Source organism: Nipponia nippon, unplaced genomic scaffold (genome assembly GCF_047370975.1).
Source record: "Nipponia nippon isolate SJK-2023a ecotype South Korea unplaced genomic scaffold, ASM4737097v1 scaffold_4, whole genome shotgun sequence".
Taxonomy (NCBI): domain Eukaryota; kingdom Metazoa; phylum Chordata; class Aves; order Pelecaniformes; family Threskiornithidae; genus Nipponia; species Nipponia nippon.
In genome coordinates, this window is record NW_028262358.1 from 116,764,639 (window position 1) to 116,836,727 (window position 72,089).

The 72,089-nt window shown below is 37.3% G+C and overlaps 1 protein-coding gene across 1 annotated transcript; it reads right to left on the reverse strand.

Moving 5' to 3' along the window:
* Positions 1-8,448: 8,448 nt before the first annotated feature.
* Positions 8,449-46,518, reverse strand: APOB (apolipoprotein B). Its single transcript, XM_087775026.1, has 29 exons — positions 46,390-46,518; positions 44,543-44,581; positions 41,790-41,905; positions 40,777-40,922; positions 39,589-39,742; positions 39,249-39,404; positions 38,131-38,255; positions 37,858-37,943; positions 36,880-37,099; positions 35,648-35,875; positions 35,342-35,459; positions 35,073-35,219; positions 33,786-33,997; positions 33,197-33,434; positions 32,473-32,649; positions 31,981-32,172; positions 31,078-31,245; positions 29,670-29,881; positions 28,937-29,119; positions 28,591-28,712; positions 27,751-27,961; positions 26,295-26,470; positions 25,973-26,160; positions 25,562-25,707; positions 22,884-23,260; positions 14,372-21,952; positions 13,452-13,566; positions 12,463-12,646; positions 8,449-11,360 (listed from the first exon to the last, which is right to left on the reverse strand). The coding sequence occupies exons 1-29, from the start codon at positions 46,445-46,447 to the stop codon at positions 9,534-9,536; spliced, it is 13,902 nt and encodes a 4,633-aa protein (XP_087631152.1). The 5' UTR covers positions 46,448-46,518; the 3' UTR covers positions 8,449-9,533.
* Between the last annotated feature and the right edge of the window lie 25,571 nt (positions 46,519-72,089).

Genomic DNA, 72,089 nt, shown 5'->3' on the forward strand with positions numbered 1-72,089 from the left:
TAGAAATAAAGTCCTGTAATCACAGTAAATACCAGAAAAGGTATTACTGCAAAATAATGAGTAGGTGTACGTTCACTTTTTTCCTCTACTTGGCAACTATATTGGACTACATCTTAACGGTGGCAGAGGTAGTGCTAGCAGGGGAAATGTGTGGGGAAAGAAAAGTACGTCATGGAGGCTAACTATTTGCTTTCCATCCCTAGACAAAGCTGTACACAAACCAGAGCAGAATATTACCTCTGTAAGAGTAACCAGCTTGCCCAGAAACCCAGGGCAGTCTCTTTCAGAATAACTTCCATAGAGTAATTATAGAAGTGGCAGGCAGCACTCAAAGAGTTGCAGGTCTGTTACTTTTCCCCATGCATCTTGATGATTAAGACCATCTTTACTCATCCCAGTGGCTTCCTCTATCTATGTCATTTGTAGGGCAGATGTAGTGAGCATTTTCATTCTATATGCTCTCTCTGCTGTCCATTTGGTTCACTCCTTGCTTCAGACTAAGCCTCAGGTAGCCCAGACATCCATACTGCATATGGCTTTTGCCTCTAATCAGAAACAACCAAAAGTTCCTTCTTTAAGGAAACTTGGACACTGAATAGAGACTTGTTCCAAGTCCTGTTTCCTACAGGCTATATAACCTTTGAGCTAGTTCATATCACTTGTTCAGAGACAAGAACTTACTCCTTGAGTCCCAAAGGCAGTATAGATTTATCCATAAATTCAAGATTGTTTCTAGCATGTCCTCTTGAAATCATTTGCTGGGAAATCAAAATGAGGTTATAACTTGTGGTGGGTCTCTGCTTACAGCAAACACCTGGCAAATTCTTCACAACAGAAGCGTGGTGCAAACATCTTGCATGACCTTTGTTACTTCCGTAAGTTGGTGGTGGTACTGCTGCTCAATGTGCTTGATCCTTGCACTCTGCCAATACCCAGACTAGCAGATGACCCTTCTCCAGCCATTCTGAGATCTAATGTTGCTGTTTATTCTCCTAACAGCTACCAAAATCACACTGTCAGAATGCAAATGGTAAGAATCATAGCATGCTTTTGTGGTCAGTTCCCACATGCTGGGAAAGCGGCCATGATTGGGTAAGGCAGAGGGGTAATTCTGTCTAAACTGACGTGAATACAACAGAAGAGGAAAGACACAGGACTGGCTGAGAAGATTTCAATTGCTGGAATGCTTCAGGGGAATTTAGGATGCTTGCAAAGTGAGTATGGACCAGATAAAGAATACAAGATGCGGTTGTGGGGAATGATAGCATTAGCCATGAAAAATTTGTCCTACATTGTTACCTATACTACCCACTTGATTTTGCAAACTTATATTCATGTAGGTATGTACCCAGTGTTATAGGACTGACTGGCTGGCTGTGAACACAATTACATATCCAAATGCATGGCAAGCTCACAGAGAAAAAATACTGTAAGGAAGGCAAAGGCAAGGGCAGGCCTTGGCCCATCCCCACTGCAGAGACATTCTCATCAGTAAGAGAAAAAGTGACGTCTTCCTTCTTGTGCAAAAGTAGGTAAAAGAAAAGGTTTCCAACGCTATAGAATCATACAAGGTTGGAAAGGACCTCTGAGATCATTGAGTCCAACTGTTAACTTAACTGCCTGGTCCACCTCTAAACCATGTCCCTAAGCACCACATCCACATGTTTTTTGAATACTTCCAGGGACTCTGATTGCACCACTTCCCTGGGAAGTCTGTTCCCATGCCTAGCCACTCCCTCTCTGAATGAATTTTTCCCAATATCTAATCTAAATCTCCCCTGACACAACCTGAGGCCATTTTCTCTCGTCCTATCACTTATTACTTTGGAGAAGAGACTGACCCCCACCTCGCTACAACCTCTTTTCAGGTAGTTGTAGAGAGTGATAAGGTCTCCCCTCAGCCTCCTCTTCTCCAAACTAAACAACCCCAGCTCCCTCAACTGCTCCTCATAAGACTTCTTCTGTAGACCCTTCACCAGCTTCATTGCCCTTCTTTGGACATGCTCCAGCACCTAGATGTCCTTCTTGGAGTGAGGGGCCCAAAACTGAACACAGGACTCCGAGGTGCAGCCTCACCAGTGCCAAGTACAGGGGCACTATCACCTCCCTGGTCCTGCTGGCCACACTATTCCTGAGACAAGCCAGAATGCCACTGGCCCTCTTGGCCACCTGGGCACACTGCTGGCTCATGTTCAGCCGGCTGTCAACCAACACCCCCAGGTCCTTTTCCACCGGGCAGCTCTGCAGCCACTCCTCCCCCATCCTGTAGCGTTGCATGGGGTTGTTGTGACACAAGTGCAGGACCCGGCACTGAGCCTTGTTGAACCTTATACAGTTGGCCCCGGCCCATCGATCCAGCCTGTCCAGGTCCCTCTGTAGGGCCTTCCTACCCTCCAGCAGATCGACACTTCCACCCAACTTGGTGTCATCTGCAAACTTACTTGAGGGTGCACTCAATCCCCTCATCCAGATCATCAATGAAGATATTGAACAGGACCGGCCCCAACACTGAGCCCTGGGGAACACCACTTGTGCCCAGTTGCCAACTGGATTTGACTCCATTCACCATCACTCTCTGGGCTCAGCCGTCCAGCCAGTTTTTTACCCAGTGGAGATTTCACTTATCCAAGCCGTGAGCAGCCACCTTCTCCAGGAGAATGGTGTGGGAGACAGTGTCAAAGGCCTTACTAAAGTCCATGTAGACAACATGCACAGCCTTCCCCTCATCCACCAAGTGGGTCACCTTGTCATAGAAGGAGATCAGGTTGGTCAAGCAGGATCTTCCCTTCATGAATCCATGCTGGCTGGGCCTGATCCCCTGGTTGTCCCGCACGTGCCGTGTAATGGCACTCAAGATCTGCTCCATGACCTTCCCCGGCACCGAGGTCAGGCCGACAGGCCTGTAGTTCCCTGTATCCTCCTTCCGATCCTTCTCGTAGAAGGGTGTCACATTAGCTAACTTCCAGTTGACTGGGACTTCCCCGGTTGACCATTACTGCTGATAAATGATGGAGAGTGGCTTGGTGAGCTCCTCTGCCAGCTCCCTCAGTATCCTTGGGTGGATCCCATCTGGCCCCATGGACTTGTGGGCATCCAGGTGGAGGAGCAGGCCGCTAACTGTTACCTTGTGGATTATTGGGGCTTCATTCTGCTGCCTATCTCCGTCTCCAAGCTCAGGGCCTGAATACCTTGAGGATAACCAGTCTGACTGTTAAAGACTGAGGCAAAGAAGGCATTAAGTACCTCAGCCTTCTCCTCATCCTTTGTGGCAATGTTTCCCTCCGCATCCAACAAAGGATGGAGATTCTCCTTGGCCCTTCTTTTGTCGCTGATATATTTGTAAAAACATTTTTTGATATCCTTCACTGTATTGGCCACTTTAAGTTCTAGCTGGGCTTTTGTCTTTCTAATTTTCTCCTTGCAGAACCTAACAATATCCTTGTGGTCTTTCTGAGTTGCCTGCCCCTTCTTCCAAAGATGGTAAACTCTCTTTTTTTCCTGAGTTCCAGCCAAAGCTCTCTGTTCAGCCAGGCCGGTCTTCTCCCCCGCCTGCTCGTCTTTCGGCACATGGGGATGGCCTGCTCCTGTGCCTTTAAGACTTCCTTCTTGAAGAACATCCAGCCTTCCTGGACTCCTTTGCCCTTCAGGACTGCCTCCCAAGGGACTCTGTTAACCAGACTCCTAAACAATCCAAAGTCTGCCCTTCTGAAGTCCAGGGTAGTGGTTTTGCTGACCCCCTTCCTTACTTCTCCAAGAATTGAAAACTCTGTCATGTCGTGGTCGCTGTGCCCAAGACAGTCTCCGACCACCACATCGCCCACCAGGCCTTCTCTGTTCGTAAACAGCAGGTCCAGAGGGGCACCTCTCCCGGTTGGCTCACTTACCAGCTGCATCAGGAAGTTATCTATCTCCCACACACTCCAGGAACCTCTGAGACTGCTTTCTCTCTGCTGTGTTGTATTTCCAGCAGAGATCTGGTAAGTTGAAGTCTCCCATGAGAACAAGGGCTAGAGATTGTGAGACTTCAGCCAGCCACCTGTAGAATACTTCATCTGTTTCCTCATCCTGGTTGGGTGGTCTATCACAGACTCCCACCAGGATATCTGCCTTGTTAGCCTTCCCTCTGATCTTTACCCATAAGCACTCAACCTTATCATTACCTTCGTTGAGCTATAGACAGTCAAAACACTCTCTAACATACAGAGCTACCCCACCACCTCTCCTTCCTTGCCTGTCCCTTCTAAAGAGCTTGTAGCCGTCCATTGCAGCACTCCAGTTGTGTGAGTCATCCCACCATGTTTCCGTGATGGCGACCACATCATAGCTTTCCTGCCCTGCAGTGGCTTCCAGCTCCTCCCGTTTATTGCCCATGCTGCGTGCATTGGTGTAATGCACTTCAGTTGGGCTATTGATTTCTTCTCCAACACAGGCATGCCACCCCTAGGCTCATCCCTAGCAAGCCTGGTTTTATCCCCTTTCCCCTTCGAATCTAGTTTAAAGCTCTCTCAATGAGGCCTGCTAGCTCCTGAGCCAGAATCTTTTTCCCGCTTTGAGACAGGTGAACCCCATCTGTCTCCAGCAGGCCTGGTGCTAAGTAGGTTAAAGCAGGCTTGAAGCAGGCTATAGGTTAAAGCAGGTTTGAAATCCTCTGGACCTACAAGTTCTGGTGGGCCTGGAACCCAGAAATATTAAAGAGAAATTAAGGAAGATTTCTTCAGGAGATAGTCCAGGTTGATACACGTATCACAGGCACTGAGGGTCAAAGGAAATTATGTATTATACTGAAGAGTAATATCAGATAGCTGGCAGGTAATACCCTGGGAACTGTGCAGTTTGATAGGGGGGTTTTGTGTTTTATGTACGGTTAAGGATGAAGCTATTTGCTGGAGAGAAGACAGGTGGAATAGAAACATGGTGGAAGAGCTGTTGTAACATCTTACTGTCAATCTAAAGACAGAATTTCAAGCCTTCTAGCAAAGTTGCCCTGACACCTACTTCCCCTTAGTTCAGCCATGACTGGTTATCAGGTTGCTTGAACTGGAGATAAAAGATGGATGGACATGATCTAGTCTGCCTTGACCACACTATTTCAATTTCCTGCTATTGAAATGTGCCTTCATCATACCAGTTCAATAGCATTCAAAACTTCTGGCAGTCCTCTAACTGGACTGTTGAATGGTGGATATAAAGCTTTTATCAGAAATACACTGGTATGTACATGTGTGGTGTTCGATGCAGCCAGAAGAGCAGTAGGCTAGTACAGAAAGTATTCAGATTGGTGGTTGCATCTGAGTTTGGCATTGCGGCCTAGGCCTCACAGTTGCAATCAATCAGAATGATAATGCATTTGCATGCAGGGATACCATAAGACTTCTCTGTCTTTGTACAATGATATATTAGAATGCTGATGAGGCCAGTTGCTCATAAACCATTTACCAAAGGGTAAGTACAGTGTTAAGTACAGTAACCTAAAGTCTTATCAGTTTAGTCACGGAGAATCACAGAGTAACTCAGGTTGGAAGAGACCTTGGGAGGTCTCTAGTGCAACCTCCTGCCCAAAGCAGGGGCAACCTTCAACTCAGACTGCATTGCTCAAGTCTTTACCCAGTCAGGTCTTGCAAACCTCCAACATACGCTTTTGTTCTACAAGGTCCCAGTTTGCCTTAATGCCTTGGATGGGTAATGAAATGAGGGAAAGGGTGATGAGAGGTATATGGATATTTCCAAGTTTAAGGCATGGGACCAGAACCCAGGATTCTTGGCCCTGTCAGGCTTTCTCTGGGATACTAGGAAAACTGGGTAAAAATATATGAAGAGGTTCTGGTTAGTGTTGCACAGGCAACCTTCGTTCTGGCCTGTCTTGAATTTGTTAGTGATTAATTTTCCTGTCTGCATGGTTTTTCAAAGATATTTTTGTGTATATTTTTATAGACAATAATATAGCCTTTGTCCTACAGGATCCCAAAGTGCTTCTCAAGTTATACACCTAACTGGCCAAAGCCTACTCCTGCTGAGGCCAATAGACATTTTGCCATTGATTTCATTTGGGCCAGGATTTGGCTGTGTAGAAACGTAATACAAACAATTCTGTATGTTCGTATGGCCTTTAATAAATTTTGGTTTCCCACCTGAGCAATAAATCTGCCAGCAGAAGAGTAGTACGAAATTTGGTGTCACTTACTGAACAACTAAATCTTTCAATATAAACTTTGTAAGGTATCAGTGGGCCATAATGACAGTTGCTCTAAACGTATCAATAGCATAATTTAGAGCCAGAGGTGGATGATGCACTGTATGGTGTGTGTGGATGTGGACACGTGTGCAGAATCTCTGTATATGCAGCAAATTATACATGTATTTTTAAATCACTTAATAAAAGATCAGCTCTAGTTAGTTGCATAATCTGAAATTCTGGAACATTTTTGCTGTCCTACGTCTGCGAAAGTTTTTCATTTAGGAACACACACGTTTCTTGTCAATGTTATTTCTACGATCGCTTAGTTAGAGCAGGGCATATTGTTCTCTGAATTTCTTGTTAAAATGTTTCACTTAATTAAACTTTTACAACCAGTTCTGCTCTATGTCTGATACTTGCTGTAAATTATAAAGAGAAGCTCCTCTGGCATTTATGAGAATTCAGATGATGAAGAGTATAGGAAAAAAAAAAAAGAAACAGTGTCAATGAGCCCCAGATAGTTGCTGATTCCCAGTTATCTCCCACACAATTCAGTTTAATGAAATATTTATTATATAACCTAGACTGGAAAAGAGGTGAAAATAGAACTAATAATATTTCAGATTATTATATTGCAAATGTTTCCTAAATGGAGTGAATTACAGCATAATTTGAATAATTGTGGGTTTGTCTACATTTCTGTAACATATTACATGGAAAATAAGGCTAAAATTTGCTGGAACCTGAAAGAAAAACAAACCAACAAACAACCAACAGGAAAAGCCGTGGAAATTGAAGTTACACCTGATTTTACGTGCTTGTGGGACATACCTATGCACACACGCAAACATACACCCCCCTTCCTGTGTCAAAACATTGCCGGAGCTACAAAGGGGTGTTTGAGATGACTTCTCTGCTGTGGGGATTTAACAACAGCTAAGTTCCAGCAAGAACTCATTTTTGAGAGTTTGAGTTCTGCTTCCAGGCCCTCCCAAAACTAACTGTGGGATGACTGCAAGATGGCTGTCACATCGATTACAGGACTGAGAGCTTTAATCCAATTGGCGGCAACGCTGCTATGAGACTGGGAAATCTCCTCTAACCTCTAACCGCAGTTTAGTGTGCAAACTATTGTGTTTGCTCTTGGGAAGCTTCACTCTTGCCAAAGAGAGCCAGTATTTATGCTATTTGGCATATTTATTATTCAGTTAACCCATTCCTTATAAGTCAGTCCTTTTTTAGAATTTATAACCCTCCCCAGAACTATGGGTGATGGACAGAAATAAATAGCCATGAGGGGGAAAACAAAAGAAAACAAAACTTTAAATCTCTCTTCTCCCATAACTTTTATAATTTCTTCAATTGTCTTTTGTTTCACAGGACTATTTGTCATGATGAAGGGAAGCAAGAATCAGACAGTGTCTGACAAATCTGGTTGTGCTTAAACATTTGTGAAATTCAGGGAAATGAATTGTGCAATCTTACATCAAATAAAGATCAGATGACCCACAGGCTTCAGTTTCCTTGTAAATGAAGGTGAAAGGGCTCTGCAGCCAACATCTTTATTCACTGGGATACTCAATAGGACATGTAAACAGAGATTTTTATACCTCTGGTTCTCCTGGGCAGGGTGACATATGCAGATTAGTTCTATTCAGAATGAAAACTCGTTATTTTACAGTTCACAGGGGACTAATCCATCTCTTTATCTGAGAATTATTGCTATATTTGTGATAGCTGAAAGCTCTAAAGAGAAAACGTATTTACCTTAAGTTCTAAGAGATGCCCACTCTCTGCTGACAGCCAGATGTGTGTGTGTACACTACTGTGCTTGTCAGATTCTGATTTTGGGGTTAATGTAGCTCATCTGATAAAAATCATTACTGGCAGACTTACTCGGGTAATAATATTAGCTGGTAATAGGGATATCAAAGTCGTATAGCCCAACTTGCTCTGAGACCTGGCTAGATTGGTGTGGACCACCTCTGGAGGTGGGAGTGTTATTGCTGCATAAACTCAACACGGGCACCGGGCTCTCCCATTTCCAGGACCTGAGCTAGCATCTTTGTGTGGTGCTGCTCTGTGCCGTATATATGTACCTGCTGCCACAAAACTTACTTGGGTATTTGTAAACTGGTGCTCCATTGCTTCGTGTATGTAACCACTCACACCATGGGATGAAACCAGACTGTTTTCCCATTAATGAACAAGCAACAACCATATTACAGAGTGAACTGATTGTATCAAAACAGACATGTACACAAAACTGCTAGTGTCGTTTGTTAAAGAGTTTATTCTCAAAGAGGCAACATTATTTCAGCCTGAGCACGCCTTTCTCAAGGACCATCTCTATAGTATTCCAACAGCTGAAAATAAACCATAACAGGCCCACACATTTTCCACTCAAAAGTAGTCCTATTTTGTGAGTGAAGTCTTTAACATTATTTAAATTCATCTTTAAACGGAGAATTCATTTAAATGAGGTCTAGGCTTCAGCCTAGGAGACTGAGGGGGAAAGTTTTTGACTCCCGTCATATACAGTGATGTCAGTGAAACTTTGACAGTTAACTAAACTCATGATAAGTAAAAGTTAGACAATTTGATGTGAAATCAGAAATATCATGGGGAAACAGGTAAAAATCCCCCTGTATTTCTGAATCATAAATTAGCCAGTAGAAAGAAAACCCATCTAAAATTCTTGGCATAGTTTTCTGAAAACTGATACATGCATAAATTTATTTTTCTTAACGGAACTTTGGTATTATTATCTGCAGTTTTGCAGGAGTCAGATTTCTATGTATGTTTATATTTCTATGTTCTTTTTCACTTTTTGATGTTATTTCCAGAATTCATTGATTTTTTTCTTCACATTTTTGTACATGCTCTTTTCTTCTTCTTTTTCTCCCAAAATTATCTGTGAAGGTATTTCTATGCTGGGAAATAGATGTGTTTCCAAGTTCTTCTTCAACTGGCTTATGAATGTGACCTTTATCTTAACACCTGTTTATTCTTTGTATTCCATAGCTTTTGTGACTATTTACAATATGTATTGCACATTACTGGCTTGATCCAACATACAGTGAAATCAAAGCAAAGACTTCCCATTGACCTTGACAATTGTTGGATTGAGCCCTATGGTCCAAGTAGAAGTAGCTGTAATGAATGACACAAAAATGTAATAAAGAACTCATTTATTGGCTTATTAAGCTTATCAAAATAACCTAGTGTAGATTATTCAGTTTTCATTTACAAATTCAGATTCAAACAGTATCTACCTGAAGCTCCAGTATGCTAATTGCTGTTATTTTTAAATACATTCTGGTACAAACTTATTACTTCTCCTCTTCTGCATGTCCATTCAGGTCTTCATGCGCTGCTGTATATTTTCCATAATCTGCTGAAGACTCAGTTGCTCAGTGGCAAGTTGTTCATCAATGAATCTTTGCATTTCTTCCCATTTCCTGGAGCCTTGCTCAATGCCTTGCTGAATCAGTGTGTGTGTTAGTTCCACTTTTTTTCTGAGTGCCTCTCTACTTTTTTGGGGCATTTGGTAAAAGGACTGCAGGTCAAAAGGCTTGGGCACATCTATTCTAAGCTCTCCTTGACGAACAGCTATATATGGCTTTATGCTCTCAGCTGTTATTTGCTCAAACCAATGAAGAAGCTCTGAGATATATTGCAGGAATGCAGAGTAATTTTCTATAGTTAGATCAATTAACCTCTTGGCCTCACTGATTAGCTTTTCTTGGGAATGACCAAGCCGCCCATATATCTCCTGGAGTTTTTCTTTGACTTGCTTGTTATGTTCATCGATTTTCCTCTTCGCAGCTGCAGACCAATATCGGATTTTTTCCTGAGCAGCAGATGAGAGCTCCATGGCCTTCTGTTTTCCTTTTCCTTCAACATCAGTTATAAGGTCATAATATTCCTGGCTGTAGTTTTCCACCAATTCCCTTACTTGGTCTGTCAGGCGTGTAACTGAGTCAGCAAGATCTCCAACATACTTGTTGTGCCAATCCACTAGTGTATCTATTAGATTCTTCAGCCATCCTAGTACCTTGTCTTCCACCTCATAGTATTTCACTGACCATCCAAGTGCAGTTGGATCAAAATATTCCTCCCGCAATGCCTTTACATAGAGGAGCATCTGGCGCAGCTTTTCTGAAAGGTCCTGGAATGTTTTCTGGCTAAAATCTTTCAACTGAGAAATGTATTTTTTAACATCTTCTGCCAAGGATCTCAGTTTCTCTGCATAGTCTGAAGCCATTGCATCTCTGTAGAGCTGTTGCGTTTGGACTTTGATGTCTTCGAAATTTTTGGATTGCAAGCTTCTAACCATTTCTTGTACCTTCTGAAAAACTTGTTGCACTACTTGTTTCAGTTGTTTAAGCCTTCCTGCGAAGTCAGCTTCCTGGAGAGTAGCAAATGTCTGCCTGATTTTTTTCTGCAGATGTTTCAGCATTTCTTTAATTTGATCAAGTACATTACGACCTCTAAGAATTGTTTCAGAAGCAGGAACTTTGACTTCCAGCTCATTGATAGCTGCAATCAAAGCATCAAAGTACTCCTGAAGTTTTGAAAGGCATAAATCAGCACTTTTTGCTACCTTCTCTGTAGTCATAAGGTATATTTCTTCACCAGTGTACTTTTCAGACAGCCCAGGGACCTGGAATTTTGTGGTCTTCAGGAATTCAATGGCTGAGTCAATTAGGTGTTTTATTCTCTTGTGGTACTCTTCTATTATGTCAATTGTAGCATCCAAAAGCTTTGCTTTTATTCTTTGATAGTCAAACTGTTCGGCTTGATCTGCTGCTTCTTGATACAGTTGTTTAGCTTTGACCTTCATCTCCTGATATTTGCCAGAGGCCTCATTGGCAGCTGTGCGAAGCTGAGCATCTATTTGATCTATTTGTTTTACAGCAAATGAGTATGCTTTGTCAGCATTATTCTGCATGGCATTCTTCATCTTTAAGGTGGCAGCACTAATTTCAAGTCCCATATGCTCTTTATGATACCGATTAACATACCTATAGACTGCATTTGTCATTTTAGGTACTTTTTCATTTAGACCCAACAGCAAGTCTTTGGCAGCATCCTCTTTCCAGTTGAACTTCATTTGAATCAGGTCAGATTTCTTGAAGGATATCTCACTTTTTAATATGTCAATGTCCTTCTGAGGAGCAGACTGAAAATATAGAACAGGATAAGAAAAAGGTAGCTTGTATATAAAACAAATCCGATATTATTTATGAGTGTATTTCAACATTCTCATTTTGCATCTTTAATTTTATTATATATCAGGACAAATACACTACAATTTTTTGTCTACTTTGCTCTCATCTTGAAACATCATTTTGGAAGAAATTATATTGTATCAAGCTACTTTGTGCCTCTTCAAACAGCAGGACCAGAACATAACTTAGTCTGGTCTTTTTTTAAATTTGACTGAAAATAAGATTTTTCCTTCCTTTGTATTAAATGCCTATCATGTCTCATAAAGCATGTGAATTACTTGGGAAAATGAGCCTTCTACTCATTCTTGAAATCATTTAAAGTTAATTCAAAAAGCATTTTCTTCATATGAAAATATTAGAGGATTTCATTTTGCAATCATTTAAATCAATGAGACAATTTAGAGAGTTACCCAGAGTAATTAAAGATCCTCAAATAAGAATCTATTTACATAAACACATTTTCCAGTTTTCAGTAGTAAATAGTGAATTATGAGTTGCTTGTAATTCCTAAATTAGTATATCATTTTGGAAAGTAAGATTTTAAGTTTGAAATTGTAGTATGCCAATAATAATACCACGTTTTGTTAGCAAATCTAGTACGGTTTTTAATTCTCATAATGTATTGTGACATTAATGGATTAAAAAAGACACTCTACAGATGTTCTGACCTCGTCCAGTGGCCTAATTCCTATAATGGTCACTTCTGTAGTAATTATAAGTAGCCTGATGGGTATACATTAAACATGATGGGTGGCTTATCTAAAACTGGCTTTGTACTTTCTTCACTTTCAGTGGGCCTGTCTTCTTGATCATAGGAGAGGGCAAAATTAACTGTGTGGAGGAGCTGAAACAGCCTCTTCACACAGATGCTACTTTTAGTATTGGAAAGGCCAGTGTAGGAAACAAAAACTTTAATTACTGATAATATATTTTTTCTTTGGACAAAGGGTGGTTAATTTATGTCTTAACATAAACATACACAAACTTTAAAAGGGAACTTTTCCTCTGACCATACCCAACCTTTTTGCTTTTTATTGCTCATATCAAGCTTACCCGAGTTCGGTAGTAAACTTTTCCCGTGAGAATGTCAGTGTCCATTTCAATGACATAGCCCAAGGTCCCAGCAGAGGGTGAAGATACTGAGCCGGAGAAGCTCCTGTCAGTGTTTTGATAACGCATATGAACGTCTGTAAAAGTTGGGCTGATGATGTCTAGTGATGCAGTGTTGTCCATGACTCTACAACAACAGTGAATACACAGCTATGAAGGAATGCACAAAGCACAAGCTCAACGCAGTATGTCTAAATACAATATCACCTATTATTTTATATATATATGTATGTAAAAAATGCCTTTGTCATGAAAAGAAAATGTAGGGTCTTACTATGCACATTTCTTAGGATTTAGCCTAACACATTCAAAACTTCATGTCACTCCAATTTTCCTGTTTTAGATAAAACTATATTGAGCTCTGTCGAGAATTTTCATTAAATTAGGGCAGCAAAACAAGACCTGTAGCTGTACCACTGTCAGCTTTCTACACACTTCTACAAGCTGACTGCAATTTTTTCCACCAACACAGGTATAGGCAGTAGTTTTTATCTGCATTTGTACTTGCCTTCACAGACTCCGTTCCTTGGATATATTTCAACACAAGACTTGCAGAGCAAAACAGGCAGTTAGTACTGCTACTTGTGAATAAAAATTACTCTTTAATGGCTTATGGTGAAGAGGGAACCAGTAAAAAAAAACCCCTTATGTTGATGGTCAGATCTAGAACTGCCCTGATTATAAAATACTGTGTTTGTATCTCAACAGTTTTATAAAATGGGGCTGCTGAGAAAAGCTTTTCTAGAAATGCTGAGTGGGACCAGCTTTCCAGCTATCTCAAGAGGGAAAAAGGCACAACCAATAATGGCAGGGTAGCTACACAGGTTCTTATTAATTACTGCAAAGCACTCTAGGACATTAGAGATCAAAGCAACAATACATCATTGGCAATTTTGTCTATTATAAATTATAGTATTAGAGTAAATCTTCACCTAATTCCTGAAACAGTAAGATCTTCCTTGTAGTTTGCACTCATGTCACGATGTGAAAAGCTGCCAGTTGTCTTCATAACAAACATGCCTTCTTCATATTTGTAGTTTGAAACAACTGTGGAAAAGATTTCAAATATGTGTATTTCCAGAACTTAGCAGCAAGCAATACAAAATACATACCCAGCTGTATGTTAGATGGCCAGTAGTGTTTCAGTAGTATGTAAAATTATGCATCAAGAAACTGAATGCCCATAATGCCCCAAATAAAAAGATATGAAAATATTTGTTCAACTGGAGTATTTTAAAATTCAATTTTTCTCTATATTTAGAACAACATGGATATAACATTTTGCATTCATGCAGATCATAAATGGGGATTCTAATTTCTTGAGAATTTAGAACTTTATTCTGATGTATATTTTTAGTATTATTATAAAGTCTAGAACTCAATGCTATATGGGACTCCAGAGTTTTCTGAGTTGAAATAATTTTTGAAATCAAATATGCTTAGTTCCTAGGGAAAAGGATGGGTATTTCTTTATCTGAACTGAATCAGATAAAAAGTCATCCTGCCTTCTCTCCTTTACATGCATTATCATAAGTAATGGGGGAATGTTATGTTGTTCACAATTTAAAGTAAGAAACTGCTACACAGAAGAGATCTTTTCCATTTTTTTTTTTCACAGTATGCCATTAGTTTTACATATGTCTAGTCATTATCCTCCAGGGTGACTGACTGAGATTCTGATAATAATTTATGAAAAAATGCTGCTGATAATGAAAGAAGTATAATCTAATGTCAATGATAAATAGACAGCAACACCTTCACAAGCAAAGTTCTGGAAAAAAAAAATCTGAAAAAAAACCAGTATACAGTATTTCCCCCAAAATTGTGGCATATAGAATTTTAGTGATCTTACCATTCAAGTCATATTCCAGGAACTGCAATGTTGAGCTGCAGGTAGAGTCAATGGACTGTTCGAAAGAGTCCTTTTTGTTTGTTAAGTCTGTTCTCCAGGTGACATTGTACAAAGGGGAAGCAACTTTGAAAGATCCAGTCAAGGCACCAAATGATGGGATGTAAATTCCAGCAGGCAAGGATATTTTGAGAGGGGGAATCTCAATTTTCTGTTCAGGAATCGTAATTGTAGGCAGATCAAAATCTGCAATCTTATTAGCTACTTCATCCAGATCTACATGGAAACTGCCAAGAGAAATACTCTTTGGAAGAGTGAATTGAGACACAGTTATTTGGTATTCAGGTATTGTCACCTCAAAATATGGTATTTTATATTCTTCTAATGTAATATAATTGGCTCCTACACCCACTTTAGGGAATCCTAGTTTTGGCAGTGTGGGTAAACTGACATCAAATGGCATTGTGTTCAGTGTCTGTGGAATTTTTATGTTGCGCAAGTCAACGGTATATGCTGGGACGTGGAGAGTGGTGAAAGGAACTCTGAACTCTGGAGTGCTGAAAACAGGGCTTGGAGCCTTTAAGTGTAACTCAGGAATACTGAAAGTGAAGCCATCAGTCAGCTTATTCACAGGTATGGGGAAAAAGTAACCATCGTCACTCTTTGTGTACATGAGGGATGCTGAACCATTTAAGTACTGTTTTCTGTCAGCACTGGTAGTGACGTCCAACTTCAAGATATCCCATAAGCTCTTCTCAGCAATTGGACACTTGATGTTTTTGAGGAAGTCCATATATCCTTCCAAAGATCCAGAAATATCAAACTTTGCCTTTGATTTTTCATTTGATAACTCCATATCATGACTGAGAGATAATGACTGAATTTGGCCTTCACCCTTCCAGCCAACTTTCTGGTTTGCAGTACTGATTTTCACTGTGACAACTTGATTAACTGAGGCTGTGTCCAGGAAGGAATTTGGCTGAGTGGCTTGAATCTGAAGAGCTGCTGATATACCCCAAGGAGCCAGCTCTAAGGTTGCTTTGCATCTCTGAGACCCTGTTGTCGTGAAAAGAGGTGTATATCGTGCATAGTTATTCCCATTGTGCTCCCAGACTGCATAAACACGACGGGTAGATGCTTCAACTGCAAGTATTTCTTTCATTTCACTGTTCCAGAGTCCATCTGCTTTGGAGTGGGCCTCAAGCTTGACAGATGACCGAGCTCCATTAGCATTCAGATAGGCGTTTGCCTCATGGTCTAGACTTCCAGAAAATGCATTTCCAGTGTAAAATACTCCATCAATATCCCCATTTGTAGAAGTTTCTACTGATATGTAAGATGTAAGGCTCTCCAAAGCAAGTTTGTGAGTAACTCCTCCCTTAGCACTTGTGCCATATTTAGGAGTATTAAAATCATACATTAATTTTAGCCCTGAGGAAAGAGTGGGTTTGGACTTAGTATTTCCAGAAAGTTCTTGGCTGAAATTCATTTTTAAAACTGGTGTGTTGATTTCTGCGTTTGTTGCCACTGAAGCTTCCATGTTCCTCTTTGTGAGACTAATAGTGCTGTCATGATTTCCTCCTAGAAATTTGTTATTACTCAGGGACAACGCAGTGGCCAGCTTCAAACCCCTTTTTCTTGTCAAACTTGTTGAACCATCCAGCTTAAATTGCAGTGCATCAATGACAGAAGAGGATGAGACACTGAGTTGCCCAGCAATATCTGACTGATTGAACAGCCCAGCATTTGCAGTTAAAGTGATCACACTGGATTTAAATGAGAAGTCGTAAGAAATGTTTCCCATGGCAGGAATTAAGATGTGGTTTGATGGGCTGTTGATTCTGAATCTAGGCAGCTTTAGAGTGCGTAGATCCTGTGGGACATGAAGGACTGGAAGCTCCAGAGAAGGTAAGACTAGTGTGTAAGATGGTACTGAAAAGCCAATAAATGGGACTGTGAATCCTGTTGTACTTATTTCTTTTGGGAGCATGTAACCAAAGGCTGGCATCTCAGCAGTAAAAGGAGAAACCTCAATATTCACAATTGGAATTGTGTAGCCTGGAATCCTGAAGGTCCGCGGTAGTTTGTTCAGTGATGTCTGTATTCTGTATTTGTCAAATTTTGTTTTGGCTTCATTATATGACCTTGTGAGAAAATCTAAAGCAGTGTTTCTTCCTCTCTCAAAATGCTTGTTGAAGAAAATGATGTATTTATTAAGTGCTTCATGCACTGTTGCTAAAGGAAGTGGGATTACATGCATGTCTTTGTTTTTGTCATACCGAGCATTCAAATTTAAATCAAAGGATTGTCTTGTTGTCTTCAATAAATCCTTCAGGCCTACTTGTTCCCACAGTGAATAATCTTTTACCTGAGGAGTTTTGATTCCAGTGTAGGGAACCTGAAGTTGAGGAATGGTTAGAGGAATATTTAGGAAGTCCAGGTTGGCATCTCCATTCATTTCGACATGAGCTTCAATTCTGTCATCATTGTTGCCAGCAGACATATTATGGGAATATCTGTACTGATTGAACCTGCCAGTAGCTTGCCAGCTGACCTGCTGAACAGAGGAACTGAGTGCAAAACCATAGTTATTCAAGAAGTCAATTTTGCCAGTCAGTTTCATTGGGAAGCTGATTTTCACATTTCCATCATTGTTTGTCAACAGACGAATTTCAAAAGGCTGTGCCAAGAAGAAAACCTCATTATTTACAGTTCCAGTAATCCGTCCATTGAGCCGAGCATTGTGAGAGCCTGTTAATTCTACTTTCATTCCTCCAAGCTGACCTGTGCCTTTTACATTCAGAATACTACGTCCCACACGCTGTGACTCAATTTCAGACTGAATCTGAACTGTCGCATAATTTAGGAAACCACATTCATATCTCATAGCTTGGTTGACTTTCAGGTACTTATCATTTATTCTGTTGTTGGCTGAAAATGTAATAATGGGGCCCTCAACCCTGAAAGTGGCATGTGAATCATGAGTGCCTTCATCGGAGAAATTAGGAGAAGCCCATTTCCAGTTTCCTTTACCAGTGGAGGTAAATGATATGTGTCCTGCTTCTACCTCTGTTGTCATGTTATTGACCAGATCAGCCTGGCTGGAGAAATCAGCTTGTGGAATATTCAGTCTGTGGGAATATGCCATTCCACTCTGCATCCAAATTCTTCTTTGCAGCTTGACCATTAAATTATTCTGTAGTTCTATTGAATTTTTCGTTGTATAGAAGTTTGCTCTAGTTTCAGCTTCACCTTCTACTGAAGTCCCTAAAAATACCACTTCATTGGTGTGATCAACTTTAAGGAACCTGTGGTTGACCTTCATGGAATTTTTAAGGTTCAGCTGCTTCATCTCAGGGGCCAAGAGACGTGAATCTGCAATAACACTAAAAACTAGGAAGTCTAATTTGGACGTTGTTTGAGCTGAAAGGGAGGTCACAAATTCTGGACTGTTTGCAGATGTTGTAGTATTATGAACCTCAGCTTTTGTAGTCAGTGTGAAGAACGGAGAGGTGACTCTGAAAGCACCAGACAATTTGCCAAATGTAGGGACAGTCACAGTATGTGGGATTCGTGGAAGCTGGAACTCTGGTATCTTCATGTTAGGAATCTGGAGCTCATTTAGATTTAGCTTTGGAATCAATAATTCTGGTATTTGAAACTGAGGCATTTGTATATCTGGGAAAGAGATGTCAGAAAAAGGCATATCTCTCATCTTCAGATCTTTAAAATAGAAATCAATTGCTGGCAACTGAAATTCACCAGACATGAGTTTGTCTATTGTTCTCACAATCTGAAGTTTAATCTCTTTCAAGTCAATTGTATAGGAAGGAACTTTAAAGGTATTTAGAACTGTAAATTCTGGGGTAGTAAATTTCATTGGGATTTTCATGTCCTTTAGTCTCTTAATATTTATCTCATAGGAGGGGATATGTAGATCAGTCAGTGGAACAATGAAGTCTGGTGTTCGAAATGTGGCTTCCCGAAGACTTCGGAGACTAACCTCAAAGGCAGGTATAGTGACTATAATAGTTCTGATTTCAGGGACTTTAAATCCTGTTTCAACAAACTGGTTTAAATTTTCAGCCCAATTTTTTAGATCATACTTTTCAGCCAAAGCAACGATTTTCTTAAAAGCTGTGTTCCACTGGTCAGAAATGTATACGACAGCAGAATTATAGAATTGGCTTATCTTCTGAAGATACCACTGGAATTCCTGGGAAATATCCATTTCAGAAATCCTCTCTCGCAGGTCTTCCAAATGTTCATTTACCTTGGCTTTCAGATTAGCAAATGTTGTTGAGTTTATGAGCTCCCTGAACCAGTTAATTATTGCAGCAAGCTTGGTGTCCCTTAGTTGTTCCATGTATTTTGAAATCACAGCTCTAAAATCTCTCATGTACTGTTTCAGCGCTTCTGCTTTCTGTGGAAGTTCTAGATTTCTGAGTTCCTTATTTATTTTCTGCGTCATTTCTTGGATTTTGTTATTTGTGTCATCAACAAACTGGTTATAGTCAAAAGACTTGAGCTTTTTAATAATCATGTCAAGGAACTTGTTGACTTCCTTTATCATCATTTCATAATCAAAGGTTTGCACTTTCTTCACAGCATCATCAATAAAAGCAATAACTTTATCAAAGCATGACTTCACATCAATATTTTTCAGGTAGACAGTCAGTTTCTGGACAGTTTCTTTTATTCTGTACTGGTTAAGCAGTTCTGTCATTCTGTCCATTAAAAAATATACCTGCTTATCAATTTCGTATTTTACAATCAGTTTGTGCATATGACCTCGGAAAGCACTGATCTTCTCAGACACTTCATACTCCTCCATCCAATTTAGAATAAAGTCTTTGATTTGTTCAAGAACTTCATTAATTTTTTCAATTGGTAATGAACGCTTCAATTTTTCTAAAACTTCTTTAGCATCAAACAGTTTAATCTGCTGTTTCAAATTTTCTGCAATGCGTCTGACATCAATACTCTGAATCTGAATTTTGAGTTTTTCTAGGTTTTCCTGTATCCTAGCTGTAATCTTGTATTCATCATCTACATTTTTAATCCAAGCCAAAGTGCTGCTTCCAATTTTGCTAGGATAATACTGGTAAAAAAAAAATTGCAATTTTTGAATAGTGTCAACTATAGTCATTCTTACCTTATATTTGTTATCTAGAGCTGTTATTGTTTCAACTATTTGGTCAAGAAGCTGTGCAATAAGTGCTTTAATGTCATACTGCTCATAATGATCTTTGATGTATTGCTCAATTTGTATCAGATAGACCTGCAGCTGAGACAGTATTTCTTGAAGATTGTCCATGGCTTTTTCCAGCATAATTTGGAGATCATCAGATGTTATTCTGTAGTCCTTTGTGAAAGCAACCAAATTATTTTTCATGCTGCTAACTCTGCCTTTCATATCTAATTTGTCCATGTAATCATTAATGTGCTGTGGGAGTTTATCCAAAGCTGCCTTGTATTTTCTTATATGTTGTTCTATGCTAATGTTCTTCAGGTAACTTTGTATGGCCTGCAGTGTGGATAGAATGGTGCCTCTGATTTGTTCAAAGTAAACTGGCAAATGTTCCAAGAATGGTAGGTTAATAACATGCATATCTTTATTTTTGTCATACTTCACAGAGCCAGAGATGCTGAATTCTTGAGGCTCTGACACACTGCTCCTGAGGCCCAACAGATCAATTAAATTAACTTCTTCAGATGTGAATGGTAGTATGACCGGTGTATCCATTACAGAGAGATCTGCTAAAGCTCTTCCACTAAGTTCCACACCAGTCTTTTCTGCATCATTGTAAGCACTAAGGTCTTGTAAATATACATTATTGTTTAGCTGACTTTTCAATTTCCAAGCACTTGACTGCTCTGATGGAGTAAAAAGCATATGAACTTTGTTATCAAGCAGAGTAGTGTACCTTCCTCTAGACTTCAAGCTATGACTGGTAGATCCTCTGTAATCATGGGAGAAAGTGAAAGCAAGAGGCTCTGCTTTAAACAGAAATTTGCTGTAAAGGTCTCCTGTGTGTTCACCCATAGCAATCAGCTTTCCATTACCATTGGTATGTATGTCAGCAGTGATAGCAAATGGGGCCATAGTGGAACGCAGAGCATTGCTGAAACGGAGAGATTTGGAATCACAGTTTGTGTTCATAGTAACTGAGGAAGCAAGTCCTGCCACGTTCAGATTAACTCTGTGACTCACTGCTGCACCTTGAACATTTGCGACTGTATCTGTTTTAAAGTTTGCAGCTAGATCAGCATATGTAATGGTGTAAGTATGCCTTATTTCATCTGCTCCATAGGCTCCTCTGACATTGCCACCCAAGTTTAGCTTCAGAGGCTCGAGAAGCAGTTCTGCTTTGTTGGAAAGTTCTGTTTTAGTGTATTTAATATTATTGCTCAGTTTAGCTGTAAGTGAGCTAGGCTGCAGTTGTAGGTCAAAAACATGTTTGTGGAACTTGTCAAAGCTGAAGCTGTTGTCTAACTTCGAAGCAAATGTTAAGGATAAGCCAGGAATATTCAAGTCATTTGTGTACTCCAACTTAATCTCTTTGAATGATCCTTGCAAATTATTTGAAAACTTGAGTCCTTCTCTATTAACTCTGAAGTTTAAAACATGTTTGTTGTCCATACCCAGAACTGTACTCTGATATTCACTTCCCAGAGTTATTTCCGTCAGGCTCACTCTTCCACCTAGACTGAATTTTGCATTGTTTTTACCATAGCGCCCAGAAGAGGATAGTGACATGGAGCCTCCAGCAGTATCAAGTTTGGCATTCATTTCACTCTGCATTGTCAATGGACTAAACTGCACATTTGTGGTTGCGCTGCTGGCTAGACCGTACTGATTTACATTGAGTGATGACTTATGTGCAGCTCGATTCCTTTGATCAGTCATAGAGATATCAGTGTTGAAAACAAGATCCTGGGAATTGAGAGAACCTGCAAACAAGGCGTAATACTGGGTTTGCTTGTAAGTGGCTTGGTACTCAGATCGAAGTGCTGCCATCTTCTTTGACAAAATTAATTCAAGCTTATTGACACCTGCAATATGTCGATACCTCCCATTTGTTTCAGAGGTCATTTTCAGCTGGCTGTTTTCATACTTCAGTGAAGCTGTGTTCTTTAATAGTCCGCTTTGTACATCAGAAACTGAAGTAATGGAAAATAAATCATCACTGTATCTGCCGGATATCTGATTGGTAGCCTGAAGGTAAGAAGAATCCAACATCAGATTTGATTTTCCTTCTAAAATCCGCCTCTTTTCATTGTATGAGCTTGACAGAGTGTAAATGCTTCTTGCAATGACAGAAGCCACTTCCAGCTGCCCTTCCATCTTGATGTTATTGATATTCACGTTATTTGTCTTTTCAGAAACAATATCACCAGAAAATGAAAGCTGAGGACCCAGAGTACTGGATGCCATAAGTGATATGGTGTAGTTTGCAACTGGACTAGGTTCATAACTCTTTGTCCTGGCCAACTTAAAAACTGATGTTAAGAGTCTGTGCTTCAGGTGATTTTCATATGCACAGGTGAATCCATTTCTATTATATGATGCTTCTCCAGAACCTGAAATAGGAAAAAGGAAACAAAAGATAACAGTGTCTTTAAGATTTTGTCTGATGCCGCTAAGCTTTTATGTTACTGCTTGAATTGCAATTACTGTTATTACACCATTTTGCTTTAAATGTCAAAATGTTTTGGTAAATCCTGAATATTTCTGTAAAAATTGTTATTATTTTGATATTTGGGGCTAAAGTTTTGAGCTATGAAAAATTAAATCTCTACACTACTCTACTAAGTATAATTATGTGAAACGACATGAACTTATGTTGTTATTTAAACTTAAATTAAGAAGATGGACTCTCAAGAACAACCCATATCTAACATTCCTGGGTTTTAATGTTTTCTTTATCATGCTTCATTTATGGTGGGGATTTTAGAAAAGACTGAAGTTAGCTTGTCCTTTTGCAATTTGAGAACTCAAACTGCAATTTTAGAGGAACTAACTTAAAAATACCAGTCTTAAGACCTATCCAGTCTGAGTCCAGGATAACTGCTATGTAGTTATGGCAGTATATGGACATATATAAATGATTAAAAAAATAAATATATATATATATAAATAGAGTGAGAAATAAACTGTGGGCATACCCACACATACACTTGCACACCTGATTTTGAAAACACTTGACTTCTCAGATACACAAGTGTTTGTAGAATCATGCCTTCAATTTTGAAGGACTTTTTCTTCAGTGGGGAATATCTAGGAGAATATGGACCCTGAAAGTCTTTATTGAATTAAACTGACTTCACTTTTAGTGCCTGAATAAACAGACTCACATAATATCTTTAAAAACAAAGAGAAAGTGATTTGAGATTATACAACACCTTTCTTTAAATAAGCAACAGGAAAATGAATGTGCTGTACCTGATACATGGAAAATAAAGAAAATTAAAATAGTTTTGCCAACATTGCAGTATTAGCACACATTCTTACCTTTCACACTGTAGGAAAGTAGCTCAAAAACTGAATCAGCATTCGTGGTATAAGTAGTTCTTATGCTGGATGCTTTCTCTGTGGTGCTATTAGCCAAAGTGTATGCTGCCGTCCAGTTGTAATAGTTGCTGTACACATTAGCAGAGACCTCTAAAGTGCCAAGGAGAGGCACACGAAGAGGATAGGATTCTGGAACAGTAAATGTCGGGATTCTGTATTCCTGAGACGGCACACTTATTCCCATTGACTCCATTACCAGAGGAGGTGTTTTAACAGTCTGTGGCACCCTTATGTCATGGGATGATCTTCCACCAAATGGCAATGGGATATTAATTAGAAAACTGTTTTTATTTAAGCTGTATCTGATCCGGCCTTCACTAGAAAATGAAAGTGACTCTGTTAGAAACTGTAAGTTCATGAAGCATATACAGAAATCTTAATGATTCCTACTGTTCCCATGATACCAAGCTTACTTACATGCTTCTATCAATGTGCTGACTGTAGGTTTACAGAGAAATGTAATGATCAGCTATTATTATCAGAATTTTTTAATCACTCATCTATCAGAATTTACTGAAAGTCCTTTCGATATCAGTGAATTCTGTCAATGTTTTTTCCCCTTATTTCATAATCGGGGAGACTCATAGGTCAAGTAGTCCGGAAACACATTCTTTCTGTAAGACCTTGCATTAGAATTCAAAGGTTCCTGATTCTTTTTTCAGAGCTTAACTAACTTTAGCTCACAGGTGGACAATATCATTCAAGGGGCTAAATACACAAGTGTTAAGAATCTTGCATTTGATTTTCTACTCTGAGAATCCAAATCTGCTTTATGAACATTAATGAAAAGATGTATTGGCATGAAAATGATCCTCAAAATGAAGGAATTTGAATGAAAATAGCTGACATACAGGAAAAAAAAATCCTCCAAAAACACTGCCGCACTTGTGCAATGTGGCATGCTGAGTACCAGAAAGAGGTGATTATATTCTTCTTAAAATAAGTGATGTATTCTTATAGAAATGCATGAAAAGTCTTATTAGCATTAGAAGTTGTAAGAACCTAAATCATAAAGAATTTATCTTTCTGATGATAGGCATTTCAAAAGATTTATCCAAATATTCAGCATTTATTTTATTCTGAATAAAATTAAATAAAAATCTAACCATTTGACCAGGAGCTAGGACTGGAAAAAATGGATCATCAGCTAAAAAGCTTGTGGGGAAAAAGTGTCATTATGAAAAGGCAAAACAGGAGGAAACTCAGCCTTAACTTGTGCATGAACAATAAGCTGGCAAAGATGCTTTTCTTGTTTCCCTAACTGGTTTTTTATATTACAAAATCTTATTTATACTTAGAGCTACATCCTAAGATGAAAATTAAGGAAACATTTTTGAAATTTGTTCCTTTACATGAAATGGTTAAAAAAGCAACATCACAGAGCAGTATAAATTCCTATTATTATTATTATTATTATAATGTGCACTGCTGATAAGAACATAGGAGAAAAAACATTTTTTTTTGTGTCAATAATATACAGTTTCATATTACCACAGTGAAAGATAGTACATGGAAAAACAGTGCTGAGAGATAAAATGCAAGACTGTTCTCCATCTGTTTTTGTAATTCAATCTTACACTAGCTTCTGTTGTCCTTTACATTCATTTCAGCCATCAATATTTCCCTAGCTCATGGGAAAACTATACAGACGTTTCTATTTATCACAGCGGTAGCTGTGGATGTATTCTGAAGGTACTACCAAGCAACACTATTCCTTGAATTCTCATGCATAGGCAGAGCAGCAATGTGATATGAACACTCAATGGCAGGAACAATATGTGCTAGCAACTGTAATGAGAGCAAATCGTGGCAGGTGCATTAGCATTTTAAAGTCTAGATCCACTCTGGTTGACTTACAGTCTGATTTCCTAGGAACAGAAAAAATATACTATTTATCTGCCTTCCAGTCTCTCTTTTTGTTTGTCAAACCCTACTTTTCAGAAATTTTTAACATATTGGACGATTTCCATCAAATTTGACAGAAGGATAAAAGCCTCAAGGGTAATTACATTCATGCAAGTTCTGTGAAACTCTCTATTAGGTGGAGGAGATGGGCCCAAAGTAGCACAAGCATTCAGTCCATATGTGTACAACCACAGCAGGTATTGCTTCTGAGCAAGTGACAGATGGAGTCAGACATGGGAAAAGGTCAGGGTACTGTGTATGTGTAGGGGAATGGGAAGAACTGTCCAATTGGACTGCACAGGAAAAAGTAGAGATATTAGGGTTATGGCCAAAGACAAAGAGTCTATAGGGATGCAGGACAGAAATCTATGGGGAAACCTGGCTTCATTAGTTCTGTGGCTTAGAGTAAAGATTGTTGAACACTGTATTTTTCTTCAGTTCTCATTACTGTATAACACAATACTTCAGGATATATTCATATACTGCAGGAGTGACTGCTGTAAAATCAAATCTGTATTAAAGACATGCATCATTTCCTCCATATAATTTCATCTCTCTGGTCTTAAAGTTGTTTATTATGATTCCAGTCTTATGCTAATGTTTACAGCAATTCCATGCTGTTTTAGAAAACAAAGTAAAACAAAATAACACAAAAATATTAACAAATATCTATTTTCAGTTTCCTGTGTGACTATCCTAATTTCTCTCCCTACCTTTTCAGGAAAAGTTCTTCAGGAATGGTGATAACAGGCAGGTTAATTTTCTGAATGTTCAGTTCCTGCAGTCCACTTAGTTTATCTTGCAGAGTCTGGGCATAGGGGACATCTTTTGATGCCTTTTGCAGCCAGGTATTGGTTGCCTGCAATGAGAAGACAGGTTTTTCAAACTAAAGAACAAGTATTAGGACTTTCCAGTAAGTTATCTGAAAGACATTGTAACTATCCATATACTGAGTCCTAGGCATCTGATAAAGTGACGGGTTTGATCAAAGTTGGAAATATACATCTTATTCAATCTGATGAGTGCTTTTACATGTAGTTCCCATTTTGGCTTCCATGGGGGTGGCAAGAATTCACCAGGGCTATGTGGTCAAGCTGTAATATCTGCTGTAGGTTGAAACATACCACGATAAACTGTGACACAATATGTCGCAGTGTCATATCTGTATGAGCCACTTTCCGATCCAGCAGTTCATTGGCATGCTTCTCTAAAGTTTGTGGGTAGTCTGAAAAGTCAACTGGGAAGCCAGAAGACATTTTTTTCACAGCAGCACTGGCACCTGAATTCCACTCTAGCTCAACTTGCTCGGAATCTGAAAATCATGAATTTAAAAGAAAAGGGTAAAATTAGTAATATTCTTATTCTATTTAGGGATATACTATAAACTAATGTAACAAGATGTTTAAATCTATTGGTTGTACACGTGGATCCTGTTTTTGCCCCTACCATATCTGAGAAGAACTCTTTCTGAAATTGAATTTCCATGAATTGTTGCAGCTGAGCTCATCTGAAGGTATACTTTGGTTGGTGAGTAATTGACCAATGCTTCAGTTCTGAGTTCGGTTTGCAGGCGAGGAATAGAAATGGTGCCTCTTAACATTGCCTCTTCCATTCCAGCATACCTGTGAAAGCAAGAAGTAAATGTGAATATAAAACATTTCACTCTACTTTTTCACTTATGTTTCAGGAGCAATTTCAGCATTTAAATATATAGTAAAAACATAACAGGTGTTACAAAAAAACAGATTAAATCAAACTTGTAAACTCTGTTCCAATTCAATGAATGTTTTCAGCTTCTGCCAGTTACTTTGGGATATCTATGATAAATTATTACAAAGTTACTGTGCAGCTACACACAATAATAATTTTGAATTAATTTCATAATACTGAAATGGAGGGAAATATGTACCTGTCTTGGTAAAGTTGTACCTGAACCAAATTCTGAACTCCTTACTCAAGCTGAATTCTCTACTAAGGAAGAGGTTCATGGCTGTGGCCATGAATCACATAGAAACAAAACACTTGACAAAATATATTATGCCACTGGGTTTCATTTTCCTTTATTCACATTTATTTTATATCTCTGTAACTTTGTTGACTTGAGCAAACTTCTAATATTATGTTAGTGCAAATGAAAGGGAATTGAGGTCCCTGACATCTGTCCAAAGCTCCCACTGATATCAGAGGCAATTCTGCATGAACAGCAAAGACAAAGACTCCCCGGGGCACCATCAAGATCACAGAATTCCATGGAAGATTGAGGTTTATTAAAGAATGTGATCAGCTCATTTCACTACGGGCTTGTGAGGCAGACAATTTTAGAAACCCTGGCAGGCTGAACATTTTTGTTAGCTCCCCTGTAGATGTTCCCGGAAATATTCTCATCGTGAAGCGTGGGAATTTTTACAGGAAGCTCTCAGTTATTTTTGGTTTTGTTGCTTATTGAGTGCCATTAGATTTCTTCATGGGGAGATGTAATAACTTTTTTTAGAGCTGAACATATCCAGTAAAAGATAATACCTCTCTGAACAAACCTTGCCTTGTTTATATCCTTGGATTATCACACCTGCAATAACACTAGTACAATGTCATTCTTGTAGTCATGTGTGTGCAAACACGGAAGAACTAGCTCAAGGAACTTGTAATACAAATTATATATATACATATAGTAGGAAAGATCAGTTGGTGTATTAGATGTATTTACTCGATGTATACATGATGGATTACAAATAAAATACTTCAAGGGTTTTCAAAGAAGGTTTGAATGACAAGTTTATGTCTCTCTATATAAGAAATTTCTCCAAAATGGGATAAAATTTCCCAAAATTTTCTACCTTCAATAAAACCTTCAGCTATATTATTCAAAGGTATCTGTAAAAGTCTAAGTGGTTTTCTGAGTTACCTTATCTGTCCAGTAAGAGTAACTTCAGAAATCTTCTTCTTGTTAAAGTCTAAGACAAAGGTATATGCTTTCTTCCCAGGAAGGGATTCATCAGTAATTCTGAAGTTTGCACCAAAGTCAACATCAACATCGGGAATGTGGACATCACTGGTCAAAATCTTCCTGTCTCTGTTGTACCTGAAGGTCAATGTGGCCTCATGCTGCTTTACACCTGGAAAATATAAGGTACTTTGGTTATTCGCAACTATGGAATCTGTTTGGACTTTTCTTAAAAGGGGAATAGAAAAGGATCAACTGGAAATTATATCACCCTGAAGATCTAATGCAACCTTTGATGTGTCTGAGTCAGAAACTGGGTCATATTTTTTCTCCTCATCTTCTAAACACACTGCGGGCTGATCCACTAATCCTATCACTACTTTTGTTACATAAACTTGCCATCCCATAGATTCTCCCTTTGAAAAATTTGCTGTTTATGCCGCTCTTCTCAATTTGTATGCTTTACTTCCATATTTCATCAGGAATGGTATTTTTCTCTTGTTTGTATAGAACCCATTAACTTCTCTTCCTTGTTTCCATGTACCAACATCACACTTTTATTTAAATCATATGGAAGCATTTTTGGGATACAAAATCAGCCTCTGATCATGAAAATCTTGCACTGGGATTGCATACATGAAATGAAATGCAAGTTAAAGTGTTGGCCTGTTTGGGTGTGAAAATAGTATTCTATTTTATACTGTAAAGAATTCTATTATGATTTATTCATACAAATCTTTTTCCCATTAAATGACACAGTTCAAAACTGAGCTAAACCGTATTGCTTTTTCAGACTCTTACCTTCTGCCTGGACAGCAAATTTTAAGGTGTCTATCAGGTCATTTCCCTCTCTCTGCAGGTCATAGTTTGCACTTGCAGAATATTCCTTCACTTCGCCTGTGGACGCTATTTCAACTTCAAATCTAAAGGAGTAAACAAATGTCTTGTAAATAACTATTTTGTCCATGACCACAGACAGAAGAAATCATACAGTTCTCAACAGCTCTCTTTCTGTGCTGCTCCTGCTAGTCTGTTTTTAAAGATTTTTAAAGGTAAGCTTTGTGTGAGAGGGTACTGTAGACACTAAGCCCTAAGAGGGAAGGTTAGTTAATACAAAATAAACATAGTTAAAGCTGATATGACTTACCTGGATTCTCCAGTCAAGGGATAATATGGAGCTGCCTCTGTGGCACTAGCATTAGAGTACAATAATTTGGTGCAGAAATTTAGACCAGCAATGAAAGGCTTGCAAGAAGTCCAGGTTTCTCGGTTCTCAATCAGAGGTGGAATCTCTTCAGTTTTGGCTGGAGACACCAAATGTAGCGTATTGCTGGAACACAAAAGTGAGCCATATATTCTTAGGACAGGTGTTCAGACATTGTCCTATTAACAAGGTTATTTTCTGAATAAAAATCACTTATTAACGTAGGGGCTTAATGAAATAACATTTGGTGGTTAAGTAATTTATTATTATAAGTATTATTATAGACAATTATAATTCTGTGTATTGAGCCATTTACCTTCTCTAAAATTAATGCAAGTAGTTCATTTAAATTCAATTTAAAAATAGGCATTGTTATTATAACAATTTTATGGGAAAGAAAACAAAATAATAGAAATGCTAAGAGTCCTGTTGAAAATTTCAGAAAATAGTGACAAATTAAAGAATCTGTAAGCTATGACTCCCAGTCACCACTTATCTGGGCTATTTGCTTATCTTTCTTACAAAAGAAGTTATCATCTCAGTTTTACAATGTCTGGGATTTTTCTGAACTGAAAATTTCTCCATGCCTGCCCTAGCCTCTCAATTCCATCACAATAAAAACCAAGAAGAGAAGGGAAGAACATAGCCTTGAAAGTTCTCATTCAATTCTCATTACCTGATACTGAGGAGCTTTGTTGGAGTCTTCGGAGCAGGAATGCTGAATTTCAGCTGTCCAGCTTTCATACTAACATGTGCTTCAATTCCAGACTCATGGAATATATTAGAATTCATCTCCACACCACATCTAGCAAATTCAGGCATGTTTATTCCCAGGTGTGTTACAAACTCAATTGCTACTGAAGGTTTAGCAATGAGTTCTGCTTGCATCTATTTAATTAAGACAAAATGGTGTATTTATTTGCCCAATACACTTATTGGTTTTATAAAACAAATGTAATATTCTTGATAATCTAGAAGTAGGTTTTATATAATTGATTTTGTTATTCAAAAAATTTGATTCCCAAGTCACATAAGGAGAGGGACCACCTAAGTGGGAACTGTAATATAACAAATACAGCAAGATGATAACACCAAGGAATCTTACCTACTTTAGTGTAAAAATACTCATGCTTCAGAAAGATTTTGTACTTGGAACTACTTGCATGTATTTTTAAATCTGAAGACAAAAGCCAGTTTTCCATTGTAAAAAAAATAGCAATTTTCAATAAAAATGAGCAAACTATTTGACAAAAAAGAAATGGATCCAAGATTTGAATTTCTCTAAACAGAAAACAGCTTATTTTCAAGGTTTTGGTTTGGCCATTACAGAAAGAAGTGACAGAATGCAAAATTCTGGAAAAGATTCCAAAGGTAACTAAAAGGCAACCAGCACTAAATTTGAGGACTTATTTTTTCACTTTTAGTTAAATTGTGTATATGGTGGAAAATTAAAAGTTTAGGTGAACTGAAACTCTTGAGAAATTTATATAAAATACTGACTAAATTAGAGCAAAGTAGTTATTAAAACTGTATGAAAAGAACAGAAATATTTATTTTTTTTTTTTAAACTGGGTAATTAATTTTGTGTCACCATGCTCTTTAATTGTTACAATTTTAAAATGTTTCCTTTCTGATCAAAAAATGTTTCATTTAACTCAAATTTTAATATTTCTTTTAACTGAAAATCAAAATTTTCACTTTGAATTGGGCACATCAAATTTTTTTATTAACTCTTTGGTTTGAACAGCAAATTCACATGCTGTAACTTTTGTACTGTTCTCATTTGAGAGCAGGGAGAGAGAAATAAACAGAGATTAACAGGATTATTTTTGAAAGAGTGATTAAAACACTTTTAATTTATAAGTTTTGTTATGTCTCATACTTAATTTATTATATGTATTACTTCTTACTTTAATGTAAATGTCATCCACAAATTAACTGGAGACATCTAATAAGTAAGTTGTTTTTCCCATTTCAAGAGTATTTTGTAATCTTTAAAATTCTTCTGGTGTTACAGTTTTATCCCTAAATGAGATTGTAGATTATCATGAGGAGACAAAATATAGACAGCTGTTGAGACTTACGCTTTTTTGATGAAGCTTCACAGCTACTTTGGCCCCAGGTGTCACTATTCCAGACAAGGCAAACTTCAGTTGCAAACCTGCTCCAGTTGGGAGCTCAAACTCGTTGTCCATGAACATGTAGTGGACAAATAAATCCCTGTCAACACCTTTTGAGATGGCTTGTGCAATCTGTAAATCAAACAAGGAAGTGAACACTAACAAATCTACACTTTGGAATACATACATATCGTGATTGTAACTGTATAATCCAAAAATGAATTTTATATAGAGTACAGAATCTAATTTCTACAGATTCCTTGCCTCAAAAAAATGTACTAAAGACTATTTATCAAAATCTCAGCTTTAAACCAATACCAGATTTTATCACCTGCCTTGATACACACAGATCATTTACCTTGACATGCACATACAAAGGTGAATTGGTTTAGATAACGTAACATTCTGGCTTTTCCAACATCAACGGCAAAGCATTTTTTTACTTCAATGAAAGAAGGGTTTTACCAAATATTCCTAAACTGTAGTACATTTTCTTTTCCTTTTAACATGACGGATTATTGCTTAATATTAATACACAGAAATTTAGTAGTATAACATAATGGCCAACACTAAGATTTTGGGCATTGTTCCAGTAGATAGCTCAATCATACAATAAGATCTGAACCCTCCCTTTTTCCTTCCTCTCACCCATCTTCCACAAGGACTCCTCTCGGTTATTGAGGAGTCTTCATGGGTTTCTCAGAGTCCTTCAGACTAAACTTGGATATTTTATTTTAAATAATTTTATTTTCATGCTGGTATCAAATATCCATTCTTTACATAATAGGTAAACATTACCTAAAACTTAAAAAAAACTTGTAGAAAAAACCCAAATTAATAATAAATGTTGGTGCATCAGAAACATACCATTTCGGGAATAGTCTGAAGAGTTTTAACACTCTTTAATATCATGCTTCCCAGCAATTTGAAATCATTGAGTTTCATGTACCCAAGTTCTTCTCCCAGGATTCTCAGATATGCTCTTCCTTCAGGAGCTTCCTTGTTGCCCAATTCTTTTAACAGTTTTTCAAGGTTAAGCATTATTCCTTTCATGATATCCTGAAAATTCAGTCAGAAAGTAGTAAAACAGATTTATGAGAAATCTGTAGGATCATATATCTAGACCAGTTAGTTAGTGAATGTCAGCTAATCTGCACATGCACTTCTTACAGATTTGACTCCATACAAAGGCCTCTCCCACATACAATTAAGAAAACACCATTGTTAAACAGCATTAAGGATTTCTAGTTTAGCTTACCAGAAGAGGAGAAGGCTCATATACAATAAAGAGGGAAGCGTTGTAATTATTGTATAAAGATAGGAATGCCGTGCTGTACAGAGAATGTTTTCAAGCTGTACCTGATCCTGCTTGCCATCCTGGGAGTAACCAAAATAGTCAGAAAGCGCCTTGGAAACCTGCTCTGGCACTCTGCCCTCAACCCAGTACAAGGCCTTGCTTGCAGTATCTGGGAAAAATCCCTTCTCTCCAAACAAAGCTTCCAGTGTTGGTTCAAACCCCTTTCCATCCAAGCCAAGCTGAAATGAACAGGACAATGCAATAACTGAGACAGTTTCCCCACTTCTTTGGAGCTTTACAACAAACAGACTTTCTGGGGAACAAACAATGCATTTAAAGTGTATCCTACAAGTCTATGATTCTTAAGGGAAGATATGGAATACTAGGTCTTACAATTAATTTTATCTCTGTGGTGAGGTCCAACAAAAAACCTACATATAGGCTGTATCTCACTTAAAATCTACTATGAGCACTTCAGTGTGCCAGTAATGATTCATTAGCATGAAGTCAATTTGTTACAGATGGGTTCATTTTACCCTAGCTGAGGCCTTTAATAACTCCAACAGGGTCGTCCATCCAGTCAGTGGCAAGTGACATCACATAACGGATGGGTTGCTCTAAAGCCCATTGAGATCAAATGAAAGTCCCCTTGTAAGCATAGTGATCTTTAGATTTCTCCCAAAGCTCGTAAAAACAATACATCATTCAGAGAAAGTTGTTATAAGAAAACAGAAATGAGAAAGAAAACAGCTGAATACTAGCAAAAGTTTTTGATAATTGTTGTACCTCAAAGATATCACTTGGGCCAAATCCATACACATTCAGGGTGGTTTTTAGCATAGTCTCTTTAGGAACATAGCTGTTTGGATCAAACACCACATTTCCCTCTACTTTGGCAGAGATGGGATCAACTCCAGGTACAGAAACTCTTTTGGAAATCTGATAATTTTGTGAGAATTTTCTGAAATCTTGGGCTGTTGGAACCTGGTTTCCTTTCAGAGCCTCTTCAACTTGGCTTTTTAGACTAGGAAAGAGGATAGCGACGCAAATATGATTAGTATAAATTCCAAAAACTCATATAGTCTTAGTTGAGGGATTTCTTGTGTCACTTGCAGACATTCATAAAACTGAGGTGATTGTAAATGGCTACCTCTCTGCACATATTAACAGTAAAAATAAGACTTAAGGGAAAGACTGTAAGCTGGCACTGCTCTGACAAAGACATAGATTTACTCAGCTAATGTGCTTGTTCAAGGAAAACAAACAAGCAAACAAAAAACAAAGCAAAAAAAGCACTGTTACATAACTACCACTGCAATTATGGTCAGAACTTTGCTCTTCCTAGAAGATCAGTACATAACTAAATTTTACTTACTCTTCAATGCCTACTTCTTCAGAGTCTAGGATGTTGGCAATGTGTGAGGCAATAAAACTTTTCACTTGCTCATTCTTTTCCTTTGTGAGGACTCTCAAAATCTTTGTGAGATCACTTGGGGAAGGATTTTTCATCAGTATGAGATAGGCTGCTAGACGTTTGTCTGTAGGTGCATCCCCTTCTTGAAATGCTTTCAGAAGTGCTGAACGGTCCTATACAAATAGAGAAAGGTTTGCACTGATGAGCTGACTAGTAGATGATATTGCTAAACTCTCTTGGGAATATATAGGGTGAAATAATTTCCAGGATGCAATTTTTTCAGGACTCCATAACTATTTCTATACCTGATTTCTATGACTAACCAAAAATGTTTCACTGAAGCTATTTTGATAAAGTTTCTTTTGATAGAAAATGTCATAGAAATTATGGTTTTATTAAAACTGATTTTCTTATCCTATATCTGGCAGGTTACTTTTTTATTTAGAATACTGAGTTTTGACTGTTGGGAATCAGAAGTGTTCTGGTCTGCAGACAAATTCTCAAATTTTGGAAAAAAGATCGTTCAATTTAGGAAAAGAAGGTGATAAAAATGTTCTGCTACAGGAAGATTAAAAACAGAGTTTGAAAATAAATAGTAATTAAAAAAAATTAACTGCTTTAAATTAAACTGAATCTGAGGATGTGAGCTCCAGGTGTTTCCAGGCTCCCAGACTCGTTAAGCCTTGTCTGGAAACGAGAGCATGTACTTAAGGGTAGAAACTTGTTGATATTGAAACTATTTCACTATACTAAGCTGAAGTGCTCTGCATGACACCCATTCTGTAGGAGGTGCTTTAATGTCACTGTAATGTAAACATAAATCTAACAAGTACTATTAATAACAAGGACAACAAAATGCCAGTATTAAATAGGGACCTGATTTTAAACTAGTTAAATCCATTTAAATCTGGAGTAATTAATTAGTTAAAACCACCTTTAAATAAGTAGAACTCCATTTAAGACATTCTAACAGGAACAGATCCAAACTTCCCATTTAAACTGAGACTATCTATACAAAGCAACTGTATCTCAAAGGAGAAACACCCACTAAGTCAGAAGTCTGCATAACTTCTCAGACATGTATGTGGTAACTAACTAACTAAAGGAGTTCTAACAAAGCTGGAGACAGCTAAAAGGGAGATAGCAAAACTATGAAATAATGGGAATGTTTTTGCATATTCAACAACTTCTGTGAACAGTCAAGGTGAACTGAAGACAGTGTATGTTGGTTCTTGTGACCCAATTTACCTCTTCAGTAATAGTCATTTTCCTGAATGCCTGGATGGCTGCTTTCTGAACTGAAAGTGATGCAGCTTCATTTCTGATACATGTCTTAAGAAAAGATTTCAGGTTGGGTTTAGCTTTCTCCATTACTGCACCCATGTTTCCAATAGCCTGTCGGTGATGAAAACACAGAAAGATGATAAACATTTTTTCTCCATCAAGAGAAGCAGAGTAATATATGCACTACAACTTAAAATAATAGCCTGCATCAGGAAAGAAAGAAATAAAAATACCCGAAGTGTGAGGTATGTGAGTTCATCTTCTCCAGAACAATCAGTGCCAAGCAGTGATACCATGAAGTCTGCAACATCTGTTATTTCCTCTGTCACAATCATTTTCTCATTGTAGAACCTAAAGAAATAAACACATTAGAAACAAAAGGAGAAAATGGGAAATGTCTATTTATTTTTTATTCCCACAGAGCAAATTCACGAGAATAACAAAAAATCCCCAAAAAGTGACTACTCTTAGGGTTTATTCTAAACATTGTAATGTTTTCTTGAGTTTATTTTATACAATTACATGCTATCATTACTTACTTAGTAACAGAATGACTCAAGCCATAAAAAGAAGCTCTACTTGGCTGATACTGGGCCATGTTAAGAATTTCCCGTATTCTTTTCGGAGTTGGAGAAGGCAATAGTCCCAGGGTGTATGTGACCAGGTCTACCACAAGCGGATTCACGTTTCCAGTTCTCAGCATTTGAAGGACTGCACCATAGCACTCTGGAGTCCCGCACTGTGTCAGGGCCTGAACTGTGATGGCACTGAAAGGAAAAGAGATGACTTTAATTAATTAATTCATTCCCTGTTTGCAGTTATTGCTGCATGTTTTATGTTTGAAATAAACATTTGACAGGTTTATTAAGGTGTTTTAACATGAATGACGTATGTTTATGCGCGACTGGAAGCAAATCACACAATTGCTTATCAAAAAGAAGCTTCCTAGTTTTACAAGTTCTTGAGAACAAGAAAGTATTAACAATACTATCATTACACAGATATATCTTTTTTTTTCTCCACAACAGACTTTCCCATAACTTTAAGTGTTATAATATATTGAACCAGACTGAGGCTCTAGTCCCTCTACAGACTGAGGACATAAGGTATGTGTAAATTGACTCAAGTCCAGCTAGGACAGAAGAGTAAGGGTGGGGAGTGGAGGGCAGGGTCAGACCAAAGAATTGTGCCCTTCCATGACTCCAAAAATCTCACTTTCAAAACTGTGTTCTTTGCTATAAGTCAGACTTGGGATTTTGGAATTACAGTCATTGTCCTTGAGCAAAACTGCATGAAAGATATTTGGCTATAATAGCATACCCACAGGATTGCATCTGGCATACATGCTTGACATGGTGGTGGGAAGAAAAACCCTGTACTGGGCTGTGTTATATTCTAATTTATAGTTCAGCTTCTCCAATAAATTTGGAAGATTTGATGGGGAAATGATCAAAACAATATTAATTCTTCATAGAAGGCTAGAGCTTTCAGATCTATTTGAATTCTTATACTGTTCTTATATATTTAATGTTCAAGTTCCATTTAACAACTGAGCATCTCTGATGGAAAAAAAGTGAAACCCACAGGTTTTACTCTCTCTTCCTTATTTCTCTCTCTAGATAAATCTGATGATACTTATCTTTCTGAAAGACACTCTTTACATCTAATTAACCTCTAATTTAAAACACTTGCAGCAAATCATCAACTTTAGAATGGATTTGCTATGGCATTGATGTGTGGTGTACTTGCACAATGAACTGTTGTAACATACCTTGAAGTTTCCATCATCTTTGGTACAAGAGAGCCAAGAGTGGTGTTATGTAAACTTCTAAGTCCAGAAACAAATTTGTAGAAAAGTCTTGCTCTCTGCTGGTTCTGCTGGGAGGCTGTAAGTTTCTGCAGTTCCTGAAGGATTTTCAGAACAGCATCGCCCTGCCTGGGAAATTTGGCATCTGTACTTTCCAGTGCAAGTCCCTTCTCTTCTAGTTCATCTAGTAATTAAAAAATTGCATTCTTTATGTCTTTATCAAGGAGCTATGTTCATTCTTATCTTCTGTCATACGTTCAGTATAAATATAAACTCTATATATTATTTTATATGATAACTGTTGAAGTTTAACAGCTGAATAGTTTCTAAAAATAATGGAGTGGAATTTAAATGTAATTCTCCCAAAAGTTGAATAATACCTATTTCCATAAATTCTTTTAAATTTTCATGAAGATGATTCCTTAACACCTTTTATATTAGCATAGTTTGTTTTTTCAACTTTTAAAAAATAAATCTTAGGAGAAATATGTTATGACTAGGAATAACAACTGCATGTCAAAAAAGTGTGTTTCACAACCAAATATATAGTAATCATGGACGGTTTACATTTGGCAGCTGAAGCTAAAAGTTGCATAAGAAATTATGGTTAGCTAAAAAGGGTCCATTAAACTAATTTCCAATAAGATTAACATTACCTTCCAAGCAAATTATTCCTTTTTAATTATAAAGAATAATTTAAAAAATAAAATGAAAAGACAAAGATTATTTAAAATTACAGTGTTTTCAAACTTTTCAGGTTTTCCCATTTTATACCGCAAACTTTTTCCTGACTAAATTGATCAAATTTATTAAAAATTATGACTGTTTTGGTCCCCTCAACTGCATCTTTAATTAATTCACAGTTAAAAAAAAATGTCCCTGTATTTAACCTGTATTTATATTTTGTCCCTGTATTTGTATTATTGAGAATTGCAGCTATACCTCCATCAAAATTTCTGTTATTGATCTTTGGGGTATCTTCAAGCTTCAGAGTTTGGTTGACTTCCATCATCACACCATAGCGATTTCTAGCAAACAAAGAAAAATTCAGTGCTTTAGTGGGGTCTAAGTGCCTTTGAGGGGTTTTGTCATGCCTCCTGCCTTCTTGAGAACAAAATGCATATTTGGGGATGAAGTCAGGGCAGAATGTGATATATCACCATTTAAAATGAATATTTATAAATAAAGGGTAATGATAAATAGTGAGCAACCTACTTGTATGAGGAAGGCAGAAACAGGTGTTTTTCACTGCAGACTGCATCTCTTACATGCCTTTTCTTTGCATCAATATTGTAATGACAGAATTGAGTGCTCCTTAGAAGGGTAGATAATGGGATGTTCTGTAAAATAGTTTGGCAGTCATTTTACTGAATAGTATAGGAAACAAACATAGTTTTAAAGGCTGTCACAGTTTTACTGTAATATTAACACCTATGGCATATTGGAAAAAAGGTGCATAACTGGAATCATTCTCACACAAAGACAAAATTGTGCCAGTATCAATCTTTAGTCTTAAGTCTCTTCACAGGCAAAAATCCCACTGAAATTTTCCCTAAGGCCTTATTGAGGTGTTTGGCTTAGTAGTTACTTCATGATTGATCCCCTGCTGCCTACAACAAAGGACTCCTTCATAGAAACCAGTCTGTAAGTTTTAGAGTAGTTCAGGCCCCTCGTAACAGCTGATGCTTTTTTTAATTTCACTCTTATTATACAAATTTTAAAGTTTTCTACAATAAACTGTAGAAGTGGCAGAAATTATAAAATATGTTTTTAGCATGATATGAAATCCTAGTTTGTTTTTTTTTTTAGGGAAAACACTCAAAAGCACAGATGCCATGGTACCAGGAAGAAATCTGCCAATATTCATGCAAGCAACTGCATTTGATCATTGTGGATTAACAGCATGTCAAACCATTTACTTCGGGGCATTTACAGCCCTCTCCTCCTGCACATCATATACACATCAGGGCTTTGGTGGACTACATGTTTTATGTTAAATTGCAATGTTGAAAATTTTGACCCACAAAACCAAAAATTTTTATATGATCTGATAGGTTATCATGTAATCAATAGCACTAACTCCATCTATGAAAAGCTCTCTGTTAAAAAATAATGAGAAGAACATGAAAGAAGGTAATTACACTCTTTCTCTGCATCTGTTTTTCTCTACTGACTGCCAACAAAACCACAGTCTGATCTCATGCAAGGGTGCAGAAAACCTATTTAAGCTTTTAGAAGATAAATACAAAATTTACTTGTTGTAGTAGTTGTTTTTCATTTTAAGTGACGTAGTGAAGAATGTTATATCATATAATTTTTAATGGTATACTTACTAGTCCCTTTACAATGGCAATAGGGCTGACATAATCTCTGATGGGACTGAAGTTGTCACAGGCTTTCAGGTCCCTGTTAATTGAAATATCTTCTGCAACATTTCCTTTTCTAGATTTGAATTCAACTTCACTGTCACACTTTCCATATACAGTATCCTGGAAAGAAGAAAGAAATCAGTGTCTTTGTTCATGCTGTCAGACATTTTCTGATCTAGCTGAAAGGCACTCTTTCTCATCTGAATTTCCAGGTCTTTTGAAAATGATGTTCAGGAGTAACTGTACTAGGTGAGGTTTCTTCCATTTGTTAAGGAAATAAAGGGAATGCTTTCAAAACACCTACCATTGAAATTTTTTTTATGTTTTCTACTGTTTCTGTTGGCACAAGTAGAGCTGAGATGATCCCTCTCTTGAGATTCAGTACATTCAGAGGTTCATCCTTCTCTGGATACAGTTTGACTTTTGTTCCATCCTGAATGCTGAATTTGAGCTCGTGCCTGCCCCAAAAAAACCCAACATTAGTATGAAATCATATTAAAGCCACCCAGTGAAGAACATGTTATCAATAAACCGCTGGGCTATAGCTATAATTATCAGGTTTATCTTCGTCTATCATTATTTATTATTCACTGTTGTTACTATTAGAGAGTATTACTATTAAAGCAGCAAAATTCTAACCAAGGACATTCTGGTATCACCAGACTACGTCATCTAAGGGCAAGCAAATATCAAGAGCAATGGCTGAAAGTTGGAATTGCACAAATTCAGAGAGGAGATAAGTAAATTTTTAGAATGAGGTAATTATTAACTACTTCAATAGGGCACAAAATGATGGGAAGGATTCTCTACCAGTTGCAGTCTTTAAATAAAACCTTGATTTTTTTCTGAAAAACATAGTTTAACACTGTCTCAAGTTGTTTTGAGAGCTATGGCTTGTGAAACAAGATGGAGCAGATACTGAGGCATTGAAACAAGCATGAAGGTGCATGAGTAAAACATGCACTGACAAGCACTAAAGACTAGTCGGGCAGAGGGAGTAGTAGCAATAAGTTACAAAAGCAGATAAGTAAGGAAAAGATAAGTTGCACAGGTCATTAAAGATTGTGATAGGAAATCTGGACTTCAGTCTCAAATGCCTTTCTATTGCACAGTCTTTGTACCACGTCAGCAAAGGAAAATCATCTTAAAATAGCTGCACACAGCCATTTGAGAATTTGCTTACAAGAAGGAACATTCCACTTGCAATAATCTTTTAGGAGACTACCCAACAAGTTTCCTGATATAAATGACAAAAACATTCCAGGTGAAAATTCTGGATTGAAAAAAACCTTCCCTACTAGCAATTGAGAACTCTGCCAAGTTTGCCCAAAATTATATCAAGGAGAGTTTTGCTGTGGAACCAGCTTATAAATCTACCATGTTATCATGGAATATGTTCTATGCCTGCAAAAACATAGTCAGGGTGGACTGTAACATTGCAGACTGTTCCATGTTAAGTCTACAAGTACTGATGATAATTGATATTGCTTACTTGGACATGGCATTTGCAAAGTCCTCAGAGTTCTTTGACTTTTTCAGCATGGCCCTTCCCTCAGTGTCAACACCAAATGTCTCCCTCAGGGAGCAATGCATTGTCCTCAGGATGAAGTGGCACAGCTGTGGTACCTCCAGTTCAACCTGAAAACACAAATATGATGTGTTTATCCTTATTTCATTATCATGTTTCCAGGATTATCCAGTTACAGTTTTGAAAATATGGTATTTCTTGGGTTATGCAAAGTGTCAGAATCACCCTGCTAGCAGCTGTTGGGAAAGATTCCGAAGTACTCTAAATAGCTTAAGGTAACTTGAGGGAGAAGACATGAAAGCAGGTATTATTTGCTTGGGTGATGGCATGGAGTATACTATATAAAGAGTAAACAAGCAACTTAGGTTCTGAAAATTTATAGTACTAGAAGAACTGTATGAAAACTTGAGTCATTACACTGATCAATGTTTAGACTCTGTCAGAACAGTGTGTGCTAAATAAAAAATATTTTCCCCAGTTACTCCATTTCAGAAAAAAACTCCATGATGGGAAAATTTTGGGGAAGATGGAGGGACATTGGGTAGTTTAATGGCCTACAGGACCTTTTATACCTACAGCCCTGATCCTGGCTTGACTGTTACCATTAACAGGCTATCCAGTCGTCTTCATGGCATCAATAAGCTGTTTTAGTTCAACCTCTAGAATTGTTTGATGGACATTGGTAGACTTAGCCTGGGAGCTAAGGAAAACTGAACTACCAGGTCTTCTCCCTTTCTCATGTAAAAGTACAGACAGATCAGGATTGAAATGCACTGGCACAGTGGTATGAAGAACTTCAGCCATCCTCAGTGCCTTCTGTCTAGGACAGGGAGGGATTAGTCTTCACGACTCTCAACATGGGCCTTTCAAAAGAATGATCTTGTTTGGAAAAACACTGAAGGATGCTCCCCAGCTGCCAGCTCCCATGTTATTCAGTATACAGTCCCAATTGCTTGTATTTACTCCTCTTTCCCTACCTTGCAAGTGATCTTTGAACCGCTTCGAGAATCTGCTGTTCCCGTGATCCCATTTGATGTTTCTGCTTCATATAAGTAAACATACTTTCTGAGGTGTTTAAATCTGGTTGCATCTTCTGCAATTGGGAAAACAAGAGTGTTTTTTATGACTTGGGTAGGATATGCATATGTAGGTCCTTACAATACATGCTTAGTGTTGTGTAACTAAAATGAATGCCACATATAAAGGAAGCATGAGGACCCTCCCACTATTTCCTTTTACAGAATAGCTTTCAGACAAAGAAGTAATGCCTTCATGTCAGCTGGATACTTTCTGAAGCATAAGACAAAACTTGTGGGGGAAACATAAGTTTTGAGGTCCACTGCTCTGTCTGATGACATCTGACAATATGACCCCATCTGGACTTCAATTCATGCCCCATTAAAGTTAATGACAAAAATGGGAGAAAACTTAAGATGTGGAACTGTTTTATAAATGACCCTACTGCTTCTAAATTAAACCAATCAAATGGTAGTTTTCAAAATGGTAATAAAATGATTCATTTCAGCTCAGATTTTTCCATCATAATTCAAATGCAAGGAGCTGCTTTATCTAAGTCACATGACTGAGACTGAAAGCAAATAAACAGAGAATGAGACAGAACACCAAAACTAGCATTCCTCAATAGCATTTCACCTAAATCTACAGAGTATCTTTCTGCCCCAGACTCTCCTGAAAACATGATCTGCTCTAATTCACTTATTAGATCAGCAAATTTTACTAGATTCTTTTTAATGGAGATAGATAAACTTTAGTTATAAGAAGAGCATCCAGAACAAGGCAAAAGCGCTAAGTTATGAGTAAGAATAAGGCAGGAGGAAGTCTTTGCAGAGGTGTTTGTCTTCTTATCAAAGGAAGCCCCAAAACCTAACGGGTTTCCTCAAAGGGATGAATGCCACCTGTGTTTAATCTATGCCTGGTGCTTTCAGAGGCAATTCATCTGTAATTTTAAACCCGACAGGCAGGAATGAACGTGGTAATAGAGACATAAAGAAAAAAATATTTTGTCTCAGTGTCAAATACAGAGATATAAGATATTTTGGTGTCTGAAACGCATAATGTAGGCCAAACAATGTCCTCAATTAGAATTCACTCCCATTATAACTGCAGGCATCATTTTAAACCAAACACATGATGATCAGGCATTTTAAGTGACTGTGTTAGAGCAGTTTAGGTCTATCTGAACCAGAAATTACTGTTCCCTCTATTTAGACTGAGCAGCTCACTGGGATTGTGATGCTGTTGTGACACTGAGGGAAAAGTAAATTCTTAAATTGCTCCTCTGGTTATTTGTGACTGTCTGAACATTTTAGAATCCTGATCTACTTTCATAGAAAAAAAAAAAAAGTAAAGTCATCTTGGTGTAAACCCACATGCCCGCCATCAAATCTGTGTGATTTTGCCTGCCTATACCTGCCATGAATGTAGCTTACTCCTCCTCTTTTATAAAATATTTGTCATGTCAGAGGCCAAAGGCAATGTTATCTTGCTCTTTATGTCACAGAATTGCATACTTAGAGAGGAGAACAGAATCATACTGTAAATCTCATATTTTCTCCTTGGACTACCACTTTTATAAGCTTTACATGCTTTAATAGTGTTTTAACTGAGAATACTTTCATGTAATTGCTAAACAGAATCATACAGTAATCAGCATCTTACAAACATTTGAAAACTGAATTATCTAATTAACCTTAAAATTAACTGCTATAAAAAAAATCAACACTATCCCTGTTATTTTTGGCTATCCTGGACTATAACATTGCCTAACTGTACATTCTCAGAAATTTTCGCAACACCAGTATCTACTATGCTAAAGCCCAAAGGCCAATTATTGCTTAATTCCCTGCTTATAAACAGAACTAAATGGAAAAGGAATAGGGAAATGATAAGAGTAGAAATGCAAATACCAAATAATTTATTGTATCAAAAATACACAAGAAATTGGCAATGAAGCCCAGAAGTCTTTGAGTTGGTTCAGGCAGCTGAAATAAACCAAATTGCCTGGAGATGGTGCTAAAGCGTCCAACACGGGAAAAAAAAAAAATGAAGATCCAAAGCGACGAAGAACAAAACAACTTATTCAGTACTTTGACCCTATGGTGGAACATTATGTATCTAACCGAGCAGTCAGGGCCAGTCAGAGTTCATTATAAAGACAGGGCATAAAGTCAGCATTTCCTGAGTCTTGACTTGTTTAAAGAAATTGCTGTCCTTGCTGACAGAGTTGATGATTTATTCTACCTGTATTTAGTTAGATATCCAAGTGCAGTTCTGTGGGTTTAGCAGCTACTATGAAGGGTAAATGAGAAGTAAGATTCAGCCCATGGTAAAGTGTAATGTACATAACCTCACTGCTAAAGCTTCACATCTGATAAACAGGGGTTTCTAGATTAAGGAATTTGCACCTGACAATTAAGAAATCAACAAAACAACAGAAAGTACTTTCTTAATGGGAGCTTTTTAAAAGTTTAGAAACTTATTCTCAGCTTCTCTGATCTTAGGAAACTTTTGAAATTCTTTGAGCCAAGCCTTATAGATAATTAAATACCTAAATTAAATGGCAATAAAGATTTCGGCATATTGCCATCACTTTTGTTTCAGTTATTTCAGAGGAAGATATTTATGGAATAGGAAAAGTCAAGCTTTGAAAGATGTATTCGGTTAATATAGTGACATAAGATAACAAAAGCAGATGCAAGAAATCAATTACTTGAACATCCTGGATTTCCACTTTCAGGCGTTTCTTCTTCTGTAAAGAATAAAAATGAGAATTAAAAGCTGGAAAAGCAGTTTAAAGCTATAAAACAAGGGCTACGGAAATATAAATGGAAATACTACATTTTCATTGTAAGACCTTTTTAATTCATACCAACTTTCAATGTAGTTTGGCACACTGATGTAAATAACAAAGCTACTATTAACATGGACAGTACAGAGTCAAATCTAAAGGGACTTACAGTAGTTGCCTTGATATTGTGAACTAAGACCTCAGAATGGGATCTTTCAGTCACTGAATTAAATTATTTTGGTTTAAACTGAGAAGGATCAGCTTCTAGGTTAACAAGTATTTTTAAAAGCCTTATGTTATGCGAAATAGAAAGCTTATAAATGATGGGCACAAAATGTAGAGGTGGACAGATGAAATGTACCATATAACACAGTTTACTTTAAAATTTTAGTCTATTTGAGCACACAAAAATACTGCATAACGGATGAATGGCTATATTTTGCTTTTTTGTACCTTTAAAAAAGGACAATTTTGATGATTAATACTACAATTGTCTGCTATCAAATCTTTTCTGAATATTGAGAGTTCATTCACTGGAGGAAAAGAACACTGATTGGAAGCCTATTCAAGTTAGGAGGAATCATTGACTCCAAACTGTCTTAGGTATGTCCCATATGACTCTATTTAATTAAAACAAAACAAAACAAAACAAAACAAAACAAAACAAAACAAAACAAAACAAAACAAAACAAAACAAAACAAAACATAAAATAAAATAAAATAAAATAAAATAAAATAAAATAAAATAAAATAAAATAAAAAAATAAAAACTAGTAAATTTGTTGCATTCATTTGATGCTATGTCATTCTTTGGGATATCACACATGAATGCTAGCACTTTTCACAATATTCTCTGCACACTTTCCAAGTTTTCATTCTGGGAATTCTAAGGTTGACTACTCTATAGAAATAGAGTGTAACATTAGTTACAGTAACAGCAATAGCAACTGTAATACTACTATTAATATTACAATAGTAACAGTAATAACATTATTAATAACCGTTAGAAACAAGTGCATCCTTTAAAATTGTATAACATCAGTCAATGACAAAATACTAGTTCAACAAAGGTGTATTTATGATGAATTCAATCTGCATATAAAACCAGACCTACATAATTGGCCCCAGACTCACTTTCCTCCTTAACATTCCTGAAATCTTAAGTAACACTAGTGTCTTATTCTAAAAAGCCACTTCTTGGGAAGCAAGGATAGCTCACAATCCTCAGCACCGTATTGATCTAGGCTGTCTTTTCTGATCTTAGGAAAAACAACTCTACTGGCCTACTTCTTTTACTACTACTACTGATGACTATGATGTCCCTTTAACACAAAATCGTATTTCAAATGTCAGTATTGCCTGCCAAATACATTTTGTTTTATTGGTCTCCATCTTCACATCTGTCAAAAAACAGGTTAGCAACAGCTGGGATAAGTCTGTATGGTATCTCCAAGCTACAGTATCTCCATGGAGGTTTGAAAGGACAGCATTACAGAAAAACAATTAAGCCAAAATAAGTTATCTGAATTCCTTACAAGTTGCAAAATACATTAAATCTGATCAAAAGACACCAGGCAACATTGTGACTTTTTCTGCGTTGGGATCCTCTTATGATTGCCCAGTCCTACAAAGGGAAGAGATGATATCTTTGCCACACTTAACATCTCTAACTGTATAAGCCACTGTCCTGTTGATTTTTGCATTATTGTTATTTTAACAGTTTCATAAATAAAGCAGCAAAAAGCACTAACATAAAAGGCAGTACTTACGTGTGAGAACACTACTGCTGAGCAGCAGCAAGAGCAGCAAGAGCTGCACAGGGCCCATGGTGAGCCCTGAAGCCTCTTGCTGCTCTTTCTTTTCTTGTTTTTCCTTCCCTCCCCTCTTCACCTCTTCCCTACCGCCTCAGAGGGAGAATGAGCCTTCTGACTTGGACCTCCATTTATATAGTCTGTAGCAAGCAGCTGAGGCAAACGGTTTAGAAAGCTCAGAGCAAATTGCCAAAGGTCCAAAGGTGAGAGTCCCAGATCCTCCCTGTGCTCCAGACAATGCTCTGCTTTGGTTGCTGGGAGTCCCTGAAGGCAGAAGACTGAGCATGTACTGGAGATAAGCCACTCTTCCAGTTCATTGTTTTTTTTCTTTAACAGAGTTTTAAAAGCAAAATCCCTCAGCTAGAAACTCTAACAATGTATTAAAATAAATTTCCCATGTCTACATAGGAACAAGTACAACGCATAAATTATAGCTGGAAGAAATGATTACTGCAGCATGCTTTCAGTATAGATGTTGAGAGGCTTAAGGGTATGAGTACTTGAGAAAATGAGAGTATTGTGCAATTTAGACATCTTCCCTTTACAGGCAGGAGAATGAAAGTTCAAGAGTTTTTTCCTTGGTGGTACCCAAATTTGTTATATACTTTTCTAAAAATAATTCTACATTTACTTGCAATATTCTGGTAAATCAGGTCATGTTCATGTTGAAAGTAAGCTCTATATAATTCTTTTGTTTTTTATTTTAGATTCAATTTCTTTGGTTTGCTAATAATAGCAAAAATATGAAAATAAGATGATAAAAGTTATCTGAATGAAGAAGATATACCTATGAAGAAGATAAACCTGATTAAAATACAACCAAAAAACCTTTTTATGAATATGTATATTGGTAAAAAAGAATGGTTTTATACCATGAGAAATTCTAGTAGTTTGAATTCTTTCTCTACTCATATCTATCGAAGCTAACTGCAGTAAAAAAATTGACTATGGAAATAGTTAAGAACATTTTGTTCAGTAAATTTAATTTTCATATATCTGATCAAATGGAAATGTTTTGACATTCCCAAATCAAAATATTTCCTCTTAGCTTGTTGAATCAAAAATCAAATTTTGGCTTGGCTAAGCGGTAATTTCTTTTCCCTTGAAATGTTACCATGTTACCACGCATCACGGTAGTTATCTTTAAAGTCTCTTATTTCTTCATACCCTTTCTCTCTTGGACTTCATAGTTGGGTTACATTTCCCAGGATGCACTATGATCATGTAACTCCTAACATCAGTTCAACCAAATGGTAAGCATTGATGTACGATGGGGCGTACTTTCCAATAAGGGAGACATATTCTTTGTAATTAGGATTTTGTCTGATGACATTAACAAGAGCATGCCATTTCAGAGAGATTTCTTGCAGAAATTTCTTTTGTGGATTCATCAGCATTGGAGGCATCACAAAGAAGGCATTTCTTAGATTTTTCCATTTCAATTTCTGTCCTTAGCTAATACCAATCACAGATACAATAAAACGACCAATAGAAGATTATTATTTTTTACTTCCAAAAAGTAACATAGGTTTTTGTTTACTTTTTTGTGTCCATAGCTGCCTCAATATGTGTCGTGATATCTAACAATGATTTTACTTTGTAGTATGATTCTACCAAAGAGACTGTACAAAAATATCATAATTTTGGCCATAGCATTTGATCCCTTTCTGCATTCAAACACCTAGAGGTTTTGACTGTTACTTAAAATCTGTTTATTTGTTCACTTCAGCACTGCAGATAAATAAAGCTCTGCAGTGCCCAGCATTCAGAGATTTGTTAGCTATTTCCCTATTTTGCCTGTGTCTCCCCACTGCCTTCAGGGGATTATTTGGGCTCAAGCTGAGGCTGACTGATTGTATTAGTATGACGTTATATGGACATAAACAGATTCCAGAAGTTATGACTCAGCCCATAAGCATGCAGGGTGCACCACTCTACTGTGACAGGTTTATATTGCTGTATTACCTAGTCAAGGGACAGTATTTTTTTCACAACAGGTGCCACAAAATGCCACACACTACTTTTATCTATTCAATCATCAAGGAATCCCTATGCTTTCAGCTCATTGGAAGAAGTCAAAATTCAGATGGAGTTAGACAAAGTTCTTGTTTCAGCTATTTCTGTGAAATTGTAGGCTTTGACATCAGAACACAGTTTATCCTCCAGACCAATCTGTTTTAAACTGTATTATCTCATTTCATTCTTTGTGTTTCTCAATTAGTTTTGGCTAAGTCCCACCCTCCTCTGAGTGCATCTCTTGGATGTGAAATGAAGACTTTGGAGATGGAATCATTCTGAGACCCAGAATTCTGGGATGGAATCATTCTGAGACCGCATCACAGGTCTTACATCTTTGCATCTTTTGCACTCTATATGACAAAGACAGGCAGAGGGCATTGGTGAAGATTTGAAAAGAGAAAGGACGACAGAAACATCAAACTTCACTCCCTGATGTTCTACACTGGAAGTAGCTCCAATCTTTGGTATATGCCGTATATCTCTAATCTGCACACATTTGGTCCTAATCTAAAAACCAAACACCTAAATGGAAGTTCTCCAACTCTCTTTGGATCAAGCCATCTGAGGCGAGTGCTGTGTTCCATGTTTCTTTTAAGAATTTGTTTTTCCTTTAGTCCACATTACTCGGAAATAGGGACAGTTTGGGCCTTGGTGCTCACCATGGTAAGGTACCGTTGTTGAAGCACCGGGTACTGCCAGAGACCATTAAATTTGTTCACCATTCCCTTCAAAAAACGTAAATAGCAGTATTAAAAATTATTAAAAAACAATGATGAAATTATATTTAGAAAGGAACTGTTTCTGGACTTTTCACATCTTTTTTCTTAGGAGAACCTAGTAAGGGGAAAATCCCCTAAAAGAGATAAAAATCTCATCAGAATCTGTTAACTAACAATTACTGAAATGAAGTTTCATGGTATATTGAGGAAATGCAGGGCATTTATTAACGCTGATGAAATAAGCTGGCTGGAGCTGTCATACATTTCATGAATTTTGCCAGTTATGTCTTTCCTAAAAATCTTGCCATTGGTTTAGGATATTCTTCATGTTCATAAGTTGGTATTACCTAAAAATGAAAAACATAGAACATGCACAGATTCTTTGTAGAACACAGCCTAAGTGCAGTTCATATATGTAAAGAACAACTAATAAACTGAAGTTGTCACACGTACATGCACAGACTGGGTGTTCACAAAGGCCAGTACTTCATGCATTCATCAGACACACTGTGTACGGACTGAATCAATGGTCTTATGAAATATAGGAAGTATGACAATACTTCTGATATGCTGAATTAATTTTGTATAGAGAGATAATCTGTGCATGGGTGTTACGGATATAGAAAATCTCTGACGTGATGTGGAAGCCTTAGCAATCATAGAATAAACTTGGTTTGGAAGGGACCTCTAAAAGTTATCTAGTCCAGCCCCACACTCAAAATAGATCTTAGTAGATCAGGATGCTCTCGGCCTTGTACTGTGGAGTCCAATCGAATGACGAAGGCATGATCATTTGATATTCTGTCCTTCATGGACTGCAGTCTAGCTGCAGTTTTAACAGCCTACTGCCTCCTCGTACCTACATGAAGAAGTTATGCATTGGGGTGCATTACTGTACTCTAAATGACTGGAACAGCTGCATTTCCATTGGAACTACAGCACCTGCTTGAGAAGCAGATGACCAAGTTTCCTGCTTTGCCATCATGAGAGAGGGTTTGATGCTATGTCTGAGTGTCCTATGTATAAGGCTACATGTAATTCTGGTTGGGAGCAGCCTTTCTGATGAACCTGGACTACTATGTAGCCATGATTTGAAGTTTGCAGAGCCAGAAAATTGAACAAGTAAATAATAAAACAACTCCTCTGCATGTTGGGATATTCATCTGGGAGTACGAAGTCCTAGCTTCAGCTATGTATGTATTGCACATGGGGACTAAATGCAAACATAATACATGTAGCAGGGACCAGGGCTCAGGACTGAGTACAGGTATTGCTTACTTTCAAGCTGCTTAAACTGTCACTCGTAAGCCATGGTACATCATACACATGAACGTATCACCTGTAATGAAAATAGGTTTGATGGTCACAGTCACCTGTAGAATCCAGAAAAGCTAAGGAAACTGAGCACAGTAAATTAAAGCCAGCGTATAGCTGGGAGTCAGCAGGGAAAAGAATTTTTAATTGCTCCTATTCCATAACGTGTGCTATGGTGTACACGTGGTAACATCTTCACTGGACACATCTACCAGAAATTTTATCTTGTGCTTGTTGTTGCATTGTCTTAGGTTAAGGCCCTCTTCAATTAACTCATTTAGATTCTTTATTATGTTGCATCTCATTTTCACTCAATGACTTTTGCAAGACAACAATACAGACAGTTTATGGAAGCAATTATGCTTGGTACTAAGTTGCTTATATTCCAAAGAATCCTTGTGTATCTTCCCTTCCATCCCTCTCTCCCTTCTCTTTTTCTTTCTTCTTTCCTTCCTTCCTTTTGCCTTCCTTTCTCCCCTTTTTCTTTCTTCTTTCTTCTTTTCTCTTCTAAGAAATATACTCACTACATGGTGTTCACATTTTTTTTTTGTTATTACTCATTCAGGTCAAGGCCCAGCACTTCTGGTTCTTTGGGAGCTCCTTGGAAACATTGGTCTTAGTCTTGTACTGTGTTTCCCAGATCACAGTGTCATCTGTTTAGGTCTTAGCATGTCCCTCATCAGAGAAAAATGGTTGTATTTTCTGGCGAAACACCTATGGTGCTAACTATAACCCAATGGCAATTGGAGGAAACTGTGTCTCCCAAAGGAGGTGTTGGAGGTGCATAAACATACACTCTGTTTGTCTAAGAACCGCTGCCAGAAGCCTGCTGAGGCATCAAGAGTAGAAAAATATTTGGCATAAGCCATCTCCTCCAGAATTTCTCTGCTTGTAGGTAGTGGAAAATGTTTCCTTTTTACATATTTATTTAGTTCTTTTGAGTATATTCCTGGGCAAATGGTCTGTCTTCTTTTTGCACTAACAAGAAAATGTACCGATTCTGTTGAAACTTTTATTCACACTCCCCTTTCAAAGTATTAAACCTTCCCAGTTCCTTCATGTTGTTTTGTCTCTAGGCAAAGAAATGTACTTTTGAACCGTGATAGGTTGGGATGTCTAAATTCAGTTTTGAATTCTGCCGAGAGATTCCTACAAAGATGTTGCAAACCTCTACATTATTCTCTCTCACCAACAAGGTGACATGGTGAAGTGCTCAATGTATTTCTAAAACAGCATTTTTTCCATGTTTTTTTCTTTTCTTCCAATTTCTTATTTAGCCATACTTTCCATTCAAATGCTCCCTTCTATGCTCACCACTGGAAGATTGATCTTCTATTGTCTCTTTTAGTACTAACAACACTGTTTCTGGTACAGATGTTCAGTGCATCTGTGAAAAAGGTAAGACTTAAGAAATAAGCCATTTACTTTCACAATGACAATCCAGGGATTTCCTGTAGAAAAATTACATGCTGCTGTTCTAGTAACTTCCATTGAAACAGTGGCATTTTTTTCATCCTTTTTGTCCAGGCTGTAATGTTCCAGTATTGCCAGCCCTGCCAAAATATCGTATTCCAGTGGAGTGTCATGACATAAGTGGTTCAGTGAACCATGGTTTTTGAGAACTCCAACTTGAAAATCTGTGCACCTTTTTGCTTCATGTCTCCCATGGTTTCAACCCCATCATCTTCATACTGCCAGAGCTCATGCTGTCTCCACAGGCTTCCATGTACACAGGATGCCATCTCTGCCTGCAAAATTCCAACTGCTTTCCCAAAATTAATTCACACCACCACTGTGCTTTCTATGATGCTTTTCCTCATCTCTGCATCTGGCCACTTCTCAGAGACTCAATTTGTTTTCCAGACTTACAAGTTGAGTTCATCAACATAAAAACAGTTTCTTTCCTTTTTTTATTCTTTCTTTTCAAATATTTATCTGTCACATGTTAATTTTCTACAGAATACTATGTTCCTCAAATAGACACACTAGTTACTTAGCCTTCTGCACTGCAATTAAATGGAAGCTTTGAATGTAAGAATTATAATTTATAGAACTACTGCCTTGCTGTTTTCCTTTTTGCTGGCTTCTGCTGCTCACAAATACACTGAGGAGTAATGTTTAAATCTTTTCCAGTTGTTTTGGGAGCTCATTTTTCCACCACTCTGAGCAGTTAATTTTTCTTTCTGCTTTTGAGAGCTGGTCAATAATCACTCAAAGTCAAAGAGTCTGACAGGTTGCCTTCACTCAGTGTCTGAGCTGATCCGTCAATTTGATAGTTTTAACTGATTGGTATTGTGCAACACAAATTTCTACACAATATTACATGGAATTTTACTAGATCATTCATGAGCCTTTTCAAGTACTGTTCTCCTTAGGGAAAAAAATTCTGTCTTCACATTAGCAACAGGGAACAGAACCACAAACGGACTAACTTGCCTTACAGAGCATAGGAAGCCCTCACTACTAGCTTTCTCCTAATGTTAGATAATTAATACTGCAGAAGATGTCCCCTGTGACACACTAGCTGCTCGAAGACCACAAGGAAGGCTCTGTGAACTAATGCCACACATGATGATAGTTAAGGAAATAGGTTTACCTAATGTCTCATCTGAGGAGGAGAAAGAGATTTTTTTTTTTTTTCATTTTACTAAGGTGCTGATGCTATGCAAGGAAGAAAAAAACAAATGAGTCAGTACTTTTTGCATGACATTACCAGAAACGATAATGAAACGTATGAAGCCACAAGCATGATAGCAGATATGGCTGTCAGGCGGGGACTGAACTTGAATCAATATATGGACCAGGTTATAAATTTAATGACTGGATGATGAACTGCACCTGTTAGGCTTGAGGGTCTGAAAACTTAGAAAGGAAGGGGACATGTAATTCAGCTTATTGGTACTGACATCAAAGGCTTTTCACTTTCTCGTCACCTTCATAAACATAGCCTTAATGAGCAGTGGGTTCAGTTTCCTTCCCAGGGTAAAAATGTTTTCAAAATTAAAAACATTATTGTAGTGGTTGTGATTTTAAATTCTAGGACAGGCCAAGAGTCACAGAGACTTGAGAAGAAAACCTGCCTTTTATCCCTGAAGAGGCTTTGCATTGTATTATTGAAATAATACAGCTTACTCATACGCCTGAGTATTTTGCTGATCAAACAGCACAATTCTGCTGGTGATAACCAAAATTCCTGATTTTTAGAAAAGTCCTCTGAGAAGAAAGGTCTTTTTACCCTCTGTCTGGGTTCCTTTCTAAACTCAATATAGCAGCCTAGATTAACATACAACTGACAAGAATCAAATTCATATTTTAAAGACAGATATGTTTAATTATTCCATTAAATACTTATACCCTTACTTATTTGAGGCAACGTTGTGGTGCAGAAAAATACTACATAATTCCTCTTTGCAAGTACAACTCATCTAAAACGTGCTGTCAAATCTTAAACATTTTTAATGTATTTTTTTTTAAGTAAAGCACTTGTCTGTACTTCATGCATTTTTCAGTTTACTGGTAAGTATCCTCTTTCCTGTTCTTCGTTAATTTCTTATTACTCTTTTTCTGTCCAGCAAAAATTGCAGTGACAAATATTATCCTCTTCACATATTACTTTTATTCCAGAAACCCCTGTTTGAAGTCACCTTATTTCAGTTCTACTGTATTATCTTTTTAAGGACTTTCTATCCCTATAGCATAATTCAAGCTTATCTATGAGCTCTTCTTTCTTTCTGAGTGCTCTTTCACTTCTTTCATTCAGTTAAGAATGCAACTTTTCAATACTAGATAATAAGCCACTAATAGATAATGGTAAAAATACAGTATTAATAAGCAAATGGGAGGGAAAGAGAGAAAAAAGGAGGTAAGGAGGGAGGAAGAAAACAAGGAAGGAAGGAAGGAAGGAGGGAGGGAGGAAGGCAGGAAAGGGGGAAGGCTATTTTTGTCATCTATACTTTCTGTTGTGGATGTGTGGTGGGTCAGTGAAGTATGTACACCTAAATCCACCCCTGCACGTGGCCATAATAAAAAATAAATTAATTGTTCTCAGCAGAATTAATTCAACAGCTTGGACTGGGTATATGGAAGTTATCAGTTTGGATTAAAAAAGAAAAAAGTAGCAGTCTTCTAACTAGGATGAGACTTTTTTTTGTTATTGTATTGCGGAAGAGGAAACGCGTCTCCTAAAATCCACATTAGCAAGAGTTATATGTTTGCAACTGAATTCATTTTGATGGAATATGACCTTGATGGAATATAAATCAGCATGAGAGAAGTGTATTCAGAATACTAACTTGTCCCTATTATTTCATAGAGTAAATAGGAGTTCTACTGTGAACATCTTGTGGAATGGTTATTTCCTCGCTTGTCTATAGATACACACTTCCATGTATTGATTAATATGGATTTCTGCCAAAATCAAGGGGTTTCCCAATCTGAAGTTTTGGTTAAAACTTATTTCCAATATTAGTACATTTTTATTAGTAAAATCATGTTATTTTTGTTAACTCCACTATACAGTCAGAATGAATGGTGTTGGAAATAAGCACGCTACCCCTTATTGGCATTGCCTCCACATTTGATGATGTCCCAGGGCCTAGAGTGACATAGTATCATGATTCCACTTTTAAGTATCAAATTATGTGGTCAGATTCTCACATTGGGCACTGAATTCCTTCTGTACACAGCTTCTGTTTTGGGGTCTGAGGGTTTGAAAATCAGTCCATGTCATCTTTGAAAAACGTGTCTCTGGATAATAATGGGTTGCAAACAGTTGCCACTTAAGCTAAAACTCCTTTACATAAAGGGTTCAGTGAAGATGGAGCATTTTGTTTTATGTTCGTGTATGACTGTCCAATTGTCTCTGCTATCAACAATGTAGTGATTCATTATGCTGTTCACTCAAATGAAACCAAACCTCATTTAACACTAAGATAAGGTATAAACTACAAAAATAGGTTAAAGTTCATCTTTCAATAGCAGCTGGGGCTCAGAAAAGAAAAGGGAACATCCCGTTGTTCAGATGTTATTTAGTTCAAGTGTTATTTAGTAACAGAAGGAAAACTTCCAGAAGTTTTTTTTTTTAAGTTCTTTGAAAAAATCCTTAATCAAGTTAAATAAAACATCTAAATATTTATTTAGTTGTCAAGAATGAAGATTTCTGAATTACATTTTTTGGCGTAAAAAACCAACATATCAACATGCCAATTATGACATAGTTTAATGAAAAAGGACAAGTTTCTTAGAGAAATGTAACAACACTAAGAGTCACTTTATCTGCAGGAATGAACTGGTTGACAGTGATGGAGTTATGTTACTCTGTCTACCTGATATGAGGATTTAGCTCAAGTCTGAAGCTGCTTGTCTATTCTTATTTGATGCTTTCAGCAGCTACTTCTCTGCTGACTGCACCACCATTTCATGCCTTTCTATTCCTTAACCTTTCACCATCTTTCCCCTTGTATCCGGTATCTCTGTTTGATTTTTCATTGCCACAACTGCACTTAAAGAATTTTATTTTTCTAGTGTTATTCTTTAATTTCTTCTTCCTATTATTTTCTCTGTTTCAGCACATCACCTATACCACTCACTATCCCAATGTTACCTTTACTTCTTCCTCCTCATAGTTAGCATTTTGCTAAGTCTTGCTTTGGTGTTAGACTGCTGAAATCTTCTCTTTATCTTCCTGTTCCCTAAGCCCTTGTAATCCACTATCCCATCAAGAATTCCTCTGCAAGAACAACCTAGCAGATTCTTACACTACTTCAGCTCCTTAAAATGGCCACTTCTGTTGCATTAAACCATGCATAACCTCAGAGTGCTTTACTACATGGCTTCCTGAAATAACCCTCTGCCCATTTCCTAAGCTCATGATTCAATGCTTGTGCACTGTTTCCTAGTGTAATGTAGACTTCAGGCCTACAGTGTTCAGATGGTAAGTTTAGAGAAGATGTATTCCACCGTAATGGCAAGGATTTGGTGGGCAGAGAATGTACACATAGATGTCAGCAATTCAGAATTGTAGTCAATGTGTAGAGGTGGGCAAAAAAGCAAAGCAGTAACAACGAAGGAAGGGAATGGAGAACAGTGTCAAAATATTGTAACAGTATTATAGTAATGCAAACAACGGTACGTTCTCAACAGTAACAATAATAATAATAGAAGCAAACAGCTATTATTCAGTTCCTGTGGTTCCAGTTCAAAAAACCTATAGTGGAAACTGAGAAGGATCAGATACAGGCAGGTCAGAGCCATCGAAAATATTCCAATCTGAGAGAGACTGAAGAGACTGTAATTGTTTGCTTTGAAGAGGAGATAAGAAGAGATAAGATAAAGGCACACAAACTAATTACAAATACAGAGAAAGATGAAAAGCACCGAGAGTCTCCTTTTCTTGCAGTACAAGAAGACATTTGAGGGGTGCTTGTGGAAACAGTTCCTGAAAGATAGCCATCCAATTTTATTTTCAACTCTTTGGGTATCAAGGACATCTGTATGGTGGCTGGAGATAAGACACGGATCTTACATGAGATTTGCACCCTTCTCAGTTAGCAACTGAAGGTCAGAGAAGATAAACCTCTGAGTAAAAAATTATACTAGATGCCCAAGTCTATTTAATCTTGATTTCAGTGAATTTGAAAGTTGGCAATAAATCTGAATGTAAAACTTAAACCAACTAAATAAAAACAAGTATTAAACACGATCCACAGGTAGCTTTGGAGACCTCTGCTTTAAGTTTTTTACATTTATGTACCTCTTGGTTTAGCTTGTCTCCTGGAAGTCCTATTCTAGCTGGATGGGGACCTTATCACAGTAGTGTTTTACAAAGACAAAAAAGAATACTTCTTTCCTTGACTGAGCTGGTGACCTAAATACAAACAAAAGAGACTGAAACAGGCAGATATGAGGATACAGAAAGGATGTAATTTATGTATTTGCCAAAACTTGGACATCTTCAGTCATCTCACATACTAGAGTATCTTGCCTGGTTTTCAGCTGTCTCTCCAAAAGGGTAAGAACCTCTTGCAGATACTGTATCATAACTGCAATTACTTCAGTAACATAAAGAATCTCACACAGCACAAGACATTCATGATTAGGCATCTGATTAAACATGTAGATCTCCACTGACTGTAACGGAAACTTAGACATTTAGATTACCTGCAGACACCTACATCACAGACAACATAGTTTTGAAATCATCTAAATTTTCATGCTTAAGCATGTGAGCTAAGAATTTTCCTTCAGATGAAGGTAATTTTATAACTCCTCCTGATAGCTTCTAGCATTTCTCTGTGAATCACCTGATGTTGCTGGGGAAACAGTGTAGCTGTTTCTGTATGTCTACTTTATATTCTATAAGAATGCATCATTTAGTCTGAATACTAATTCATGAGGCATGATTCTAGTGGGGTTAGAAAATAAATTTCAAAGATTCAATTATGTTCTCACATAAAATTTGCTCTCAACAGACTTACATCGACAGACTTTTTTTTTCCTGTATCTTAAGTGAAATAGTTCCCAATGCACCCAAGTAAGAGTGTAGAATGTAGATTAAGGAAGAATGTAGAGTGTATAATCAGGTTCCTTGGTGATGGATGGTAGAGTTTGAAACGGGTAAAGCTGAGAATGTAAACCTTGTCCAATTCTTTGAAATGGCAGTTGTGCTTAGAAATTCAGACGTTAACATTTTTATTATTCAGTTTCGTGGGATTAATATCAAGCTTAATGTTGAATTTCAGTTATCTGAGATTTATGTTGGGAAAGTGTTTGAAATTTTCCCATGACTTTACACTTTGGTAAAAAATTATTCTGAAATGAAATTACACATGGGCTTAACATTTCCATCTCAGCTCTTAGCTGAGTCTGTGCTGGAAGCTTTCTGCCTTTAATCACTGCTGATGGACACCTAACTCAGCCACAGCATAGAAGTAGGATTAGACTCAAACACCAAATGGTCAGCAGTCAAATAGACCACAAACAGACTACTTTGGATGGGAATTTTTCCCTGTTTCTTTAAAGTTAGGGTCCAGAGAGAGAAGATGATGATGGTTACAAGAGAGTAGGTCCAGAAAGCTAGAATGTATATTGCCTTTGGATAGGGACCTGAATGAAGCTATGTATTTTAAAAAATACAATATAAGGGGAAAAAAGTCTGAGGAAATGTGGAAATGTGGTGTTTAAATTGGGACGGAACACAGAAGTTAGGAGAGTGAACAGGCTGCTCAAATATTCAGACACCTAAAGATGCCCAGAAATGCAGATAGTAACTGTCATGAAGAGAAATTAAGACACTCCTTACTACAGAAAGACTGATTTGACAAACAGATTTGCTGTACTAGAGAATAAGAAAGAGACACAAACAGAAAATGTCTGGCAAAGAAGAACAGAAATTAAACTACTTCCAGGGGAAAAGGGTGATGAGGACAATTGGGTTTGTTTGTACTAAAAAATGAAATGGGCCAAGGATCACTTTCTGGCTCCGAGGCCAAGGGTTGTGGTACAGTCCATGTCTATCAAGTTAAATTCTCTCATGTCACCAAACAAAGCGCTCACATGCAATATGTGCATTGGGAATTGTTTCTGACTTGAGATAAGTCTGAAGTGGTGCCTGGGCATTATTTGGGAAAGTGCTTGTTGGGTTGGGCTAAAAACATGCTGTTGACTGTGCTATTTAGCTGTGAGAAAAAGTAAGGCCCAATTGCCATAGTTCTGTTTAGTTTACTAGTGTAGGTGTAGCCTGGGAGAGTAGAGTCCAAGGAGACATGAAGATAATCACAAAGAACTGCAAGATTAAATAGAATGCCATGAGCTAAGGACCAAAGAAAAGCAGGGAGGAAAAACGCTGGGATTCCTCTCAACTCCAGGAGAGCTCAGGTCTAAAAACCTGGGAAGCATCTTACCAAGAAACATTTAATAAGCCATCAAAGCCATTATATTTTGTCATCAAAGTGTATCCAGTGAACAAAAGTATGCAATGTTTGCCAAAAGTAAGGATATGAGATATGAATCTGAGGAAGCCTCAAAAACTCTCTATTAATTTTTTAGGTATGCTGGAAAGCAATGATTCTGCTGGTTTTGTACTGGAACAGGTCTAGATTATGTCAGTTTAGTGAAAACTTTCAAGAAAGTGGTGTTATTTCCAGTGATTCGTGTAGTGGAATTTCACAGATTTTTTCTTCCAAAGGAGGAGGATAAAGATTTGACCAGGGAAGGAATATAGGTAGGTTATTGATTAGCATTCCTAGGAAACTGAGAAATGTTCAGCCACCAACAAGCATTTATGAAAAGAGGACTGTTCTCAGGGAAAAAATTGAAATGAAGAGCATGATCTTAACTATGTGGAAGAAGAATGTAACTACTGCAACACCACTTTGGAATTTCCATATTAAACAAGGGGGAAAACTTGAAAGGGAGAACTCCAAGCCTAACTGAATAAATAACCGTGTCAGAAAATATTATTAAAATAAGCAGAACATTAACAATGAATAAGAAAAAGTAGCAGATCAGCAAAAAAGTTAGATCTTGGAAGGGTTAAGGGAGAACTGCCAAAACTCCAGAGGGAAAGTACGACTGCTATAAGAAGAAGAAAGCAAAGGAAGGATGGGAAGAAAGGAGTTGATAGAAAGATATTGTTAAGCTTCATCTGAAAATTAAATTGACATCAACCCCAATTCTCACTATTAAAGCTTGGAACATATGCAGGAACAGAACTGCTGTGGAACTTTCTGGTGGTACAGAGAGGCACTTAGCAATGACAATGCCATCAGAGATAGTTACTCAGCAAAAACATCAAACCTAAAAATTTGACTGAATCCTACTATATCTTTCTGTGCATCTAGCCTATAGTCAACACAGAAGAGATCAGAAGATCACCCAGGAAGGAACTAAATGATCTTAAGAACTAGAACATTAGGAATAGCATGAATTTCAGTAGTACAAAGGGAAAGGTCATTCATTTAAGAACAGATAGGAGGAACTTCTGCTTTAAGCTGAAAACTTGTATATTGGGGAGAAAAAGGGAAGGATTTATACATATCCTTCATGGGCAGGATAACCGTGAATGGCGATTTGTGGCATAAGTGAAGAGCAGCTACCATCTTAGGTTCTATCAGTGAAAGTATTTGTACTAGTGATTGGGATTACCTATTACTTATTAGAATATAACAGTTACTACTGATTATTTTCCCTGGTACTGCTGGGACCTCATGTAGAACATTCTAAGCACTTCTTGTTACCTATATTCAGCAAACATGAATTCAAACTAGATGGGAATGGAAGGACTATTTGAATCAATACAGAAACAAAACGTGTTTTTTCAAGAGGAGACAAAGCAGCCTGACACTTGTATCCTAGAAAAGTCTGAGAGGGCTATGACTGATCCCTGTAAATACACAGGAAGAGAGAAGAGCCATACAAGCTTAAGGATGATGTTGTCACAGGCCCAAAATAAAGCAGTCAAAGGTACATCAAAACTGAAGACTGGAAATTATGTGTCAGTCTACAAGCCTTTGCAGAGGAATGGTGGTATCTAAGGGGCCAAAACGAAACATTTTTAGAGCCTAGTTTAATACATTTATGACTAGAGTAAGAAAACACAGTTGCTTGTGATAGCAGGCAGGACTCTGGTCCTAAATATTTCAATAATCCTTTCCAATTTTATGCTTCGGAAATGCTGCAGAACTCTGCTAGAGCAGAAATGAATTAAGAGAACGATGAAAATACACAGTGGTTACTTCTTCAACAAGATCAGTAGACTAAATCTACAGACTTCTTACAGAAAAACTTTTCTGTTTGCGTACATTTACACCTAAGGTTAAACATTACCCTGAAAGGTGAAGCCCATCATTGCAACATCAGATGGTACTTTTCCTCAAACACTAATGGGTTTTTAAAAAAACAAAAAGACAAAAAATCCCACTAAAAACTGTGTCTAGTGTCAACAGCTGACAACTATGCAGAAAACCACAGATTATTAAACTGTTATGACATTGAAATACTCAGGCCCAGTATTGCACTATGTTTTCTTATTAGATGCATGACTATGTCAAGGAATGCGTAAACAGAAAAGAAGACAAAAAGCAAGATTTTCAAAGGCACCAAACAGTTTTATCAATGGAAATTAGGTGCCTAAGGGGTATTACTCCTTCACATACAGATTCCATAATCTCTGCAATTAATGATGTACATAGGGCTACCAGCATACGCAAAAATGCATGCAATCATAGTTATAAATCTGGGAGTTCTGCCAGAGCAACTGCTCTACAATTGGATACATTCTTTCTCTGAGAGATTCTTTCCCTTAAAATATTTAGTCAAATTTTGCCTTGACTAAAGAAATTCACCTCATCACACCTCAGACAAAAATCCATGCTTTTATAATGCAAAAGAATATCAAAACAGACTTGTTTTTCCACAATGACTGGAACTGGTAGAAAATATCAGTTTTCAAGGAGGTATCTAGTTTAGTGTGACAATGTTATTCTTCTAAACTATCTGATAAACCCAAGTTAGTCAGTGTGCTCCCAAGAACTCTGCCTATATAAAACACTGTTTTTATTAAACACTCCATAGTATTAATTAATGTAAAGGAATTACATTTTAAATAATTTCCCCTAAACTATGTAATAAGGTCTGGAGTAAGTGGTGATCAGGATTTAAGGAGAGTCGTTCCCACAGCTGTAGATTTCAACAGTGTAAGAAGCCACCCATGGATCATCCCAACTGTCTTTAGCAGGAGGGTTAGCCACCTCTATTGGCAGTCACACCTTGCCAGGTCCCATTTTGCTCTTCACTGGCTTTTCTCCCAAAACGTTTGTAAAAAAAAATTCCTACAGTGGTGGTTTTTATTAAGAAAACCAACCTTTTAGATTGCTGCTTAATTAGAATATGCTTGATAATTGCCACCATTCTGTGGCAAGAAAAGAATTATGAGGAATAGAAGGCATTTCAATGAACTGCTGAATGACAGTAGAAGTCATCAAACTCTCTTTGAATTTGAATTTATCTTTCTGTTATAATTCAGGCAATGTGATGGCCATGTAAAGAGCTTCATAAAGCACTTAATGTTGTAAATAAATGTTGACACTTTACTGGTATAAGGTAGTGACTATTCTCATATTTGCAGGGGGAGTCTATTAATCTATTATGTTGTCATTAGCCATGATAATTCTTATGAATATTTTAAAGATTTCTTCCCATTTCCTTACAGTTAGCTACTTATGCCAGCCAATGAATGATTTCCAAGTGATGTGGGGGGACAGCATGTACATTGTGTTTCACTAGCACAGGCATAAATTCAACAGTGAAAAACTCATGATTTCATGAATATAGTTAAAAGAGAGATGTTCTTAGGTTATATATTTATTGGTGTTTGATATAGAGTCATAAAAGTTAATGATGGAAAAGATTTGAGCCAAGATTTTGAAAAATGGCAATAATTAAAATGAGGCTACTAACTGTGCTAAATATGAGTGCATATTTAACCAATTAAAATAAAGACCACGGAGATTTTTTTCGGAATCTAGTAGCCTCCATTAAATTTTAAAAAGTTGATTAAGAAGTCAGTTGCAATGAAAATCAGGCTACTAGTTTCCAATACTAAATACAGACTTGGGAGCCTAACATTTTAAAAAACATTTGGCCTTGTTAGACTAATAACTCATTGCCACTCAGTGGTACTTTTCATTCTTTTTTTGTGGTGGATTTTCAGAAGGCACTAGTGAGATGCTTTGTGTTTACCAATGCATTTAGAAAACTGGCGCAAATTAGTTCTCAGACTTCTTGGCCACAACAGTGAAATTTCCTCAAGTATCTGAAATTTCTTAAAGGTAATAATTCTTGACATACCATTTCACTGCATGTGAAATGTGTTCCCTGTGTTGACTGGGAATTCATGTGAAACCCTGGAGAGAGGCACAGGCTCAGAACAATATCTTCTGGGACAGAGCAGTAGCTGCTTCCATGGAATATTGCCAAGAAAGTAAGCAGTATCATCAAAAATGTTTTGTGTTTGAATTTGCATTCATTTTAGTACAATGTACTTCTGCAATTATAGACATAAAAAAAATGCACAGCATCAATTATTTCTGCGTCAGTAAAGCTGCTAAGATAATGATTTTGTAGTGTCTTATTACAATCCAAGTACCAATTTTGGTTTTTAACAGTAAAATATAGGGAAGGACAATTTTAGATTATTACCAGTCATGAAAAAAAAGCTGAGAGAAAGCACGAAAACTCACCTCAGAAGCTGGGTGAATGATTGGGCAGCGAAGAAGCACTGATCTCTGCCCCACTCTGGCTCTGCTTGAGAGCAGAATCCCTGTTACCAAGTTCAAGATCATCTCCATGCACTGCAGTCCTTACTATACAGGTATATGCCAAGCCGAGCTCAGTCTGAGGAAGGGGTCAAGGAGCAAAGTGCATGGGATAAAATGAAGAAAGATCAAAGTAAAGAAACTCAGCATAGACTTGTTAACCTAACAGATAATGAAGGCATTAAAAAAGAAGAAACTAAATAAATAATATTTTTATATGAGAGAGTTTGCCACAATATGGTTGATTGACAAAATCTATTTTACTAGATAAAAAAGAGCCAGATGTGATGGAAAGAACTTCAAGGGATATCAGGGCAGGCTCTCTTACAGCTGACATGGTCTCATCCCCCTTATATGGCATCACCAGTATGTTCCATGGAAGTAGACAAGGATGTTTTGTATCCTAAAAAAAATGGACTAAATGCCTTATTATGGATCTTCCTATACTAATTTTTGTCAAATGTGCTGCAAGCATTACTGAGGTCTCTGGACATTGTTGGCTTTCTGAACTACAGGGCTGTCATTTCACAAAAGCATAACCTGAGGACATGGACAAATCAAAGCCAACAAATGTGACCATTGCTTCCATGCCGATTCTTTGTTTGGTAGCCCAGCTGAAGACAGCAGATGGTGTTTCCAGAGTTGAGGAGTAAGCAAATAGTCATTTGAGGAAATGATGTTCAGCATCTTGAAAAATGAGGACAGGCACACAAAAATGCTCAGAAGATTACAGCCTGTTTTTTAGAAGTATGTGTGAGTAGGGGGGCCTGCACTGGGCCCATAATGAAATAACCTGGCATGGAGCCAAAGCATTCTTAATTGTTCAATTCAGTAAAACCTATGCAAGATTTCTGTACCACACCTCTTCTATCAGGATAAGGTTTGCAAGCCGTGTTATATAAAAATTTTCATTCTTTTTGCTTTTTTTTTTATTATTTTCTCATTTTTAAAGTATATATTTCTTCAGTTTCCTCAGTGCCATCAATCCTTGTGGTCTTCTGGTTAGGGTAAAAGTAGATCTCCCCCAGGGTTCCAAATACAACCAGAGTTCATCTACAGATAACCAGTTACTGGCAGACCAGTTCCATTACGCACCTTATGGCCAGAGAAAATGCGGAATTATTAGAACTTCATACAGAAGGAACAAAACGAAGAATCCCATTTTTAAATGACTCTCTTCCTCATGATGAGCACACGAAATGGAACAGGCGCAAATGAAAGGATTAAAACAGATGTGCTGTATAAGCCTGTTGGTTCCTCTGACAAGTACTAGAATGATTTTTTTATCCTTTTATGTGCAGAGAAGGGAACTGAACGTTTGTTCAGGTGCTCTCATCACACTGTTATGAGTAGAAAAAGGAGTAAAGAAAAGCAGAGAAATTCTATGGGAAATTACTGATTTACCCACCTCATTCCAAAAAAATATTTAGGTGTACACTAGATACTACATTTTGTCCTTGTCTGTGAAGTGTACCCCTGTTTAACCTGGGAGAGTATTTTCCTACTGAAGAGTGAATACCTAATGGGAGAAAAAGGGACCTCTAGGCAGAACTCACCTCCTCCTAAAGTTAAATCTAAAATAGAGCAGGTGACTCATACTAAACATGCCTACTTCTTTCCACTGCATATAAAGGTATCTTGGACAGCTGGTTCAGATTTTAATGCTACACACTAAATATTTACAAGGTGCACTCTCCTAAATTCCAAAGTATAAAGAGATTTTATAAAACGTCAGAAAGTGCTTATTTTCTCATTTTGGTGTCTAAGGATTTTTACAATATATCCCTCAGGAGTCTTAAGTCTTGCTGAAATTAAACAAGATTATAAATACCTTAATTAGCTAGAAATTATTTCATGTGACTTTGTGCATCTAACCTAGTCTAACTTTGATGAGTCACTTAAAATAGATGCCTAATGATTGTGTGTTTACAGTTACATAAACCGAGCTGAATTTCATCCTCTGGGTGTTCTTAAATGGTCTAAACTTTTATTACCCCTCCTCCTTATAAGAAAAGCTATGGAAGATGAGATTAAGTTACTGCTCCACAGATAGCTAAGTTGTTTTCGTATATGCTTTCTATGTTTATGTCACCATTCCCAGTCCTTTCTAAACCAATAATAAAACATTTACTACTTGGGTGACTGAATAAAATATAAATTGCCTTTTATAATCTGAAATAGGATCCTTACACATTCTTTCAGGAAAGCAGTGTAAGGGAAATTGCACTGCTTGTACCAAGGACAATGAATTCACTGGAAACAACGATTCAGTTCATTTGTAAAGTTCCCGCCTCTTAACATAAATTATTAAAGAGAGGATGTCAGCATTTGCTCATGTTTGATACCTACAGCATAGAAATGAGCACTGCTCCAAGCTCAGCGTCACAAGCAGACATGTGAATTTCAAGTGGCAGTCTTATACATATGTATGATATGTCTTCTTACAGTTGTACAAACTGGGAAAAATAGTTTTCTTAAACTAAAAATCATGTAGTAATAAGTGCAAAGAAAATTTTTTTTTACTGAATATCACCCTCCATGACTTGCAAATGCTTTCAGTATAAGACATGGCAGTGGAAATGATTAGACAAAAGGTGATTACTTCACAGGCTTATCAGACCTCTGTTAAAAGGTTGTTGCTGCATCCCCTGGTTAGGGTCACCAGTCCTCCGAAGACAGGATTAAAAAACCCAGAAAAAACAACTTACATAAAAGACCTCTCTCCTCTCCTTCTCTCTCTTTTAAGGCATGAAGCATCTTTTCTGTGGCACTTACAGACAGGAAGAATGATTTCAAGACTCCTCTTTGATAAGAGACACTGAAAAGTAACACGCAAATTCAACTATTATAAAAGACAATCTTCTCATTTGCATCATGTTAATTAACAGGCATGTTCCTTTGCAGCACAGAGAAAATGAACAGACCAGTGCACTCAGCCACAGTTACACTGCATACAGGAAAGATGTCCCCATACTAAATCAAATCTACAAAACACGTATTACTTGTTGCTTTGTAGAAAGCAGTCAATAGTGGGATACTCACCTCTAAATCAAACATATAGACAAATGCCAACTAATTGGTAGAGATAGCTATAAAATGCAAAGCAAATAAATTAAAATCTTCATCTTCTCTCATGTTTTTAAATCGCAATTTCAAAATTTCCTGACACTTTCATAGGCACTGTTAACTCCAGTTGTTATTTTTCACTTTCTCTTGGAAAAAGGTGGAATAAGGACTGTACAAAAAGAATCCAGCTCTCACTTACTTAAACATTAAAAAATAGCTCATAATCACTACAAAGTCCTGTGCCATTACATATATAGCACCACTCTGCCACTTCTTCTTTATTAATTATTTCCTTTTGAATAGCAATCAGTGAATCCAGATGTCTGAACGTGAGAGATCTTAGCTGTGGCATCTGTATCCTTCACAGATTCCAAAAGTAAGTCTGCTATTGGCATTTAAACTGAATCACACTCCGTTTAAGTATTTATACTGCCTTTGGCTTGCTGTGTTATTGTGCATTTATTAATAAGCCGGTGTGCTTACATTTTGACTTGGGAATACTCTGTGCACTTTGGAAGAAATCCTATCCCCACTGAAGTCAATGGGAGTTCTGCCATCAACTACAAGAGCCAGGATTTCATCCTTTGAGTTTTTCTTCACAGAGAGGATGAGAGCTCGCCTTAGGCAGGCTCTTCAAAAATCTTTCAGTCCTGTAAGCCTTCATTACTTATCCATTAAAAAAATCTCCAAAGGGAAGAGGTTAAACTAAAAAATCCTGGTTGCTCTGTCTTTATATTATCAGCACACTCATAGATATCCAAGTTGGACAAGGATTGGCACAGAACATGCTCAGACTGAGACTTTCAAACCGCTCGCAGATGGGTGACAGCAGGTAAAGGCTACTGAAATATAAAGATTTTGGCCCAAAGTTACAGTCAGGGTCTATTGGGTTCACAGCTCTACCAGATCTCTCTTGCTAAAAGCAGTCATGTGCCATGCTGCCATGGACCCTCCCAGTGGTGGGTTTGCACTCCTGCTCCCTTCCAACACTATGTGGAAGCCACAAATATTCATAGCTAAAGATGCACTGTAAAAAAAAAAAAGAAAGGAAACCCACTGAACTCAGATCTTTTAAAGTGAGATTCATCATGTATTTTGTGAGTTTTTAAAAGCCTTTTAAAGACTTTTCCTAGAAAACTTTCCACAGATTTAAGAAGAATTTCTCATAAACAAAGTCTAGTAGAAAGCAAAGTATTTTGAGAATGGAGGTCTTTTTCTTTAATTTTGAACCATTGTTTTCCATGAAAAGGGAATGAAAAGTGCTGGGAAAACTTCTGTGTACTTTTCAGTGTCCTGGTTATTTTGCCAAAGAAATCTAGGGCAAATTTATTTTAGTTAAACATTTATTTGGTGGCCACTGTTTCTACAAAGATTATTTTGCTGTCCTCACCATTAACCATTTGTTTCTCTGAATGCCAGTAAGTGCACCCTATTCATCTACAACGAGGTGCAAGGAAGTATTGTTTTTTAAAGATAAATTGCAGAATTAGTTTTCATGGTTCAAAATCTTGGGTTTTGCAGCTCAGTATAATTTAGGTCATGAGCCATTCCCACAGCTCTATAGTGAATTATAGAACATATCAATCCCTATTACCCCAAAAGAAAAGTAATTATAATATGCAAGGTACAAGGTTGCATTTTTTTCATATTGTTGAATGCTTATCCGTTAGGAACAGAATGAAGGTTTAGTCGAATAGCCAAGTCACTAGAGTAATTCTCCATGTGCTAACTCCTAGCTTGCAGCAAATGAAACTTAATGTTAGGTTAAGTTCACATCTCCTTAGGGTTAAGCATATGTATGTTGACAGCTAGATCAGCTTAGCTGACATGAAATAACTTCTGAAGTCAGAATAAATTGAGCTTATATCTGAGTTGAAAGTTGAATGCTAATATTTAGGTTTTATTTATTTTTGTTTTAATAAATACAGTATTTTGGTCATGGATTTCTGAAATGGACCAGCATTTGGTTACAATCCTTATGATCTGTCTGCACTTTACATCTACTGCTCCTCAAAACTGCTTAAGTTTTAACCTTTTTGGACTACCAGTATAGTCCAAAGCTCACTCTGTCTGATATATTTCAGCTTTCTTTTTCTAAGCTACAGGGTATTCTGATTACAGAAACACGTCTGGCTCATATATTTTAAATTTCCATTAAAAAATGCCTTTCTTGTCGGTTCTCTCTGACATTCCTTCAAGCACCTCTTACAGAGCTTACTTTTCTCTACTTTGCCCACTGCCAGCACTTATCTAACACTGGTCTCCTATCTTGTCATAGGAGGTTATTATTTTGAGCTGGCACATTTTGTCCACTTTTGCATTCCCCTCTGTGTATCTTGTTTTCTGATCAACTTTTCTCTGACGATTCACATGAAAACTATGGGAGAGCTCAATACTGCTTATTGCTCTCTCCACTGACCCAGGCAGAACAGATTCTGAGGAAACCACGGAAGGGGTAACAAATGGACAATAAACTGCTACCAGGAAAGAAATTATGTAAGTGCATAACGAATGCTGAGGAAGGAAACAACTTCATATTAATTTTCAAATAATTCCTAACTATGGTACTCTTTTGGAAATGAACTTTGGCTTTGCTACATGTGGACAAGGAGCTGGAGGCTTATGTGGTGGCCGATGGCAAAACTAGAAAAAAATAATGAGATTCACTGAGCTTATTCAGCCACCTGTTCTTAGGCACTGACCTAGCAAATCCTTCAAGATTCACCTACAGTCAGTAGAAAGATGTACTTTCTTCCAGGGCGTTAATCATGGTATACCTTCACCAGCAAGTACTGCAGATCAAAAGCAGTGGACATGCAGAGCAAACTGCTCATGCTGATGACCTAGTAGCCATAGTATATGCTTTTTGTGGACTTCAGATTAGTTTTAGTCTGGTCCCACAGACAATACAAGTTAGGACTGGAGATCTTAAGGTGCACACCTGGTTTAACCTCATTTGAAAGGAATCCAGTTTGTGCACTCCAAGACAGCTCTGTAATGTGAATCAAAGCAGAGTAAGCAGGAGGTTTGCTTTAGGAGCACATGCTGGATCCAGATTAAGAAGTGAATGTAGTTACATCTTCAGATCATCTCAAGTGATTCATTCCTTTTTTGAGTACCTACCTGCATCACAACTTACTTATTCCCCTGTCATAATAGAGATAGCTAGGACAATAACCTAAAGGAGTGTCTTGTGTCTCCTCTTACCCCTGCAACACTGTCAGCTGTCACTGGGAAAGTTTAGCTGTTTCTCTACTTCCTTTCTCTACTTCCAGTCATTGTTCAACGATTGGGTTGCTTCTTTTTTAACTTCTTTAGGTTGCTTCTTTTTCATTTCTTTGCTTTTATTTTTTGTATTTTGTAAAGCAAAAGGCTTACAGTGTCTCTTCAACTAAAGAAGATGTAAGATTAAGCATCACTTCTCAGAAAGTGTTCTTTTAAGTTGAGGTTAATTCAAGAAATCAGTATGTTATCATTATTATTATCATCTCCCTAGAAATTAAAAAGATTATGTTAGCCTGTCATTGTTACCTTTGTAAGAAACAGAGCTTAGCCTTGTATTCTTTGCTTGCTCAGGACTTCTTACCTAGGTAGGAATTTTGACTGAGCATGAAATGATGGGCTGTGCTACACAGATAAAATATCTGAGTAAAAGTAAAAATAAGATGTTCTTCAAATTTACTTACTAAATTATTTAGTAAAAGGAGTGGTGACTAGTTTGCATTGCATTTTTGTCTGTCACCTAAGGGATCGAGCAGTCACCGGAAAGCTGAGCAAAGTCAGATAGAACATATATGGACTGAGGAGTCTGGAAACCCTGACTTCCATTTCCTGGACAATTGGTTTAACTCTCTAGACTGTTATACACAAGTCTGATGCTTCCTCCAGCTGTACGTTCGGATTAAACTGTCTGTGACTGCTGTACTTTGTGTTGAAATAAATGCTGTCCATGTGTGTTAGAGGTGCCAAGAGACCACTGTTTGAACTGACCTCCCAAAGGAGCTGACATTGAAATGCCTTGTTTGTAAATCATAAACAGCCTTAAGGGAGAGAGCAGCACTGAGAAGCCAAGACAGTGGTGCTTCAGGGAACATAAAACATTTTGGCACCAAATTAAGTTTTCACTAAAATAATAAGCACCCACAAAACCTTAGGTGCCCAACTAAGGTTTATATAAACAACTCTAATGAACTCAGTTGCCTAAAATCCTAACTGCATTGAGTTTCACACGCCCAAAGGTCTTTTTTTTACCTTGCCCTTTGAAAGCAAATGGATGAAATTCAGGCTTTGTGTTAGTCCAGTGCACTTCCATGCACAGTATTCTACGCTATGTCCCTGTAAAACATGTATGTTAAAAGTAACCAGATAAGTTTGAACACTGGGAATTAACAAAATATGAATATTTCTGAAATTTACACCTGGATTGCTTTTTGATTTGCGAATAGCTTGCATTTCTTTTTCTAATCTAAAAAAATTAAAACCAATGAAAATAGAGTAAAGGCTAGAGCCAGCTTTCCAAAAGCATTTAAGAATCTTGTGATACATAAAGACACCTAATCGCAATACCAGTTTATGTCTTCCATTTGTGCCACTACTTCAAGTAATCCCATTTATGTCACTTGTACTTCACTGCCTGGATGTTTTAAGAAATTCTCTTCCAGGCCCAGTTCCCTTAAAAATTCCAACTCTTAACACTATGACTCTAGGTCTGTTTACTTGACTGAAAAATGCAAAGGGGAAATTTATGAAAATATCACGTGTATTTTCTCTGCTTTTCCCAGAAAAAAAAAAAAAAGTTTTGGTGAAAACATATACAATAGAATTTGAATTATGTATCTGATTTCAGTTTTCCAAAAAGTGTATCAGAATACATCTGACATTACAGTTGGCAGATATTAAACTGTTTTTCTAGTCAAAAGGTACTTTTTTTTGTTTATTTATATCTCACTTCCGTGTCTGAGTAAAATTCAAATTTTGCTATAAAACCATGATCAATTAACAGTACTGAAAGACAAAGACAAAGACTTTTTTCCTCTATTAAGTTAATTTATTATTATAGCATACATTTGCTGTAAAGCAGTGGTTCCTTTGGCATTTAAGAGTATTTTTACAAGACTAACTTCAAACCATTTCTTTGTTTTTCTGTTACTAACTCAATGAGCTCACTGCCACGCAGCAGACATATTTATTGTGCTGTGCAAAGGTTGCAGCCAACAGAGATTTGTCG

Coding starts and splice junctions, on each gene's coding strand:
- APOB (XM_087775026.1), bottom strand. CDS start 46,447: ATGGGCCCTGTGCAGCTCTTGCTGCTCTTGCTGCTGCTCAGCAGTAGT. Junction 39,743..40,776: donor TTTGCAAATGCCATGTCCAA/GTAAGCAATATC, acceptor TTTTTGGGGCAG/GCACGAGCTCAAATTCAGCA. Junction 37,100..37,857: donor TAACAGAAATTTTGATGGAG/GTATAGCTGCAA, acceptor TTTAATTACTAG/ATGAACTAGAAGAGAAGGGA.